This window comes from Pan paniscus, chromosome Y (assembly GCF_029289425.2).
Source record: "Pan paniscus chromosome Y, NHGRI_mPanPan1-v2.0_pri, whole genome shotgun sequence".
Taxonomy (NCBI): Eukaryota; Metazoa; Chordata; class Mammalia; order Primates; family Hominidae; genus Pan; species Pan paniscus.
This window is the reverse complement of record NC_073273.2, coordinates 6,713,321-6,785,409: the sequence shown is the minus strand read 5'-3', so window position 1 is coordinate 6,785,409 and position 72,089 is coordinate 6,713,321.

The following is a 72,089-nucleotide window of genomic DNA, read 5'->3' as shown; positions in this document are numbered from 1 at the left end:
ATGGAAAGGAATGGAATGGAATGGAGTCAACCCGAAAGGAATGGAATGGAATGGAATGGAATGGAATGGAATGGAATGGAATCAAAACGAATGGAATGGAATGGAATGGAAACAAAACGAATGGAATGGAATGGAATGGAATGGAAAGAATTGAATCAAAACGAATGGAATGGAGTGGAATGGAATGGAATGGAATGGAATCAAGCTGAATGGAATGGAATGGAATGGAATCATCCCGAATGGAATGGATTGGAATGAAATGGAATGGAATGGAATGGAAGGGAATGGAATAAAATCGAATGGAATGGAATGGAATGGGATGGAATCAACCCGAATGGAATGGAATGGAATGCAATTGAATGCAATGAAATCAACCCGAATGGAAAGGAATGGAATGGAATTGAATGGTATGGAATGGAATCAAGTCATATGTAATGGAATGGAATGGAATGGAATGGAATCAACCCGAATGCAATAGAATGGCATGGAATGCCATGGAATGAAATGGAATGGAATGGAATGGAATGGAATCAACCCCAATGGAATGGAATGGAATGGAATGGAATGGAATTGAATGGAATGGAAGCAACACGAATGGAATGGAATGGAATGGAATGGAATGGAATGGAATGGAATGGAATCAATCCGAATGGAATGGAATAGAATAGAATGAAATGGAATAGAATGGAATAGAATCACTCCGAAAGGAATGGAATGGTATGGAATGGAATGAAATGGAATGAACCCGAATGGAATGGAACGGCATGGAATGGAATGGAATGGATTGGAATGGAATCAACCCAAATGGAATGGAAGGTAATGGAATGGAATGGAATGGAATGGAATGGAATCAACACGAATGGCATGGAATGGAATGGAATGGAATGCAATGGAATGGAATCAACCCGATTGGAATGGAATGGAATGGAATGGAATGGAATAGAATCACCCCGAAAGGAATGGAGTGGAATGGAATGGAACGGAATGGAACGGAATAGAATGATTTGGAATCAACCCGAATGGAATGGAATGGAATGGAATGGAATGGAATGGAATGGAGTGGAATGGAATCAACACGTATGGAATGGAAAGGAATGGAATGGAATCAACCCGAATCTAATGGAATGGAAAGGAATGGAATGGAATGGAATGGAATGGAATGGAATGGAATGGAATGGAATGGAATGCAATCAACCCGAATGGAAAGGAATGGAATGGAATGGAATCAACCCGAATGGAATGGAATGGAATGGAATGGAATGGATGTAACACGAATGGAATGGAATGCAATGGAATGGAATGGATTGGAATCAACCCGAATGGAATGGAATGGAATGGAACGGAATGCAATGGAATGGAGTCAAACCGAAAGGAATGGAACGGAATGGAATGGAATGGAATGGAATCAATCCGAATGGAATGGAATGGCATGGAATGGAATGGAATGGAATGGAATGGAATCAACCCGAATGGAAAGGAATGGAATGGAATGGTATCAACCCGAATGGAATATAATGGAATGAACCCTAGTTGAATTGAGTGGAATGGAATGGAAATAACACGAATGGACTGGAATGGAATGGAGAGGAATCAACGAGAATGGAATCGAATGGAATGGAATAAAGTGGAATGGAATTGAAAGGAATGGAATCAACCGAATGGAGTGGAATGCAATGGAATGGAATGGAATGGAATGGAAAAGAATGGAATGAAATCACCAAGAATAGAATGGAATGCAATGGATAGGAATGGAGTGGAATAGAATCGACCCGAAAGGAATGGAATGGAATGGAATGGAATGGAATGGAATGGAATGGAATGGAATCAACCCGAATAGAATGGAATGGAATGGAATGGAATCAACACGAATGGAATCGAATGGAATGAAATGGAATGGAATGGAATGGAAGGGAATGGAATAAAACCGAATGGAATAGAATGGAATCGAATGGAATCAACCCGAATTGAATGGAATGGAATGCAATTGAATGCAATGAAATCAACCCGAATGGAAAGGAATGGAATGGAGTGGAATGGAATGGAATGGAATCAAGTCATATGAAATGGAATGGAATGGAATGGAATCAACCGAATGCAATAGAATGGCATGGAATGTCATGGAATGAAATGGAATGGAATGGAATGGAATGGAATGGAATGGAATGGAATGGAATCAACACAAATGGAATGGAATGGAATAGAATGGAATGGATTTGAATGCAATGGAAGCAAAAGGAACGGAATGGAATGGAATGGAATGGAATGGAATCAAATGGAATGGAATGGAATCAACCCGAATGGAATGGAATGGAATGGAAGGGACTGGAATGGAATCAACCCGAATGGAATGGAATGGAGTGGAATGGAATGGAATGGAACGTAATCAACCCGAATGGAATGGAATGGAATGGAGTAGAATGGAATCAACCCGAATGGAATGGAATGGCATGGAAGGAATGGAATGGAATGGAATGGAATGGAATGGAATGGAATCAACCCGAATGAAATGCAATGGAATGGAATGGAATGGAATGGAACGGAATGGAATGGAATGGAATGGAATGGAATCAACCCAAATGGAATGGAATCGAATGGAATGGAATGAAATTGAATGCAATGGAAGCAAAAGGAATGGAATGGAATGGAATGGAATGGAATCAAATGGAATGGAATGGAATCAACCCGAATGGAATGGAATGGAATGGAAGCGACTGGAATGGAATCAACCCGAATGGAATGGAATGGAGTGGAATGGAATGGAATGGAGTCAACCTGAAAGGAATGGAATGGAATGGAATGGAATGGAATGGAATCAAAACGAATGGAATGGAATGGAATGGAAACAAAACGAATGGAATGGAATGGAAAGAATTGAATCAAAACGAATGGAATGGAGTGGAATGGAATGGAATGGAATGGAATCAAGCTGAATGGAATGGAATGGAATGGAATCATCCCGAATGGAATGGATTGGAATGAAATGGAATGGAATGGAATGGAAGGGAATGGAATAAAATCGAATGGAATGGAATGGAATGGGATGGAATCAACCCGAATGGAATGGAATGGAATGCAATTGAATGCAATGAAATCAACCCGAATGGAAAGGAATGGAATGGAATTGAATGGTATGCAATGGAATCAAGTCATATGTAATGGAATGGAATGGAATGGAATGGAATCAACCCGAATGCAATAGAATGGCATGGAATGCCATGGAATGAAATGGAATGGAATGGAATGGAATGGAATCAACCCCAATGGAATGGAATGGAATGGAATGGAATCAACCCGAATGGAATGGAATGGAATGGAATGGAATGGAATGCATGTAACACGAATGGAATGGAATGCAATGGAATGGAATGGATTGGAATCAACCCGAATGGAACAGAATGGAATGGAACGGAATGCAATGGAATGGAGTCAAACCGAAAGGAATGGAACGGAATGGAATGGAATGGAATGGAATCAATCCGAATGGAATGGAATGGCATGGAATGGAATGGAATCAACCCGAATGGAAAGGAATGGAATGGAATGGTATCAACCCGAATGGAATATAATGGAATGAACCCTAGTTGAATTGAGTGGAATGGAATGGAAATAACCCGAATGGAACGGAATGGAATGGAGTGGAATCAATGAGAATGGAATCGAATGGAATGGAATAAAGTGGAATGGAATTGAAAGGAATGGAATCAACCGAATGGAGTGGAATGTAATAGAATGGAATGGAATGGAATGGAAAAGAATGGAATGAAATCACCAAGAAAAGAATGGAATGCAATGGAAAGGAATGGAGTGGAATAGAATCGACCCGAAAGGAATGGAATGGAATGGAATGGAATGGAATGGAATGGAATGGAATCAACCCGAATAGAATGGAATGGAATGGAATGGAATCAACACGAATGGAATCGAATGGAATGAAATGGAATGGAATGGAATGGAAGGGAATGGAATAAAACCGAATGGAATAGAATGGAATCGAATGGAATCAACCCGAATTGAATGGAATGGAATGCAATTGAATGCAATGAAATCAACCCGAATGGAAAGGAATGCAATGGAGTGGAATGGAATGGAATGGAATCAAGTCAAATGAAATGGAATGGAATGGAATGGAATGGAATGGAATCAACCGAATGCAATAGAATGGCATGGAATGTCATGGAATGAAATGGAATGGAATGGAATGGAATGGAATGGAATGGAATGGAATGGAATCAACACAAATGGAATGGAATGGAATAGAATGGAATGGAATTGAATGCAATGGAAGCAAAAGGAATGGAATGGAATGGAATGGAATGGAATGGAATGGAATCAAATGGAATGGAAGGGAATCAACCCGAATGGAATGGAATGGAATGGAAGGGACTGGAATGGAATCAACCCAAATGGAATGGAATGGAGTGGAATGGAATGGAATGGAACGTAATCAACCTGAATGGAATGGAATGGAATGGAGTAGAATGGAATCAACCCGAATGGAATGGAATGGCATGGAAGGAATGGAATGGAATGGAATGGAATGGAATGGAATGGAATGGAATGGAATGGAATCAACCCGAATGAAATGCAATGGAATGGAATGGAATGGAATGGAACGGAATGGAATGGAATGGAATCAACCCAAATGGAATGGAATGGAATGGAATGGAATGAAATTGAATGCAATGGAAGCAAAAGGAATGGAATGGAATGGAATGGAATGGAATTAAATGGAATGGAATGGAATCAACCCGAATGGAATGGAATGGAATGGAAGCGACTGGAATGGAATCAACCCGAATGGAATGGAATGGAGTGGAATGGAATGGAATGGAATCAACCCGAATGGAATGGAATGGAAAGGAATGGAATGGAATGGAGTCAACCCGAAAGGAATGGAATGGAATGGAATGGAATGGAATGGAATGGAATGGAATCAAAACGAATGGAATGGAATGGAATGGAAACAAAACGAATGGAATGGAATGGAATGGAATGGAAAGAATTGAATCAAAACGAATGGAATGGAGTGGAATGGAATGGAATGGAATGGAATCAAGCTGAATGGAATGGAATGGAATGGAATCATCCCGAATGGAATGGATTGGAATGAAATGGAATGGAATGGAATGGAAGGGAATGGAATAAAATCGAATGGAATGGAATGGAATGGGATGGAATCAACCCGAATGGAATGGAATGGAATGCAATTGAATGCAATGAAATCAACCCGAATGGAAAGGAATGGAATGGAATTGAATGGTATGGAATGGAATCAAGTCATATGTAATGGAATGGAATGGAATGGAATGGAATCAACCCGAATGCAATAGAATGGCATGGAATGCCATGGAATGAAATGGAATGGAATGGAATGGAATGGAATCAACCCCAATGGAATGGAATGGAATGGAATGGAATGGAATTGAATGGAATGGAAGCAACACGAATGGAATGGAATGGAATGGAATGGAATGGAATGGAATGGAATGGAATCAATCCGAATGGAATGGAATAGAATAGAATGAAATGGAATAGAATGGAATAGAATCACTCCGAAAGGAATGGAATGGTATGGAATGGAATGAAATGGAATGAACCCGAATGGAATGGAACGGCATGGAATGGAATGGAATGGATTGGAATGGAATCAACCCAAATGGAATGGAAGGTAATGGAATGGAATGGAATGGAATGGAATGGAATCAACACGAATGGCATGGAATGGAATGGAATGGAATGCAATGGAATGGAATCAACCCGATTGGAATGGAATGGAATGGAATGGAATGGAATAGAATCACCCCGAAAGGAATGGAGTGGAATGGAATGGAACGGAATGGAACGGAATAGAATGATTTGGAATCAACCCGAATGGAATGGAATGGAATGGAATGGAATGGAATGGAATGGAGTGGAATGGAATCAACACGTATGGAATGGAAAGGAATGGAATGGAATCAACCCGAATCTAATGGAATGGAAAGGAATGGAATGGAATGGAATGGAATGGAATGGAATGGAATGGAATGGAATGGAATGCAATCAACCCGAATGGAAAGGAATGGAATGGAATGGAATCAACCCGAATGGAATGGAATGGAATGGAATGGAATGGATGTAACACGAATGGAATGGAATGCAATGGAATGGAATGGATTGGAATCAACCCGAATGGAATGGAATGGAATGGAACGGAATGCAATGGAATGGAGTCAAACCGAAAGGAATGGAACGGAATGGAATGGAATGGAATGGAATCAATCCGAATGGAATGGAATGGCATGGAATGGAATGGAATGGAATGGAATGGAATCAACCCGAATGGAAAGGAATGGAATGGAATGGTATCAACCCGAATGGAATATAATGGAATGAACCCTAGTTGAATTGAGTGGAATGGAATGGAAATAACACGAATGGACTGGAATGGAATGGAGAGGAATCAACGAGAATGGAATCGAATGGAATGGAATAAAGTGGAATGGAATTGAAAGGAATGGAATCAACCGAATGGAGTGGAATGCAATGGAATGGAATGGAATGGAATGGAAAAGAATGGAATGAAATCACCAAGAATAGAATGGAATGCAATGGATAGGAATGGAGTGGAATAGAATCGACCCGAAAGGAATGGAATGGAATGGAATGGAATGGAATGGAATGGAATGGAATGGAATCAACCCGAATAGAATGGAATGGAATGGAATGGAATCAACACGAATGGAATCGAATGGAATGAAATGGAATGGAATGGAATGGAAGGGAATGGAATAAAACCGAATGGAATAGAATGGAATCGAATGGAATCAACCCGAATTGAATGGAATGGAATGCAATTGAATGCAATGAAATCAACCCGAATGGAAAGGAATGGAATGGAGTGGAATGGAATGGAATGGAATCAAGTCATATGAAATGGAATGGAATGGAATGGAATCAACCGAATGCAATAGAATGGCATGGAATGTCATGGAATGAAATGGAATGGAATGGAATGGAATGGAATGGAATGGAATGGAATGGAATCAACACAAATGGAATGGAATGGAATAGAATGGAATGGATTTGAATGCAATGGAAGCAAAAGGAACGGAATGGAATGGAATGGAATGGAATGGAATCAAATGGAATGGAATGGAATCAACCCGAATGGAATGGAATGGAATGGAAGGGACTGGAATGGAATCAACCCGAATGGAATGGAATGGAGTGGAATGGAATGGAATGGAACGTAATCAACCCGAATGGAATGGAATGGAATGGAGTAGAATGGAATCAACCCGAATGGAATGGAATGGCATGGAAGGAATGGAATGGAATGGAATGGAATGGAATGGAATGGAATCAACCCGAATGAAATGCAATGGAATGGAATGGAATGGAATGGAACGGAATGGAATGGAATGGAATGGAATGGAATCAACCCAAATGGAATGGAATCGAATGGAATGGAATGAAATTGAATGCAATGGAAGCAAAAGGAATGGAATGGAATGGAATGGAATGGAATCAAATGGAATGGAATGGAATCAACCCGAATGGAATGGAATGGAATGGAAGCGACTGGAATGGAATCAACCCGAATGGAATGGAATGGAGTGGAATGGAATGGAATGGAGTCAACCTGAAAGGAATGGAATGGAATGGAATGGAATGGAATGGAATCAAAACGAATGGAATGGAATGGAATGGAAACAAAACGAATGGAATGGAATGGAAAGAATTGAATCAAAACGAATGGAATGGAGTGGAATGGAATGGAATGGAATGGAATCAAGCTGAATGGAATGGAATGGAATGGAATCATCCCGAATGGAATGGATTGGAATGAAATGGAATGGAATGGAATGGAAGGGAATGGAATAAAATCGAATGGAATGGAATGGAATGGGATGGAATCAACCCGAATGGAATGGAATGGAATGCAATTGAATGCAATGAAATCAACCCGAATGGAAAGGAATGGAATGGAATTGAATGGTATGCAATGGAATCAAGTCATATGTAATGGAATGGAATGGAATGGAATGGAATCAACCCGAATGCAATAGAATGGCATGGAATGCCATGGAATGAAATGGAATGGAATGGAATGGAATGGAATCAACCCCAATGGAATGGAATGGAATGGAATGGAATCAACCCGAATGGAATGGAATGGAATGGAATGGAATGGAATGCATGTAACACGAATGGAATGGAATGCAATGGAATGGAATGGATTGGAATCAACCCGAATGGAACAGAATGGAATGGAACGGAATGCAATGGAATGGAGTCAAACCGAAAGGAATGGAACGGAATGGAATGGAATGGAATGGAATCAATCCGAATGGAATGGAATGGCATGGAATGGAATGGAATCAACCCGAATGGAAAGGAATGGAATGGAATGGTATCAACCCGAATGGAATATAATGGAATGAACCCTAGTTGAATTGAGTGGAATGGAATGGAAATAACCCGAATGGAACGGAATGGAATGGAGTGGAATCAATGAGAATGGAATCGAATGGAATGGAATAAAGTGGAATGGAATTGAAAGGAATGGAATCAACCGAATGGAGTGGAATGTAATAGAATGGAATGGAATGGAATGGAAAAGAATGGAATGAAATCACCAAGAAAAGAATGGAATGCAATGGAAAGGAATGGAGTGGAATAGAATCGACCCGAAAGGAATGGAATGGAATGGAATGGAATGGAATGGAATGGAATGGAATCAACCCGAATAGAATGGAATGGAATGGAATGGAATCAACACGAATGGAATCGAATGGAATGAAATGGAATGGAATGGAATGGAAGGGAATGGAATAAAACCGAATGGAATAGAATGGAATCGAATGGAATCAACCCGAATTGAATGGAATGGAATGCAATTGAATGCAATGAAATCAACCCGAATGGAAAGGAATGCAATGGAGTGGAATGGAATGGAATGGAATCAAGTCAAATGAAATGGAATGGAATGGAATGGAATGGAATGGAATCAACCGAATGCAATAGAATGGCATGGAATGTCATGGAATGAAATGGAATGGAATGGAATGGAATGGAATGGAATGGAATGGAATGGAATCAACACAAATGGAATGGAATGGAATAGAATGGAATGGAATTGAATGCAATGGAAGCAAAAGGAATGGAATGGAATGGAATGGAATGGAATGGAATGGAATGGAATCAAATGGAATGGAAGGGAATCAACCCGAATGGAATGGAATGGAATGGAAGGGACTGGAATGGAATCAACCCAAATGGAATGGAATGGAGTGGAATGGAATGGAATGGAACGTAATCAACCTGAATGGAATGGAATGGAATGGAGTAGAATGGAATCAACCCGAATGGAATGGAATGGCATGGAAGGAATGGAATGGAATGGAATGGAATGGAATGGAATGGAATGGAATGGAATCAACCCGAATGAAATGCAATGGAATGGAATGGAATGGAATGGAACGGAATGGAATGGAATGGAATCAACCCAAATGGAATGGAATGGAATGGAATGGAATGAAATTGAATGCAATGGAAGCAAAAGGAATGGAATGGAATGGAATGGAATGGAATTAAATGGAATGGAATGGAATCAACCCGAATGGAATGGAATGGAATGGAAGCGACTGGAATGGAATCAACCCGAATGGAATGGAATGGAGTGGAATGGAATGGAATGGAATCAACCCGAATGGAATGGAATGGAAAGGAATGGAATGGAATGGAGTCAACCCGAAAGGAATGGAATGGAATGGAATGGAATGGAATGGAATGGAATCAAAACGAATGGAATGGAATGGAATGGAAACAAAACGAATGGAATGGAATGGAATGGAACGGAAAGAATTGAATCAAAACGAATGGAATGGAGTGGAATGGAATGCAATGGAATGGAATCAAGCTGAATGGAATGGAATGGAATGGAATCATCCCGAATGGAATGGATTGGAATGAAACGGAATGGAATGGAATGGAAGGGAATGGAATAAAATCGAATGGAATGGAATGGAATGGGATGGAATCAACCCGAATGGAATGGAATGGAATGCAATTGAATGCAATGAAATCAACCCGAATGGAAAGGAATGGAATGGAATTGAATGGTATGGAATCGAATCAAGTCATATGTAATGGAATGGAATGGAATGGAATGGAATCAACCCGAATGCAATAGAATGGCATGGAATGCCATGGAATGAAATGGAATGGAATGGAATGGAATGGAATCAACCCCAATGGAATGGAATGGAATGGAATGGAATGGAATGGAATGGAATGGAAGCAACACGAATGGAATGGAATGGAATGGAATGGAATGGAATGGAATGGAATCAATCCGAATGGAATGGAATAGAATAGAATGAAATGGAATAGAATGGAATAGAATCACTCCGAAAGGAATGGAATGGTATGGAATGGAATGGAATGGAATGAACCCGAATGGAATGGAACGGCATGGAATGGAATGGAATGGATTGGAATGGAATCAACCCAAATGGAATGGAAGGTAATGGAATGGAATGGAATGGAATGGAATCAACACGAATGGCATGGAATGGAATGGAATGGAATGCAATGGAATGGAATCAACCCGATTGGAATGGAATGGAATGGAATGGAATGGAATAGAATCACCCCGAAAGGAATGGAGTGGAATGGAATGGAACGGAATGGAACGGAATAGAATGATTTGGAATCAACCCGAATGGAATGGAATGGAATGGAATGGAATGGAATGGAATGGAGTGGAATGGAATCAACACGTATGGAATGGAAAGGAATGGAATGGAATCAACCCGAATCTAATGGAATGGAAAGGAATGGAATGGAATGGAATGGAATGGAATGGAATGGAATGGAATGGAATGGAACGGAATGGAATGCAATCAACCCGAATGGAAAGGAATGGAATGGAATGGAATCAACCCGAATGGAATGGAATGGAATGGAATGGAATGGATGTAACACGAATGGAATGGAATGCAATGGAATGGAATGGATTGGAATCAACCCGAATGGAATGGAATGGAATGGAACGGAATGCAATGGAATGGAGTCAAACCGAAAGGAATGGAACGGAATGGAATGGAATGGAATGGAATCAATCCGAATGGAATGGAATGGCATGGAATGGAATGGAATGGAATGGAATGGAATCAACCCGAATGGAAAGGAATGGAATGGAATGGTATCAACCCGAATGGAATATAATGGAATGAACCCTAGTTGAATTGAGTGGAATGGAATGGAAATAACACGAATGGACTGGAATGGAATGGAGAGGAATCAACGAGAATGGAATCGAATGGAATGGAATAAAGTGGAATGGAATTGAAAGGAATGGAATCAACCGAATGGAGTGGAATGCAATGGAATGGAATGGAATGGAATGGAAAAGAATGGAATGAAATCACCAAGAATAGAATGGAATGCAATGGATAGGAATGGAGTGGAATAGAATCGACCCGAAAGGAATGGAATGGAATGGAATGGAATGGAATGGAATGGAATGGAATGGAATGGAATCAACCCGAATAGAATGGAATGGAATGGAATGGAATCAACACGAATGGAATCGAATGGAATGAAATGGAATGGAATGGAATGGAAGGGAATGGAATAAAACCGAATGGAATAGAATGGAATCGAATGGAATCAACCCGAATTGAATGGAATGGAATGCAATTGAATGCAATGAAATCAACCCGAATGGAAAGGAATGGAATGGAGTGGAATGGAATGGAATGGAATCAAGTCATATGAAATGGAATGGAATGGAATGGAATCAACCGAATGCAATAGAATGGCATGGAATGTCATGGAATGAAATGGAATGGAATGGAATGGAATGGAATGGAATGGAATGGAATGGAATGGAATCAACACAAATGGAATGGAATGGAATAGAATGGAATGGATTTGAATGCAATGGAAGCAAAAGGAATGGAATGGAATGGAATGGAATGGAATGGAATGGAATCAAATGGAATGGAATGGAATCAACCCGAATGGAATGGAATGGAATGGAAGGGACTGGAATGGAATCAACCCGAATGGAATGGAATGGAGTGGAATGGAATGGAATGGAACGTAATCAACCCGAATGGAATGGAATGGAATGGAGTAGAATGGAATCAACCCGAATGGAATGGAATGGCATGGAAGGAATGGAATGGAATGGAATGGAATGGAATGGAATGGAATCAACCCGAATGAAATGCAATGGAATGGAATGGAATGGAATGGAACGGAATGGAATGGAATGGAATGGAATGGAATCAACCCAAATGGAATGGAATGGAATGGAATGGAATGAAATTGAATGCAATGGAAGCAAAAGGAATGGAATGGAATGGAATGGAATGGAATCAAATGGAATGGAATGGAATCAACCCGAATGGAATGGAATGGAATGGAAGCGACTGGAATGGAATCAACCCGAATGGAATGGAATGGAGTGGAATGGAATGGAATGGAGTCAACCTGAAAGGAATTGAATGGAATGGAATGGAATGGAATGGAATCAAAACGAATGGAATGGAATGGAATGGAAACAAAACGAATGGAATGGAATGGAAAGAATTGAATCAAAACGAATGGAATGGAGTGGAATGGAATGGAATGGAATGGAATCAAGCTGAATGGAATGGAATGGAATGGAATCATCCCGAATGGAATGGATTGGAATGAAATGGAATGGAATGGAATGGAAGGGAATGGAATAAAATCGAATGGAATGGAATGGAATGGGATGGAATCAACCCGAATGGAATGGAATGGAATGCAATTGAATGCAATGAAATCAACCCGAATGGAAAGGAATGGAATGGAATTGAATGGTATGCAATGGAATCAAGTCATATGTAATGGAATGGAATGGAATGGAATGGAATCAACCCGAATGCAATAGAATGGCATGGAATGCCATGGAATGAAATGGAATGGAATGGAATGGAATGGAATCAACCCCAATGGAATGGAATGGAATGGAATGGAATGGAATTGAATGGAATGGAAGCAACACGAATGGAATGGAACGGAATGGAATGGAATGGAATCAATCCGAATGGAATGGAATAGAATAGAATGAAATGGAATAGAATGGAATAGAATCACTCCGAAAGGAATGGAATGGTATGGAATGGAATGGAATGGAATGAACCCGAATGGAATGGAACGGCATGGAATGGAATGGAATGGATTGGAATGGAATGAACCCAAATGGAATGGAAGGTAATGGAATGGAATGGAATGGAATGGAATCAACACGAATGGCATGGAATGGAATGGAATGGAATGCAATAGAATGGAATCAACCCGATTGGAATGGAATGGAATGGAATGGAATGGAATAGAATCACCCCGAAAGGAATGGAGTGGAATGGAATGGAACGGAATGGAATGGAATAGAATGATTTGGAATCAACCCGAATGGAATGGAATGGAATGGAATGGAATGGAGTGGAATGGAATCAACACGAATGGAATGGAAAGGAATGGAATGGAATCAACCCGAATCTAATGGAATGGAAAGGAATGGAATGGAATGGAATGGAATGGAATGAATCCGAATGGAATGGAATGGAATGGAAAGGAATGGAATGGAATGGAATGGAATGGAATGGAATGGAATGGAATGGAATGGAATGGAATGGAATGCAATCAACCCGAATGGAAAGGAATGGAATGGAATGGAATCAACCCGAATGGAATGGAATGGAATGGAATGGAATGGATGTAACACGAATGGAATGGAATGCAATGGAATGGAATGGATTGGAATCAACCCGAATGGAATGGAATGGAATGGAACGGAATGCAATGGAATGGAGTCAAACCGAAAGGAATGGAACGGAATGGAATGGAATGGAATGGAATCAATCCGAATGGAATGGAATGGCATGGAATGGAATGGAATGGAATGGAATGGAATGGAATCAACCCGAATGGAAAGGAATGGAATGGAATGGTATCAACCCGAATGGAATATAATGGAATGAACCCTAGTTGAATTGAGTGGAATGGAATGGAAATAACACGAATGGACCGGAATGGAATGGAGTGGAATCAACGTGAATGGAATCGAATGGAATGGAATAAAGTGGAATGGAATTGAAAGGAATGGAATCAACCGAATGGAGTGGAATGCAATGGAATGGAATGGAATGGAATGGAAAAGAATGGAATGAAATCACCAAGAAACGAATGGAATGCAATGGATAGGAATGGAGTGGAATAGAATCGACCCGAAAGGAATGGAATGGAATGGAATGGAATGGAATGGAATGGAATGGAATGGAATGGAATCCACCCGAATAGAATGGAATGGAATGGAATGGAATCAACACGAATGGAATCGAATGGAATGAAATGGAATGGAATGGAATGGAAGGGAATGGAATAAAACCGAATGGAATAGAATGGAATCGAATGGAATCAACCCGATTTGAATGGAATGGAATGCAATTGAATGCAATGAAATCAACCCGAATGGAAAGGAATGGAATGGAGTGGAATGGAATGGAATGGAATCAAGTCATATGAAATGGAATGGAATGGAATGGAATGGAATCAACCGAATGCAATAGAATGGCATGGAATGTCATGGAATGGAATGGAATGGAATGAAATGGAATGGAATGGAATGGAATGGAATGGAATGGAATCAACCCGAATGGAATGGAATGGAATAGAATGGAATGGAATTGAATGCAATGGAAGCAAAAGGAATGGAATGGAATGGAATGGAATGGAATGGAATGGAATCAAATGGAATGGAATGGAATCAACCCGAATGGAATGGAATGGAATGGAAGGGACTGGAATGGAATCAACCCGAATGGAATGGAATGGAGTTGAACGGAATGGAATGGAACGTAATCAACCCGAATGGAATGGAATGGAATGGAGTAGAATGGAATCAACCCGAATGGAATGGAATGGCATGGAAGGAATGGAATGGAATGGAATGGAATGGAATCATCCCGAATGGAATGGATTGGAATGAAATGGAATGGAATGGAATGGAAGGGAATGGACTAAAATCGAATGGAATGGAATGGAATGGGATGGAATCAACCCGAATGGAATGGAATGGAATGCAATTGAATGCAATGAAATCAACCCGAATGGAAAGGAATGGAATGGAATTGAATGGTATGGAATGGAATCAAGTCATATGTAATGGAATGGAATGGAATGGAATGGAATCAACCCGAATGCAATAGAATGGCATGGAATGCCATGGAATGAAATGGAATGGAATGGAATGGAATGGAATCAACCCCAATGGAATGGAATGGAATGGAATGGAATGGATGTAACACGAATGGAATGGAATGCAATGGAATGGAATGGATTGGAATCAACCCGAATGGAATGGAATGGAATGGAACGGAATGCAATGGAATGGAGTCAAACCGAAAGGAATGGAACGGAATGGAATGGAATGGAATGGAATCAATCCGAATGGAATGGAATGGCATGGAATGGAATGGAATGGAATGGAATGGAATGGAATCAACCCGAATGGAAAGGAATGGAATGGAATGGTATCAACGCGAATGGAATATAATGGAATGAACCCTAGTTGAATTGAGTGGAATGGAATGGAAATAACACGAATGGACCGGAATGGAATGGAGTGGAATCAACGTGAATGGAATCGAATGGAATGGAATAAAGTGGAATGGAATTGAAAGGAATGGAATCAACCGAATGGAGTGGAATGCAATGGAATGGAATGGAATGGAATGGAAAAGAATGGAATGAAATCACCAAGAAACGAATGGAATGCAATGGATAGGAATGGAGTGGAATAGAATCGACCCGAAAGGAATGGAATGGAATGGAATCATCCCGAATGGAATGGATTGGAATGAAATGGAATGGAATGGAATGGAAGGGAATGGACTAAAATCGAATGGAATGGAATGGAATGGGATGGAATCAACCCGAATGGAATGGAATGGAATGCAATTGAATGCAATGAAATCAACCCGAATGGAAAGGAATGGAATGGAATTGAATGGTATGGAATGGAATCAAGTCATATGTAATGGAATGGAATGGAATGGAATGGAATCAACCCGAATGCAATAGAATGGCATGGAATGCCATGGAATGAAATGGAATGGAATGGAATGGAATGGAATCAACCCCAATGGAATGGAATGGAATGGAATGGAATGGATGTAACACGAATGGAATGGAATGCAATGGAATGGAATGGATTGGAATCAACCCGAATGGAATGGAATGGAATGGAACGGAATGCAATGGAATGGAGTCAAACCGAAAGGAATGGAACGGAATGGAATGGAATGGAATGGAATCAATCCGAATGGAATGGAATGGCATGGAATGGAATGGAATGGAATGGAATGGAATGGAATCAACCCGAATGGAAAGGAATGGAATGGAATGGTATCAACCCGAATGGAATATAATGGAATGAACCCTAGTTGAATTGAGTGGAATGGAATGGAAATAACACGAATGGACCGGAATGGAATGGAGTGGAATCAACGTGAATGGAATCGAATGGAATGGAATAAAGTGGAATGGAATTGAAAGGAATGGAATCAACCGAATGGAGTGGAATGCAATGGAATGGAATGGAATGGAATGGAAAAGAATGGAATGAAATCACCAAGAAACGAATGGAATGCAATGGATAGGAATGGAGTGGAATAGAATCGACCCGAAAGGAATGGAATGGAATGGAATGGAATGGAATGGAATGGAATGGAATGGAATGGAATCCACCCGAATAGAATGGAATGGAATGGAATGGAATCAACACGAATGGAATCGAATGGAATGAAATGGAATGGAATGGAATGGAAGGGAATGGAATAAAACCGAATGGAATAGAATGGAATCGAATGGAATCAACCCGATTTGAATGGAATGGAATGCAATTGAATGCAATGAAATCAACCCGAATGGAAAGGAATGGAATGGAGTGGAATGGAATGGAATGGAATCAAGTCATATGAAATGGAATGGAATGGAATGGAATGGAATGGAATCAACCGAATGCAATAGAATGGCATGGAATGTCATGGAATGAAATGGAATGGAATGGAATGGAATGGAATGGAATGGAATGGAATGGAATGGAATGGAATGGAATGGAATCAACCCAAATGGAATGGAATGGAATAGAATGGAACGGAATTGAATGCAATGGAAGCAAACGGAATGGAATGGAATGGAATGGAATGGAAGCAAATTGAATGGAATGGAATCAACCCGAATGGAATGGAATGGAATGGAAGGGACTGGAATGGAATCAACCCGAATGGAATGGAATGGAGTGGAATGGAATGGAATGGAATGCAATCAACCCGAATGGAATGGAATGGAATGGAGTGGAATGGAATCAACCCGAATGGAATGGAATGGCATGGAAGGAATGGAATGGAATGGAATGGAATGGAATGGAATGGAATGGAATGGAATCAACCTGAATGGAATGGAATGGAATGGAATGGAATGGAATGGAATGGAATGGAATGGAATGGAGTCAACCCGAAAGGAATGGAACGCCATGGAATGGAATGGAATGGAATGGAATGGAATGGAATGGAATGGAATCAATCCGAATGGAATGGAATGGAATAGAATGAAATGGAATAGAATGGAATAGAATCACCCAGAATGGAATGGAATGGAATGGAATGGAACGGAATGGAATGGAATGGAGTGGAATGGATTCAACCCGAATGGAATGGAATGGCATGGAATGGAATGGAATGGAATGGAATGGAATCAACCCGAATAGAAAGGAATGGAATGGAATGGTATCAACCCGAATGGAATATAATGGAATGAACCCTAGTTGATTTGAGTGGAATGGAATGGAAATAACCCGAATGGAACGGAATGGAATGGAGTGGAATCAACGAGAATGGAATCGAATGGAATGGAATAAAGTGGAATGGAATTGAAAGGAATGGAACCAACCGAATGGAGTGGAATGCAATGGAATGGAATGGAATGGAATGGAAAAGAATGGAATGAAATCACCAAGAAAAGAATGGAATGCAATGGAAAGGAATGGAGTGGAATAGAATCGACCCGAAAGGAAAGGAATGGAATGGAATGGAATGGAATCAACCCGAATAGAATGGAATGGAATGGAATGGAATCAACACGAATGGAATCGAATGGTATGAAATGGAATGGAATGGAATGGAAGGGAATGGAATAAAACCGAATGGAATAGAATGGAATCGAATGGAATCAACCAGAATTGAATGGAATGGAATGCAATTGAATGCAATGAAATCAACCCGAATGGAAAGGAATGGAATGGAGTGGAATGGAATGGAATGGAATCAAGTCATATGAAATGGAATGGAATGGAATGGAATGGAATCAACCGAATGCAATAGAATGGCATGGAATGTCATGGAATGGAATGGAATGGAATGAAATGGAATGGAATGGAATGGAATGGAATGGAATGGAATGGAATCAACCCGAATGGAATGGAATGGAATAGAATGGAATGGAATTGAATGCAATGGAAGCAAAAGGAATGGAATGGAATGGAATGGAATGGAATGGAATGGAATCAAATGGAATGGAATGGAATCAACCCGAATGGAATGGAATGGAATGGAAGGGACTGGAATGGAATCAACCCGAATGGAATGGAATGGAGTTGAATGGAATGGAATGGAACGTAATCAACCCGAATGGAATGGAATGGAATGGAGTAGAATGGAATCAACCCGAATGGAATGGAATGGCATGGAAGGAATGGAATGGAATGGAATGGAATGGAATCATCCCGAATGGAATGGATTGGAATGAAATGGAATGGAATGGAATGGAAGGGAATGGACTAAAATCGAATGGAATGGAATGGAATGGGATGGAATCAACCCGAATGGAATGGAATGGAATGCAATTGAATGCAATGAAATCAACCCGAATGGAAAGGAATGGAATGGAATTGAATGGTATGGAATGGAATCAAGTCATATGTAATGGAATGGAATGGAATGGAATGGAATCAACCCGAATGCAATAGAATGGCATGGAATGCCATGGAATGAAATGGAATGGAATGGAATGGAATGGAATCAACCCCAATGGAATGGAATGGAATGGAATGGAATGGAATGGAATGGAATTGAATGGAATGGAAGCAACACGAATGGAATGGAATGGAATGGAATGGAATGGAATGGAATGGAATGGAATCAATCCGAATGGAATGGAATAGAATAGAATGAAATGGAATAGAATGGAATAGAATCACTCCGAAAGGAATGGAATGGTATGGAATGGAATGGAATGGAATGAACCCGAATGGAATTGAACGGCATGGAATGGAATGGAATGGATTGGAATGGAATGAACCCAAATGGAATGGAAGGTAATGGAATGGAATGGAATGGAATGGAATCAACACGAATGGCATGGAATGGAATGGAATAGAATGCAATGGAATGGAATCAACCCGATTGGAATGGAATGGAATGGAATGGAATGGAATAGAATCACCCCGAAAGGAATGGAGTGGAATGGAATGGAACGGAATGGAATGGAATAGAATGATTTGGAATCAACCCGAATGGAATGGAATGGAATGGAATGGAATGGAGTGGAATGGAATCAACACGAATGGAATGGAAAGGAATGGAATGGAATCAACCCGAATCTAATGGAATGGAAAGGAATGGAATGGAATGGAATGGAATGGAATGAATCCGAATGGAATGGAATGGAATGGAAAGGAATGGAATGGAATGGAATGGAATGGAATGGAATGGAATGGAATGGAATGGAATGGAATGCAATCAACCCGAATGGAAAGGAATGGAATGGAATGGAATCAACCCGAATGGAATGGAATGGAATGGAATGGAATGGATGTAACACGAATGGAATGGAATGCAATGGAATGGAATGGATTGGAATCAACCCGAATGGAATGGAATGGAATGGAACGGAATGCAATGGAATGGAGTCAAACCGAAAGGAATGGAACGGAATGGAATGGAATGGAATGGAATCAATCCGAATGGAATGGAATGGCATGGAATGGAATGGAATGGAATGGAATGGAATCAACCCGAATGGAAAGGAATGGAATGGAATGGTATCAACCCGAATGGAATATAATGGAATGAACCCTAGTTGAATTGAGTGGAATGGAATGGAAATAACACGAATGGACCGGAATGGAATGGAGTGGAATCAACGTGAATGGAATCGAATGGAATGGAATAAAGTGGAATGGAATTGAAAGGAATGGAATCAACCGAATGGAGTGGAATGCAATGGAATGGAATGGAATGGAATGGAAAAGAATGGAATGAAATCACCAAGAAACGAATGGAATGCAATGGATAGGAATGGAGTGGAATAGAATCGACCCGAAAGGAATGGAATGGAATGGAATGGAATGGAATGGAATGGAATGGAATCCACCCGAATAGAATGGAATGGAATGGAATGGAATCAACACGAATGGAATCGAATGGAATGAAATGGAATGGAATGGAATGGAAGGGAATGGAATAAAACCGAATGGAATAGAATGGAATCGAATGGAATCAACCCGATTTGAATGGAATGGAATGCAATTGAATGCAATGAAATCAACCCGAATGGAAAGGAATGGAATGGAGTGGAATGGAATGGAATGGAATCAAGTCATATGAAATGGAATGGAATGGAATGGAATGGAATGGAATCAACCGAATGCAATAGAATGGCATGGAATGTCATGGAATGAAATGGAATGGAATGGAATGGAATGGAATGGAATGGAATGGAATGGAATGGAATGGAATCAACCCAAATGGAATGGAATGGAATAGAATGGAATGGAATTGAATGCAATGGAAGCAAACGGAATGGAATGGAATGGAATGGAATGGAAGCAAATGGAATGGAATGGAATCAACCCGAATGGAATGGAATGGAATGGAAGGGACTGGAATGGAATGGAATGGAATGGAATGGAATGGAATGCAATCAACCCGAATGGAATGGAATGGAATGGAGTGGAATGGAATCAACCCGAATGGAATGGAATGGCATGGAAGGAATGGAATGGAATGGAATGGAATGGAATGGAATTGAATGGAATGGAATGGAATCAACCTGAATGGAATGGAATGGAATGGAATGGAATGGAATGGAATGGAATGGAGTCAACCCGAAAGGAATGGAACGCCATGGAATGGAATGGAATGGAATGGAATGGAATGGAATGGAATGGAATGGAATCAATCCGAATGGAATGGAATGGAATAGAATGAAATGGAATAGAATGGAATAGAATCACCCAGAATGGAATGGAATGGAATGGAATGGAACGGAATGGAATGGAATGGAGTGGAATGGATTCAACCCGAATGGAATGGAATGGCATGGAATGGAATGGAATGGAATGGAATGGAATCAACCCGAATAGAAAGGAATGGAATGGAATGGTATCAACCCGAATGGAATATAATGGAATGAACCCTAGTTGATTTGAGTGGAATGGAATGGAAATAACCCGAATGGAACGGAATGGAATGGAGTGGAATCAACGAGAATGGAATTGAATGGAATGGAATAAAGTGGAATGGAATTGAAAGGAATGGAACCAACCGAATGGAGTGGAATGCAATGGAATGGAATGGAATGGAATGGAAAAGAATGGAATGAAATCACCAAGAAAAGAATGGAATGCAATGGAAAGGAATGGAGTGGAATAGAATCGACCCGAAAGGAAAGGAATGGAATGGAATGGAATGGAATCAACCCGAATAGAATGGAATGGAATGGAATGGAATCAACACGAATGGAATCGAATGGTATGAAATGGAATGGAATGGAATGGAAGGGAATGGAATAAAACCGAATGGAATAGAATGGAATCGAATGGAATCAACCAGAATTGAATGGAATGGAATGCAATTGAATGCAATGAAATCAACCCGAATGGAAAGGAATGGAATGGAGTGGAATGGAATGGAATGGAATCAAGTCATATGAAATGGAATGGAATGGAATGGAATGGAATCAACCGAATGCAATAGAATGGCATGGAATGTCATGGAATGGAATGGAATGGAATGGAATGGAATGGAATGGAATGGAATGGAATCAACCCGAATGGAATGGAATGGAATAGAATGGAATGGAATTGAATGCAATGGAAGCAAAAGGAATGGAATGGAATGGAATGGAATGGAATGGAATGGAATGGAATCAAATGGAATGGAATGGAATCAACCCGAATGGAATGGAATGGAATGGAAGGGACTGGAATGGAATCAACCCGAATGGAATGGAATGGAGTGGAATGGAATGGAATGGAACGTAATCAACCCGAATGGAATGGAATGGAATGGAGTAGAATGGAATCAACCCGAATGGAATGGAATGGCATGGAAGGAATGGAATGGAATGGAATGGAATGGAATGGAATGGAATGGAATCAACCCGAATGAAATGCAATGGAATGGAATGGAATGGAATGGAACGGAATGGAATGGAATGGAATGGAATGGAATCAACCCAAATGGAATGGAATGGAATGGAATGGAATGAAATTGAATGCAATGGAAGCAAAAGGAATGGAATGGAATGGAATGGAATGGAATCAAATGGAATGGAATGGAATCAACCCGAATGGAATGGAATGGAATGGAAGCGACTGGAATGGAATCAACCCGAATGGAATGGAATGGAGTGGAGTGGAATGGAATGGAATCAACCCGAATGGAATGGAATGGAAAGGAATGGAATGGAATGCAGTCAACCCGAAAGGAATGGAATGGAATGGAATGGAATGGAATGGAATGGAATCAAAACGAATGGAATGGAATGGAATGGAAACAAAACGAATGGAATGGAATGGAATGGAATGGAAAGAATTGAATCAAAACGAATGGAATGGAGTGGAATGGAATGGAATGGAATGGAATCAAGCAGAATGGAATGGAATGGAATGGAATCATCCCGAATGGAATGGATTGGAATGAAATGGAATGGAATGGAATAAAATCGAATGGAATGGAATGGAATGGGATGGAATCAACCCGAAAGGAATGGAATGGAATGGAATGGAATGGAATCAAAACGAATGGAATGGAATGGAATGGAAACAAAACGAATGGAATGGAATGGAATGGAATGGAAAGAATTGAATCAAAACGAATGGAATGGAGTGGAATGGAATGGAATGGAATGGAATCAAGCTGAATGGAATGGAATGGAATGGAATCATCCCGAATGGAATGGATTGGAATGAAATGGAATGGAATGGAATGGAAGGGAATGGAATAAAATCGAATGGAATGGAATGGAATGGGATGGAATCAACCCGAATGGAATGGAATGGAATGCAATTGAATGCAATGAAATGAACCCGAATGGAAAGGAATGGAATGGAATTGAATGGTATGGAATGGAATCAATCCGAATGGAATGGAAAGGAATGGAATGGAATGGAATGGAGTCAACCCGAATGGAAAGGAATGGAATGGAATGGAATCACCCGAATGGAATGGAATGGAATGGAATGGAACGGAGTGGAATGGAATCAACACGAATGGAATGGAAAGGAATGGAATGGATTCAACCCGAATCTAATGGAATGGAAAGGAATGGAATGGAATGGAATGGAATGGAATGAATCCGAATGGAATGGAATGGAATGGAAAGGAATGGAATGAAATGGAATGGAATGGAATGGAATGGAATGGAATGCAATCAACCCGAATGGAAAGGAATGGAATGGAATGGAATCAACCCGAATGGAATGGAATGGAATGGAATGGAATGGAATGGATGTAACACGAATGGAATGGAATGCAATGGAATGGAATGGATTGGAATCAAACCGAATGGAATGGAATGGAATGGAACGGAATGCAATGGAATGGAATCAAACCGAAAGGAATGGAACGGAATGGAATGGAATCGAATGGAATCAATCCGAATGGAATGGAATGGCATGGAATGGAATGGAATGGAATGGAATGGAATGGAATCAACCCGAATGGAAAGGAATGGAATGGAATGGTATCAACCCGAATGGAATATAATGGAATGAACCCTAGTTGAATTGAGTGGAATGGAATGGAAATAACACGAATGGACCGGAATGGAATGGAGTGGAATCAACGAGAATGGAATCGAATGGAATGGAATAAAGTGGAATGGAATTGAAAGGAATGGAATCAACCAAATGGAGTGGAATGCAATGGAATGGAATGGAATGGAATGGAAAAGAATGGAATGATATCACCAAGAAAAGAATGGAATGCAATGGATAGGAATGGAGTGGAATAGAATCGACCCGAAAGGAATGGAATGGAATGGAATGGAATGGAATGGAATGGAATGGAATGGAATCAACCCGAATAGAATGGAATGGAATGGAATGGAATCAACACGAATGGAATCGAATGGAATGAAATGGAATGGAATGGAATGGAAGGGAATGGAATAAAACCGAATGGAATAGAATGGAATCGAATGGAATCAACCCGACTTGAATGGAATGGAATGCAATTGAATGCAATGAAATCAACCCTAATGGAAAGGAATGGAATGGAGTGGAATGGAATGGAATGGAATCAAGTCATATGAAATGGAATGGAATGGAATGGAATGGAATGGAATGGAATCAACCGAATGCAATAGAATGGCATGGAATGTCATGGAATGAAATGGAATGGAATGGAATGGAATGGAATGGAATGGAATGGAATCAACCCAAATGGAATGGAATGGAATAGAATGGAATGGAATTGAATGCAATGGAAGCAAACGGAATGGAATGGAATGGAATGGAATGGAAGCAAATGGAATGGAATGGAATCAACCCGAATGGAATGGAATGGAATGGAAGGGACTGGAATGGAATCAACCCGAATGGAATGGAATGCAGTGGAATGGAATGGAATGGAATGTAATCAACCCGAATGGAATGGAATGGAATGGAGTGGAATGGAATCAACCCGAATGGAATGGAATGGCATGGAAGGAATGGAATGGAATGGAATGGAATGGAATGGAATGGAATGGAATGGAATCAACCCGAATGGAATGGAATGGAAAGGAATGGCATGGAATGGAATGGAATGGAATGGAATGGAATCAATCCGTAAGGAATGGAAAGGAATGGAATGGAAAGGAATGGAGTCAACCCGAAAGGAAAGGAATGGAAAGGAATGGAATCACCCGAATGGAATGGAATGAAATGGAATGGAATGGAACGGAATGGAATGGAATGGATGTAACACGAATGGAATGAATGCAATGGAATGGAATGGAATGGAATCAACCCGAATGGAATGGAATGGAATGGAATGGAATGGAATGGAATGGAATGGAATGGAATCAACCCGAATGGAATGGAATGGAATGGAATGGAATGGAATGGAATGGAATGGAATGGAGTCAACCCGAAAGGAATGGAACGCCGTGGAATGGAATGGAATGGAATGGAATGGAATGGAATGGAATCAATCCGAATGGAATGGAATGGAATAGAATGAAATGGAATAGAATGGAATAGAATCACCCCGAATGGAATGGAATGGAATGGAATGGAATGGAATGGAATGGAGTGGAATGGAATCAACCCGAATGGAATGGAATGGCATGGAATGGAATGGAATGGAATGGAATGGAATGGAATGGAATGGAATGGAATCAATCCGAATGGAATGGAAAGGAATGGAATGGAATGGAATGGAGTCAACCCGAATGGAAAGGAATGGAATGGAATGGAATCACCCGAATGGAATGGAATAGAATGGAATGGAATGGAATGGAATGGAATGGATGTAACACGAAAGGAATGGAATGGAACGGAATCAACCCGAATGGAATGGAATGGAATGGAATGGAATGGAATGGAATGGAATGGAATCAATCCGAATGGAATGGAAAGGAATGGAATGAAATGGAATAGAATGGAATAGAATCACCCCGAAAGTAATGGAATGGAATGGAATGGAATGGAATGGAATGGAATGGAATGAACCCAAATGGAATGGAACGGCATGGAATGGAATGGAATGGATTGGAATGGAATCAACCCAAATGGAATGGAAGGTAATGGAATGGAATGGAATGGAATGGAATCAACACGAATGCCATGGAATGGAATGGAATGGAATGGAATGGAATCAACCCGAATGGAATGGAATGGAATGGAATGGAATGGAATGGAATTGGATGGAATGGAATATAATCACCCCGAAAGGAATGGAGTGGAATGGAATGGAACGGAATGGAATGGAAAAGAATGATTTGGAATAAACCCGAATGGAATGGAATGGAATAGAGTGGGATGGAATCAACACGAATGGAATGGAATGGAATGGAATCAACCCGAATCTAATGGAATAGAAAGGAATGGAATGGAATGGAATGGAATGGAATCAATCCGAATGGAATGGAATGGAATGGAAAGGAATGGAATGGATATAACACGAATGGAATGGAATGGAATGGAATGGAATGGAATGGAATGGAATGGATTGGAATCAACCCGAATGGAATGGAATGTAATGGAATGGAATGCAATGGAATGGAGTCAAACCGAAAGGAATGGAACGGAATGGAATGGAATGGAATGGAATCAATCCGAACGGAATGGAATGGCATGGAATGGAATGGAATGGAATGGAATGCTATGGAATGGAATCAACCCGAATGGAATGGAATGGAATGGAATGGAATCAACCCGTATGGAATATAATGGAATCAACCCTAGTTGAATGGAATGGAATGGAATGGAAATAACCTGAATGGAACGGAATGGAATGTAGTGGAATCAACGAGAATGGAATCGAATGGAATGGAATAAAGTGGAATGGAATTGAATGGAATGGAATCAACCCGAATGAAGTGGAATGCAATGGAATGGAATGGAATGGAATGGAAAGGAATGGAATGAAATCAACAAGAAAAGAATGGAATGCAATCTAATGGAATGGAATGGAATAGAATCAACCCAAAAGGAAGGGAATGGAATGGAATGGCATGGAATGGAATGGAATGGAATGAAATCAACCCGAATGGAATGGAATGGAATGGAATGGAATCAACACGAATGGAATCGAATGGAATGAAATGGAATGGAATGGAATGGAACGGAATGGAATAAAACCGAATGGAATGGAATGTAATGGAATGGAATTAACCCGAATTGAATGGAATGGAATGAAATTGAATGCAATGAAATCAACCGGAATGGAAAGGAATGGAATGGAATGGAATGGAATCAAGTCATATGAATTGGAATGGAATGGAATGAAATCAACCAGAATGCAATAGAATGGCATGGAATGTCATGGAATGAAATGGAATGGAATGGAATGGAATTGAATCAACACAAATGGAATGGAATGGAATGGAATGGAAAGGAATGGAATGGAATCAACACGAATGGAATGGAATGGAATGGAATGGAATGGAATTGAATGGAATGGAGTGGAATGGAATCAACCCAAATGGAATGGAATGGAATGGAATGGAATTGAATGCAATGGAATCAACCCGAATGGAATGGAATGGCATGGAATGGAATGGAATGGAATGGAATGGATTGGAATGGAATCCACCCAAAAGAAATGGAAGGTAATGGAATGGAATGGAATCAACACGAATGGCATGGAAAGGAATGGAATGGAATCAACCCGATTGGAATGGAATGGAATGGAATGGAGTGGAATGGAATAGAATGATTTGGAATCATCCCGAACGGAATGGAACGGAATGGAATGGAATGGAATGGAGTGGAATGGAATCAACCCGAATCTAATGGAATGGAAAGGAATGGAATGGAATGGAATGGAATCAATCCGAATGGAATGGAATGGAATGGAATGGAATGGAATGCAATCAACCCGAATGGAAAGGAATGGAATGGAATGGAATCAACCCGAATGGAATGGAATGGAATGGAATGGAAAGGATGTAACACGAATGGAATGGAATGGAACGGAATGCAATGGAATGGAGTCAAACGAAAAGGAATGGAACGGAATGGAATGGAATGGAATGGAATCAACCGGAATGTAATGGAATGTAATGGAATGGAATGTAATGGAATGGAATGGAATGAACTCGAATGGCATGGAATGGAATGGAATGGAATCACATGCATGGAATGGAATGGAATCAATACGATAGGAATGGAATGGAATACAATGGAATGGAATGGAATCAACCCGACTGGAGTGGAAAGCAATGGAATGGAATGGAATGGAATGGAACGGAAAGGAATCAACTCGAATGGCATGGAATGGAATGGAACGGAATCACATTAATGGAATGGAATGGAATCAACCCAAACGGAATGGAATGGAATGCAATGGAATGGAATGGAATCAACCCGAATGGAGTGGACTGCAATGGAATGGAATGGAATGGAATGGAATGAAACGGAATGGAATCAACACGAAAGGAATGGAATGCAATGGAATGGAATGGAATGGAGCAGAATCGACCCGAAAAGAATGGAATGGTTTGGAATGGAATGGAATGGAATGGAATGGAATGGAATGGAATGCTATGGAATCAACCCGAATGGAATGGAATGGAATGGAATGGAATGGAATGGAATGGAATCAACACGAATGGAATGGAATGGAATGGAATGGAATGGAATGGAATGGAATCAATCCGAATGGAATGGAATGGAATGGAATGAAATGGAATAGAATGGAATAGAATCACCCCGAAAGTAATGGAATGGAATGGAATTGAATGGAATGGAATGGAATGAACCCAAATGGAATGGAACGGCATGGAATGGAATGGAATGGATTGGAATGGAATCAACCCAAATGGAATGGAAGGTAATGGAATGGAATGGAATGGAATGGAATCAACACGAATGCCATGGAATGGAATGGAATGGAATGGAATGGAATCAACCCGAATGGAATGGAATGGAATGGAATGGAATGGAATGGAATGGAATGGAATGGAATGGAATAGAATCACCCCGAAAGGAATGGAGTGGAATGGAATGGAACGGAATGGAATGGAAAAGAATGATTTGGAATCAACCCGAATGGAATGGAATGGAATGGAATGGAATAGAGTGGAATGGAATCAACACGAATGGAATGGAATGGAATGGAATCAACCCGAATCTAATGGAATAGAAAGGAATGGAATGGAATGGAATGGAATGGAATGGAATGGAATGGAATCAATCCGAATGGAATGGAATGGAATGGAAAGGAATGGAATGGATATAACACGAATGGAATGGAATGGAATGGAATGGAATGGAATGGAATGGAATGGAATGGATTGGAATCAACCCGAATGGAATGGAATGTAATGGAATGGAATGCAATGGAATGGAGTCAAACCGAAAGGAATGGAACGGAATGGAATGGAATGGAATGGAATCAATCCGAACGGAATGGAATGGCATGGAATGGAATGGAATGGAATGGAATGCTATGGAATGGAATCAACCCGAATGGAATGGAATGGAATGGAATGGAATCAACCCGTATGGAATATTATGGAATCAACCCTAGTTGAATGGAAATGAATGGAATGGACATAACCGGAATGGAACGGAATGGAATGTAGTGGAATCAACGAGAATGGAATCGAATGGAATGGAATAAAGTGGAATGGAATTGAATGGAATGGAATCAACCCGAATGAAGTGGAATGCAATGGAATGGAATGGAATGGAATGGAAAGGAATGGAATGAAATCAACAAAAAAAGAATGGAATGCAATCTAATGGAATGGAATGGAATAGAATCAACCCAAAAGGAAGGGAATGGAATGGAATGGCATGGAATGGAATGGAATGGTATGAAATCAACCCGAATGGTATGGAATGGAATGGAATGGAATCAACACGAATGGAATCGAATGGAATGAAATGGAATGGAATGGAATGGAGCGGAATGGAATAAAACCGAATGGAATGGAATGTAATGGAATGGAATTAACCCGAATTGAATGGAATGGAATGCAATTGAATGCAATGAAATCAACCGGAATGGAAAGGAATGGAATGGAATGGAATGGAATCAAGTCATATGAATTGGAATGGAATGGAATGGAATCAACCAGAATGCAATAGAATGGCATGGAATGTCATGGAATGAAATGGAATGGAATGGAATGGAATTGAATCAACACAAATGGAATGGAATGGAATGGAATGGAATGGAATGGAAAGGAATGGAATGGAATCAACACGAATGGAATGGAATGGAATGGAATGGAATGGAATGGAATGGAATGGAATGGAATGGAATGGAATGGAGTGGAATGGAATCAACCCAAATGGAATGGAATGGAATGGAATGGAATGGAAGTGAATGCAATGGAATCAACCCGAATGGAATGGAAAGGCATGGAATGGAATGGAATGGAATGGAATGGAATGGAATGGATTGGAATGGAATCCACCCAAAAGAAATGGAAGGTAATGGAATGGAATGGAATCAACACGAATGGCATGGAATGGAATGGAATGGAATCAACCCGATTGGAATGGAATGGAATGGAATGGAATGGAATGGAATGGAATAGAATGATTTGGAATCAACCCGAACGGAATGGAATGGAATGGAATGGAATGGAATGGAGTGGAATGGAATCAACCCGAATCTAATGGAATGGAAAGGAATGGAATGGAATGGAATGGAATCAATCCGAATGGAATGGAATGGAATGGAATGGAATGGAATGGAATGCAATCAACCCGAATGGAAAGGAATGGAATGGAATGGAATCAACCCGAATGGAATGGAATGGAATGGAATGGAATGGATGTAACACGAATGGAATGGAATGGAACGGAATTCAATGGAATGGAGTCAAACCGAAAGGAATGGAATGGAATGGAATGGAATGGAATGGAATCAACCGGAATGTAATGGAATGGAATGGAATGGAATGGAATGGAATGGAATGGAATCAACTCGAATGGCATGGAATGGAATGGAATGGAATCACATGCATGGAATGGAATGGAATCAATACGAAAGGAATGGAATGGAATACAATGGAATGGAATGGAATCAACCCGACTGGAGTGGAATGCAATGGAATGGAATGGAATGGAATGGAACGGAAAGGAATCAACTCGAATGGCATGGAATGGAATGGAACGGAATCACATTAATGGAATGGAATGGAATCAACCCAAACGGAATGGAATGGAATGCAATAGAATGGAATGGAATCAACCCGAATGTAGTGGACTGCAATGGAATGGAATGGAATGGAATGGAATGAAACGGAATGGAATCAACACGAAAGGAATGGAATGCAATGGAATGGAATGGAATGGAACAGAATCGACCCGAAAAGAATGGAATGGATTGGAATGGAATGGAATGGAATGGAATGGAATGGAATGGAATGGAATGGAATGCTATGGAATCAACCCGAATGGAATGGAAAGGAATGGAATGGAATGGAATGGAATGGAATGGAATGGAATGGAATGGAATCAAAACGAATGGAATGGAATGGAATGGAATGGGATGGAATGGAATTGAATGGAATGGAATCCAGCCGAATGGAATGGCATGAAATGGAATGGAATGGAATAAAGCCGAATGGAATGCAATGGAATGGAACGGAATGGAATCAAGTCTTTTGGTATGGAATGCAATGGAATCAACCATAATGGAATAGAATGGAATGGAATCAACACGAATGGAATTTAATGGAAAGGAATGGAACGGAATGGAATGGAATCAACCCGAATGGAATGGAATGGAATGGAATGGAATGGAATCAAAATGAATGGAATGGAATGGAATGGAATGGAATGGAATGGAATGGAATCAAGCCGAATGGAATGGAATGGAATGGAATCATCCCGAATTGAATGGAATGGAATGAAATGGAACGGAATGGAACGGAATGGAATGGAATGGAATGGAATGGAATGGAATGGAATAAAACCGAATGGAAGGGAATGGAATGGAATGGAATGGAATGGAATCAACCCGAATGGAATGGAATGGAATGCAATTGAATGGAATGGAATCAACCCGAATGGTATGGAATGGAATGTAATGGACTGGAATGGAATCAACCCGAATGGAAAGGAATGGAATGGAATGGAATCAACCGGAATGGATTGCAATGAAATGGAATTGAATGGAATGGTGTGGAATGTAATCAACACGAATGGAATGGAACGGAATTGAATCAACCGGAATTAAATGGAATGGAAAGGAATGGAATGGAATGGAATGGAATGGAATTGAATGGAATTGAATGGAATGGAATCAACCCGAATGGAAAGGAATAGAATGGAATGGAATCAACCCAACTGGAATGGAATGGAATGGATGTAACACGAATGGAATGGAATGGAATGGAATCAACCCGAATGGAATGGAATGTAATGGAACGGAATTGAATGGAATGGAGTCAACACGAGAGGAATGGAACGGAATGGAATTGAATGGAATCATTCCGAATGGAATGGAATGGAATGGAATGGAATGGAATGGAACGGAATGGAATGGATACGATTCAACCCGAATGGAATGCAATGGAATGGAATGGGATCAACCCGAAAGGAATATAATGTAATCAACCCGAGTGGAATTGAATGGAATGGAATTGAAATAACACGAATGGAATGGAATGGAATGGAGTGGAATAGAATGGAATCAACACGAATGCAATGGAATGGAATGGAATGGAATGGAATGGAATCAACACGAATGGAATGGAATGGAATGGAATGGAATGGAATCAAAACGAATGGAATGGAATGGAAGGGAATGGAATCAAAACGAATGGAATGGAATGGAATGGAACGGAATCAAAACGAATGGAATGGAATGGAATGGAATCAAGCCGAATGGAATGGAATGGAATGGAATCATACCGAATGGAATGGAATGGAATGAAATGGAATGGAATGGAATGGAATGGAATGGAATGGAATGGAATGGAATGGAATGGAATGGAATAAAACCGACTGAAATGGAATGGAATGGAATGGAATGGAATGGAATGGAATCAACTCGAATGGCATGGAATGGAATGGAATGGAATCACATGCATGGAATGGAATGGAATCAATACGAAAGGAATGGAATGGAATACAATGGAATGGAATGGAATCAACCCGACTGGAGTGGAATGCAATGGAATGGAATGGAATGGAATGGAACGGAAAGGAATCAACTCGAATGGCATGGAATGGAATGGAACGGAATCACATTAATGGAATGGAATGGAATCAACCCAAACGGAATGGAATGGAATGCAATAGAATGGAATGGAATCAACCCGAATGTAGTGGACTGCAATGGAATGGAATGGAATGGAATGGAATGAAACGGAATGGAATCAACACGAAAGGAATGGAATGCAATGGAATGGAATGGAATGGAACAGAATCGACCCGAAAAGAATGGAATGGATTGGAATGGAATGGAATGGAATGGAATGGAATGGAATGGAATGGAATGGAATGCTATGGAATCAACCCGAATGGAATGGAAAGGAATGGAATGGAATGGAATGGAATGGAATGGAATGGAATGGAATGGAATCAAAACGAATGGAATGGAATGGAATGGAATGGGATGGAATGGAATTGAATGGAATGGAATCCAGCCGAATGGAATGGCATGAAATGGAATGGAATGGAATAAAGCCGAATGGAATGCAATGGAATGGAACGGAATGGAATCAAGTCTTTTGGTATGGAATGCAATGGAATCAACCATAATGGAATAGAATGGAATGGAATCAACACGAATGGAATTTAATGGAAAGGAATGGAACGGAATGGAATGGAATCAACCCGAATGGAATGGAATGGAATGGAATGGAATGGAATCAAAATGAATGGAATGGAATGGAATGGAATGGAATGGAATGGAATGGAATCAAGCCGAATGGAATGGAATGGAATGGAATCATCCCGAATTGAATGGAATGGAATGAAATGGAACGGAATGGAACGGAATGGAATGGAATGGAATGGAATGGAATGGAATGGAATAAAACCGAATGGAAGGGAATGGAATGGAATGGAATGGAATGGAATCAACCCGAATGGAATGGAATGGAATGCAATTGAATGGAATGGAATCAACCCGAATGGTATGGAATGGAATGTAATGGACTGGAATGGAATCAACCCGAATGGAAAGGAATGGAATGGAATGGAATCAACCGGAATGGATTGCAATGAAATGGAATTGAATGGAATGGTGTGGAATGTAATCAACACGAATGGAATGGAACGGAATTGAATCAACCGGAATTAAATGGAATGGAAAGGAATGGAATGGAATGGAATGGAATGGAATTGAATGGAATTGAATGGAATGGAATCAACCCGAATGGAAAGGAATAGAATGGAATGGAATCAACCCAACTGGAATGGAATGGAATGGATGTAACACGAATGGAATGGAATGGAATGGAATCAACCCGAATGGAATGGAATGTAATGGAACGGAATTGAATGGAATGGAGTCAACACGAGAGGAATGGAACGGAATGGAATTGAATGGAATCATTCCGAATGGAATGGAATGGAATGGAATGGAATGGAATGGAACGGAATGGAATGGATACGATTCAACCCGAATGGAATGCAATGGAATGGAATGGGATCAACCCGAAAGGAATATAATGTAATCAACCCGAGTGGAATTGAATGGAATGGAATTGAAATAACACGAATGGAATGGAATGGAATGGAGTGGAATAGAATGGAATCAACACGAATGCAATGGAATGGAATGGAATGGAATGGAATGGAATCAACACGAATGGAATGGAATGGAATGGAATGGAATGGAATCAAAACGAATGGAATGGAATGGAAGGGAATGGAATCAAAACGAATGGAATGGAATGGAATGGAACGGAATCAAAACGAATGGAATGGAATGGAATGGAATCAAGCCGAATGGAATGGAATGGAATGGAATCATACCGAATGGAATGGAATGGAATGAAATGGAATGGAATGGAATGGAATGGAATGGAATGGAATGGAATGGAATGGAATGGAATGGAATAAAACCGACTGAAATGGAATGGAATGGAATGGAATGGAATGGAATGGAATGGAATGGAATCAACACGAATGGAAAGGAATGGAATGGAATGGAATCAACCCAAATGGAATGGAATGGAATGGAATGGAATGGAATGGATGTAACACGAATGGGATGGAATGGAATGGAATCATCCCGAATGGAATGGAATGTAATGGAACGGAATGGAATGGAATGGAGTCAACCCGAGAGGAATTGAACGGTATGGAATGGAATGGAAAGGAATGTAATCATTCCGAATGGAATGGAATGGAATGGAATGGAATGGAATGGAATCAACCCGAATGGAATGGAATCAACCCGAATGGAATATAATGTAGTCAACCCGAGTGGAATTGAATGGAATGGAATCGAAATAACCCGAATGGAATGGAATGGATTGGAATGGAATCAACGAGAATGGAATCGAATGGAATGGAATGGAGAGGAATGGAATTGAATGGAATGGAATCAACCCGAATGGAATGGAATGGAATGGAATCGAAACGAATGGAATGGAATGGAATGGAACGGAATCAAAACGAATGCAATGGAATGGAATGGAATGGAATGGAATGGAATCAAGCCTAATGGAATGGAATGGAATGGAATCATACCGAATGGAATGGAATGGAATGAAATGGAATGGAATGGAATGGAATGGAATGGAATGGAATGGAATGGAATGGAATGGAATAAAACCGAATGAAATGGAATGAAATGGAATGGAATGGAATGGAATGGAATGGAATGGAATGGAATGGAATGGAATCAACCCGAATGGAATGGAATGGAATGCAATTGATTGGAATGGAATCAACCCGAATGGAATAGAATGGAATGGAATGGAATCAACCGGAATGGATTGGAATGAAATGGAATTGAATGGAATGGAGTGGAAAGTAATCAACACGAATGGAATGGAATGGAATTGAATCAACCTGAATGAAATGGAATGGAAAGGAGTGGAATGGAATGGAATGGAATGGAATCAATCCGAATGGAATGGAATGGAATGGAAACGAATGGAATGGAATGGAATGGAATGGAATGGAATCAACCCAAATGGAATGGAATAGAATGGAATGGAATGCATGTAACACGAATGGGATGGAATGGAATGGAATCAACCCGAATGGAATGGAATGTAATGGAACGGAATGGAATGGAATGGAGTCAACCCGAGAGGAATTGAACGGAATGGAATGGAATGGAATGGAATGGAATCATTCCGAATGGAATGGAATGGAATGGAATGGTATGGAATGGAATGGAATGGAATCAAAACGAATGGAATGGAATGGAATGGAATGGAATCAACCCGAATGGAATATAATGTAAGCAACCCGAGTGGAATTGAATGGAATGGAATTGAAATAACCCGAATGGAATGGAATGGATTGGAATGGAATCAACGAGAATGGAATCGAATTTAATGGAATGGAGTGGAATGGAATTGAATGGAATGGAATCAACTCGAATGGAATGGAATGGAATGGAATGGAATCAAAACGAATGGAATGGAATGGCATGGAATGGAATGGAATGGAATGGAATGGAATGGAATGGAATGGAATCAACCCGAATGGAATGGAATGGAATGGAATGGAATGGAATGGGATGGAATGGAATAGAATCACCCCGAAAGGAATGGAGTGGAATGGAATGGAACGGAATGGAATGGAAAAGAATGATTTGGAATCAACCCGAATGGAATGGAATGGAACGGAATGGAATAGAGTGGAATGGAATCAACACGAATGGAATGGAATGGAATGGAATCAACCCGAATCTAATTGAATAGAAAGGAATGGAATGGAATGGAATGGAATGGAATGGAATGGAATCAATCCGAATGGAATGGAATGGAATGGAAAGGAATGGAATGGATATAACACGAATGGAATGGAATGGAATGGAATGGAATGGAATGGAATGGAATGGATTGGAATCAACCCGAATGGAATGGAATGTAATGGAATGGAATGCAATGGAATGGAGTCAAACCGAAAGGAATGGAACGGAATGGAATGGAATGGAATGGAATCAATCCGAACGGAATGGAATGGCATGGAATGGAATGGAATGGAATGGAATCAACCCGAATGGAATGGAATGGAATGGAATGGAATCAACCCGTATGGAATATTATGGAATCAACCCTAGTTGAATGGAATGGAATGGAATGGAAATAACCGGAATGGAACGGAATGGAATGTAGTGGAATCAACGAGAATGGAATCGAATGGAATGGAATAAAGTGGAATGGAATTGAATGGAATGGAATCAACTCGAATGAAGTGGAATGCAATGGAATGGAATGGAATGGAATGGAAAGGAATGGAATGAAATCAACAAGAAAAGAATGGAATGCAATCTAATGGAATGGAATGGAATAGAATCAACCCAAAAGGAAGGGAATGGAATGGAATGTCATGGAATGGAATGGAATGGTATGAAATCAACCCGAATGGAATGGAATGGAATGGAATGGAATCAACACGAATGGAATCGAATGGAATGAAATGGAATGGAATGGAATGGAACGGAATGGAATAAAACCGAATGGAATGGAATGTAATGGAATGGAATTAACCCGAATTGAATGGAATGGAATGCAATTGAATGCAATGAAATCAACCGGAATGGAAAGGAATGGAATGGAATGGAATGGAATCAAGTAATATGAATTGGAATGGAATGGAATGGAATCAACCAGAATGCAATAGAATGGCATGGAATGTCATGGAATGAAATGGAATGGAATGGAATGGAATTGAATCAACACAAATGGAATGGAATGGAATGGAATGGAATGGAATGGAAAGGAATGGAATGGAATCAACACGAATGGAATGGAATGGAATGGAATGGAATGGAATGGAATGGAATGGAGTGGAATGGAATCAACCCAAATGGAATGGAATGGAATGGAATGGAATTGAATGCAATGGAATCAACCCGAATGGAATGGAAAGGCATGGAATGGAATGGAATGGAATGGAATGGAATGGAATGGAATGGAATGGATTGGAATGGAATCCACCCAAAAGAAATGGAAGGTAATGGAATGGAATGGAATCAACACGAATGGCATGGAATGGAATGGAATGGAATCAACCCGATTGGAATGGAATGGAATGGAATGGAATGGAATGGAATGGAATGGAATAGAATGATTTGGAATCAACCCGAACGGAATGGAATGGAATGGAATGGAATGGAATGGAGTGGAATGGAATCAACCCGAATCTAATGGAATGGAAAGGAATGGAATGGAATGGAATGGAATCAATCCGAATGGAATGGAATGGAATGGAATGGAATGGAATGCAATCAACCCGAATGGAAAGGAATGGAATGGAATGGAATCAACCCGAATGGAATGGAATGGAATGGAATGGAATGGATGTAACACGAATGGAATGGAATGGAACGGAATGCAATGGAATGGAGTCAAACCGAAAGGAATGGAACGGAATGGAATGGAATGGAATGGAATCAACCGGAATGTAATGGAATGGAATGGAATGGAATGGAATGGAATGGAATGGAATGGAATCAACTCGAATGGCATGGAATGGAATGGAATGGAATCACATGCATGGAATGGAATGGAATCAATACGAAAGGAATGGAATGGAATACAATGGAAAGGAATGGAATCAACCCGACTGGAGTGGAATGCAATGGAATGGAATGGAATGGAATGGAACGGAAAGGAATCAACTCGAATGGCATGGAATGGAATGGAACGGAATCACATTAATGGAATGGAATGGAATCAACCAAAACGGAATGGAATGGAATGCAATGGAATGGAATGGAATCAACCCGAATGGAGTGGACTGCAATGGAATGGAATGGAATGGAATGGAATGAAACGGAATGGAATCAACACGAAAGGAATGGAATGCAATGGAATGAAATGGAATGGAAAAGAATCGACCCGAAAAGAATGGAATGGATTGGAATGGAATGGAATGGAATGGAATGGAATGGAATGGAATGGAATGCTATGGAATCAACCCGAATGGAATGGAATGGAATGGAATGGAATGGAATGGAATGGAATGGAATGGAATCAACACGAATGGAATGGAATGGAATGGAATGGGATGGAATGGAATTGAATGGAATGGAATCCAGCCGAATGGAATGGCATGAAATGGAATGGAATGGAATAAAGCCGAATGGAATGCAATGGAATGGAACGGAATGGAATCAAGTCTTATGGTATGGAATGCAATGGAATCAACCATAATGGAATAGAATGGAATGGCATCAACACGAATGGAATTTAATGGAAAGGAATGGAATGGAATGGAATGGAATCAACCCGAATGGAATGGAATGGAATGGAATGGAGAGGAATGGAATCAACACCAATGGAATGGAATGGAATGGAATGGAATCAACCCGAATGAAATGGAATGGAAAGGAATGAAATGGAATGTAATGTAAAGGAATCAATCCGAATGGAATGTAATGGAATGGAAAGGAATGGAATGCAATGGTATGGAATGGAATGGAATGGAATCAACACGAATGGAAAGGAATGGAATGGAATGGAATCAACCCGAATGGAATGGAATGGAATGGAATGGAATGGAATGGAATGGATGTAACACGAACGGAATGGAATGGAATGGAATCAACCAGAATGGAATGGAATGGAACAGAATGGAATGGAATGGAGTCAACCCGAGAGGAATGTAACGGAATGGAATGGGTTGGAATGGCATGGTATCATTCAGAGTGGAATGGAATGGAATGGAATGGAATGGAATGGAGTGGACTGGAATGGAGTCAACCCGAATGGAATGGAATGGAATGGAATCAACCCGAATGGAATATAATGTAATTAACCCGAGTGGAATTGAATGGAATGGAATTGAAATAACCCGAATGGAATGGAATGGATTGGAATGGAATCAACGAGAATGGAATCGAATGGAATGGAATGGAGTGGAATGGAACTGAATGGAATGGAATCAACTCGAATGGAATGGAATGGAATGGAATGGAATCAAAATGCATGGAATGGAATGGAATGGAATGGAATGGAATCAAGCCGAATGGAATGGAATGGAATGGAATCATCCCGAATGGAATGGAATGGAATGAAATGGAACGGAATGGAACGGAATGGAATGGAATGGAATGGAATGGAATGGAATGGAATAAAACCGAATGGAAGGGAATGGAATGGAATGGAATGGAATGGAATGGAATGGAATCAACCCGAATGGAATCGAATGGAATGCAATTGAATGGAATGGAATCAACCCGAATGGTATGGAATGGAATGGAATGGACTGGAATGGAATCAACCCGAATGGAAAGGAATGGAATGGAATGGAATCAACCGGAATGGATTGCAATGAAATGGAATTGAATGGAATGGTGTGGAATGTAATCAACACGAATGGAATGGAACGGAATTGAATCAACCGGAATTAAATGGAATGGAAAGGAATGGAATGGAATGGAATGGAATTGAATGGAATGGAATGGAATGGAATCAACCCGAATGGAAAGGAATAGAATGGAATGGAATCAACCCAACTGGAATGGAATGGAATGGATGTAACACGAATGGAATGGAATGGAATGGAATCAACCCGAATGGAATGGAATGTAATGGAACGGAATTGAATGGAATGGAGTCAACACGAGAGGAATGGAACGGAATGGAATTGAATGGAATCATTCCGAATGGAATGGAATGGAATGGAATGGAATGGAATGGAATGGAATGGAATGGAATGGATACGATTCAACCCGAATGGAATGCAATGGAATGGAATGGGATCAACCCGAATGGAATATAATGTAATCAACCCGAGTGGAATTGAATGGAATGGAATTGAAATAACACGAATGGAATGGAATGGAATGGAGTGGAATGGAATGGAATCAACACGAATGCAATGGAATGGAATGGAATGGAATGGAATGGAATCAACACGAATGGAATGGAATGGAATGGAATGGAATGGAATGGAATCAAAACGAATGGAATGGAATGGAAGGGAATGGAATCAAAACGAATGGAATGGAATGGAATGGAACGGAATCAAAACGAATGGAATGGAATGGGATGGAATCAAGCCGAATGGAATGGAATGGAATGGAATCATACCGAATGGAATGGAATGGAATGAAATGGAATGGAATGGAATGGAATGGAATGGAATGGAATGGAATGGAATAAAACCGACTGAAATGGAATGGAATGGAATGGAATGGAATGGAATGGAATGGAATGGAATGGAATCAACACGAATGGAAAGGAATGGAATGGAATGGAATCATCCCAAATGGAATGGAATGGAATGGAATGGAATGGATGTAACACGAATGGGATGGAATGGAATGGAATCAACCCGAATGGAATGGAATGAAATGGAACGGAATGGAATGGAATGGAGTTAACCCGAGAGGAATTGAACGGTATGGAATGGAATGGAAAGGAATGTAATCATTCCGAATGGAATGGAATGGAATGGAATGGAATGGAATGGAATCAACCCGAATGGAATGGAATCAACCCGAATGGAATATAATGTAGTCAACCCGAGTGGAACTGAATGGAATGGAATTGAAATAACCCGAATGGAATGGAATGGATTGGAATGGAATCAACGAGAATGGAATCGAATGGAATGGAATAGAGTGGAATGGAATTGAATGTAATGGAATCAACCCGAATGGAATGGAATGGAATGGAATGGAATCGAAACGAATGGAATGGAATGGAATGGAACGGAATCAAAACGAATGCAATGGAATGGAATGGAATGGAATGGAATGGAATCAAGCCTAATGGAATGGAATGGAATGGAATCATACCGAATGGAATGGAATGGAATGAAATGGAATGGAATGGAATGGAATGGAATGGAATGGAATGGAATGGAATGGAATAAAACCGAATGAAATGGAATGGAATGGAATGGAATGGAATGGAATGGAATGGAATGGAATGGAATGGAATGAAATCAACCCGAATGGAATGGAATGGAATACAATTGATTGGAATGGAATCAACCCGAATGGAATAGAATGGAATGGAATGGAATCAACCGGAATGGATTGGAATGAAATGGAATTGAATAGAATGGAGTGGAAAGTAATCAACACGAATGGAATGGAATGGAATTGAATCAACCTGAATGAAATGGAATGGAAAGGAGTGGAATGGAATAGAATGGAATGGAATCAATCCGAATGGAATGGAATGGAATGGAAACGAATGGAATGGAATGGAATGGAATGGAATGGAATGGAAAGGAATGGAATGGAATGGAATCAACCCAAATGGAATGGAATAGAATGGAATGGAATGGATGTAACACGAATGGGATGGAATGGAATGGAATCAACCCGAATGGAATGGAATGTAATGGAACGGAATGGAATGGAATGGAGTCAACCCGAGAGGAATTGAACGGAATGGAATGGAATGGAATGGAATGGAATCATTCCGAATGGAATGGAATGGAATGGAATGGAATGGTATGGAATGGAATGGAATGGAATCAAAACGAATGGAATGGAATGGAATGGAATGGAATCAACCCGAATGGAATATAATGTAAGCAACCCGAGTGGAATTGAATGGAATGGAATTGAAATAACCCGAATGGAATGGAATGGATTGGAATGGAATCAACGAGAATGGAATCGAATGGAATGGAATGGAGTGGAATGGAATTGAATGGAATGGAATCAACTCGAATGGAATGGAATGGAATGGAATGGAATCAAAACGAATGGAATGGAATGGAATGGAATGGAATCAAAACGAATGGAATGGAATGGAATGGAACGGAATCAAAACGAATGGAATGGAATGGAATGGAATGGAATGGAATGGAATGGAATCAACCCGAATGGAATTGAATGGAATGCAACTGATTGGAATGGAGTCAACCCGAATGGAATAGAATGCAATGGAATCAACACGAATGGAATTTAATGGAAAGGATTGGAATGGAATGGAATGGAATCAACCCGAATGGAATGGAATGGAATGGAATGGAATGGAATGGAATCAACCCGAATGAAATGGAATGGAAAGGAATGAAATGGAATGTAATGGAATGGAGTCAATCCGAATTGAATGGAATGGAATGGCAAGAAATGGAATGCAATGGTATGGAATGGAATGCAATGGAATCAACAGGCATGGAAAGGAATGGAATGGAATGGAATCAACCCGAATAGAATGGAATGGAATGGAATGGAATGGATGTAACACGAATGGAATGGAATGGAATCAACCCGAATGGAATGGAATGGAACGGAATGCAATGGAATGGAGTCAACCCGAGAGGAATGGACCGGAATGGAATGGAATGGAATGGAATGGTATCATTCAGAGTGGAATGGAATGGAATGGAATGGAATGGAATGGAATGGAATGGAATGGAATGGAATGGACTGGAATGGAGTCAACCCGAATGGAATGGATTGGAATGGAATCAACCCGAATGGAATATAATGTAATGAACCCGAGTGGAATTCAATGGAATGGAATTGAAATAACCCGAATGGAATGGAAAGGAATGGAATATAATTGAATCAACCCGAATGGAATGGAATGGAATGGAATTGAATGGAATCAACCCGAATGGAATATAATGTGTTCAACCCGAGTGGAATTGAATGGAATGGAATTGAAATAACCCGAATGGAATGGAATGGATTGGAATGGAATCAACGAGAATGGAATCGAACGAAATGGAATGGAGTGTAATGGAATTGAATGGAATGGAATCAACCCGAATGGAATGAAATGGAATCAAAACGAATGGAATGGAATGGAATGGAATCAAAACGAATGGAATGGAATGGAATGGAATGGAATTGAATGGAATGGAATGGAATGGAATGAAATCAAGCCGAATGGAATGGTATGGAATGGAATCATCCCGAATGGAATGGAATGGAATGAAATGGAATGGAATGGAATGGAATGGAATAAAACCGAATGGAATGGAATGGAATGGAATGGAATGGAATGGAATGGAATGGAATGGAATCAACCCGAATGGAATGGAATGGAATGCAATTGAATGGAAGGGAATCAACCCGAATGGAATGGAATGGAATATAAAGGACAGGAATGGAATCAACACGAATGGAATGGAATGGAATGGAATGGAATCAACAGGAATGGATTGGAATGAAATGGAATTGAATGTAATGGAGTGGAATGTAATCAACACGAATGGAATGGAATGGAATTGAATCAACCTGAATGAAATGGAAGGGAAAGGAATGGAATGGAATGGAATGGAATGGAATCAATCCGAATGGAATGGAATGGAATGGAAAGGAATGGAATGGAATGGAATGGAATGGAATGGAATGGAATGGAATGGAATGGAATCAACCAGAATGGAAAGGAATGGAATGGAATGGAATCAACCTAAATGGAATGGAATGGAATGGAATGGAATCAACCAGAAAGGAATGGAATGGAATGGAATGGAATGGAATGGAATGGAATGCAATGGAATGGAATGGAATGGAATGGAATGTAAACAACCCGAATGGAATGGAATGGTGTGGATTGGGATGGAATGGAGTCAACGCGAATGGAATGGAATGGAATTGAATGGAATGGAATGGAATGGAATGGAATGGAATGGAGTCAACGCGAATGGAATGGAATGGAATTGAATGGAATGGAATCAACCCGAATGGAATGGAATGGAATGCAATGGAATGGAATGGAATGGAATAGGATCAACCCGAAATGAATGGAATGGAGTGGAATGGAATGGAATCAACCCGAATGGAATGGAATGGAATGGAATGGAATGGAATGGAATGGAATGGAGTCAACCCGAATGGAATGGAATCGAATGGAATGGAATCAACTCGAATGGCATGGAATGGAGTGGAATGGAATGACAAAGCATGGAAAGGAATGGAATCAACCCGAACGGAATGGAATGGAATACAATGGAATGGAATGGAATCAACCCGAAAGGAATGGAATGCAATGGAATGGAATGGAATGGAATGGAATGGAATGAAATGGAATGGAATGCAATGGAATCAACACGAAAGGAATGAAATGCAATCGAATGGAATGGAATGGAATGGTATGGAATCAACTCGAATGGCATGGAATGGAATGGCATGGAAACACAAGGTATGGAAAGGAATGGAATCAACCTGACCGGAATGGAATGGAATACAATGGAATGGAATGGAATCAACCAGAATGGAGTGGAATGCAATGCAATCGAATGGAATGTAATGCAACGGAATGGAATGGAATCAACACGAAAGGAATGGAATGAAATGGAATGGAATGGAATGGAATGCAATGGAATGGAATGGAATGGAATAGAATCGACCCAAAAGGAATGGAATGGAATGGAATGGAATGGAATGGAAACTACACGAATGAAATATAATGGAAAGGAATGGAATGGAATGGAATGGAATCAACCCGAATGGAAAGGAATGCAATGGAATCAACCGAATGGAATGGAATGGAATGGATTGCAATGGAATGGAATGGAATGGACTGGCATTAACCCGAATGTAAAGGAATGAAATGGAATGGAATGGCATCAACACAAATGGAATGGAATTGAATGGAATGGAAACGAATGGAAACAACTCGAATTGAATGGAATGGAAGGGAATGGAATGGAATGAAATCAACCCGAATGGAAGGGAATGGAATAGAATGGAATCAACCCGAATGTAATGCAATGGAATGGAACCGAATGGAATGGAATTGCATGGAATGGAATGGAATGGAATGGAATGGAATGGAATGGAATGGAATGGAATCAACCGGAATGGAATGGAATGGAATGGAATGGAATCAAAAAGAATGTAATGGAATGGAATGCAATGGAATGGAATGGAATGGAACAGAATCAACCAGAAAGGAATTGAATGGAATGGAATGGAATGGAATTGAATGGAATGGAATGGAAACAACCCGAATGGAATGGAATGGTGTGGATTGGAATGGAATGGAGTCAACACGAATGGAATGGAATGGAATTGAATGGAATGGAATGGAATGGAATCAGGTCATATGGAATGGAATGGAATGGAATGGAATGGATTGGAATGGAATGGAATCAACCCAAATGCAATAGAATGGAATGGAATGGCATGGAATGAAATGGAATGGAATGGAATGGAATGGAATGGAATGGAATGGAATCAACCCAAATGGAATGGAATGGAATGGAATGGAATGGAATCAACACGAATGGAATGGAAAGGAAGGGAATCAACCCGAATGGAATGAAAAGGAGGGAAAAGGAAGGGAATGGAATCAACCTGAATGGAAGGTAATGGAATGGAATGGAATGGAGAGGAATGCAATGGAATCACTCGAATGGAATGGAATGGAATGGATTGGATTGGAATGGAATGGAATGGAATGGAATAAACCCGAATGGAAAGGAATGGAATGGAATGAAATGGCATCAACACAAATGGAATGGAATGGAATGGAATGGAATGGAATGGAATGGAATGGAAAACAATGGAATCCACCCGAATAGAATGGAATGGAAGGGAATGGAATGGAATGAAATCAACCCGAATGGAAGGGAATGGAATAGAATGGAATGGAATAGAATCAACCCGAATGGAATGGAATGGAATGGAATAGAATGGAATGGAATGGAATGGAATGGAATCAAACCGAATGGAATGGAATGGAAAGGAATGGAATGGAATGGAACGGAAAGGAATGGAATGGAATGGAGCAAATCCGAATGGAATGCAATGGAATGGAATGGAATGGAATGGAATAGAGTGGAATAAAACTGAATGGAATGGAATGAAATCGAATGGAATGGAATGGAGTGGAATAGAATGGAATGGCATGGAATGGAATGGAATCAAAAAGAATGTAATGGAATGGAATGCAATGGAATGGAATGGAATGGAAGAGAATCAACCAGAAAGGAATAGAATGGAATAGAATGGAATGGAATGGAATGGAGTCAACGCGAATGGAATGGAATGGAATTGAATGGAATGGAATGGAATGGAATCAAGTCATATGTAATGGAATGGAATGGAATGGAATCAACCCAAATGCAATAGAATGGAATGGAATGGCATGGAATGAAAGGGAATGGAATGGAATGGAATAGAATGGAATGGAATCAACCCAAATGGAATGGAATGGAATGGAATGGAATGGAATCAACACGAATGGAATGGAAAGGAAGGGAATCAACCCGAATGGAATGGAAAGGAGGGAAAAGGAAGGGAATGGAATCAACCTGAATGGAAGGTAATGGAATGGAATGGAATGGAAAGGAATGCAATGGAATCAATCGAATGGAATGGAATGAAATGGATTGGATTGGAATGGAAGGGAATGGAATGGAATAAACCCGAATGGAAAGGAATGGAATGGAATGAAATGGCATCAACACAAATGGAATAGAATGGAATGGAATGGAATGGAATGGAATGGAAACGAATGGAATCAACCCGAATATAATGGAATGGAAGGGAATGGAAAGGAATGAAATCAACCCGAATGGAAGGGAATGGAATAGAATGGAATGGAATAGAGTCAACCCGAATGGAATGGAATGGAATGGAATAGAATGGAATGGAATGGAAGGGAATGGAATCAACCCGAATGGAATGGAATGGAATGGAAAGGAATGGAATGGAATGGAACGGAAAGGAATGGAATGGAATGGAGCAAATCCGCATGGAATGCAATGGAATGGAATGGAATGGAATGGAATAGAATGGAATCAACCTGAATGGAGTGGAATGAAATCGAATGGAATGGAATGGAGTGGCATAGAATGGAATGGAATGGAATGGAATGGAATGGGATGGAACGGAAGGCAATGGAATCGAATCAACCCGAATGGAATGGAAAGGAAGGGAATCAACCCGAATGGAATGGAAAGGAGGGAAAAGGAAGGGAATGTAATCAACCTGAATGGAAGGGAATGGAATGGAATGGAATGGAAAGGAAAGGAATCAACACGAATGGAATGGAACGGAATGGAATGGATTGGAATGGAGAGGAATCAACCCAAATGGAATGGAACGGAATGGATTGGACTGGAATGGAGTGGAATCAACCCGAATGGAATGGAATGGAAAGCAGTGGAATGGAATGGAATGGAATGGAATGGAATGGAATGGAATGGAATGGAATGGGATAGAATGGAATGGAATCAACTGGAATGGAATGGAGTGGAATGGAATGGAATCAAGCCGAATGGAATGGAATGGAAGGGAATCATCCCGAATGGAATGGAATGGAATGAAATGGAAGGGAATGGAATGGAATGGAATGGAATCAACACGAATGGAATGGAGTGGAATGCAATTGAATGGAATGGAATCAACCCGAATGGAATGGAATGGAATGGAACGGAATGGAATGAACACGTATGGAATGGGATAGAAATGAATGGAATTGAATGGAAGGGAATGGAATGGAATGGAATGGAGCAAACCCGAACGGAATGGAATGGAAGGAAATGGAATGGAATGGAAAGGAATGGAATCAACCCGAATGGAATGGAATGGAATGGAATGGAATGGAATTTAATGGAATGGAATGGAATAGAATGGAATGGAATGGAATGGAATCAAATGGAATGGAATGGAATCAACCCGAATGGAAAGGAATGGAATGGAAGGGACTGGAATGGAATCAACACGAATGGAATGGAATGGAGTGGAATGGAATGGAATGGAATGGAATCAACCCGAATGGAATGGAATGGAATGGAGTGGAATGGAATCAACCCGAATGGAATGGAATGGCATGGAAGGAATGCAATGGAATGGAATGGAATGGAATGGAATGGAATGGAATGGAATGGAATGGAATCAACCCGAATGGAATGGAATGGAAAGGAATGGCATGGAATGGACTGGAATGGAATGGAATGGAATCAATCCGTAAGGAATGGAAAGGAATGGAATGGAATGGAATGGAGTCAACCCGATAGGAAAGGAATGGAAAGGAATGCAATCACCCGAATGGAATGGAATGAAATGGAATGGAATGGAATGGAATGGAATGGAATGGATGTAACACGAATGGAATGAATGCAATGGAATGGAATGGAATGGAATCAACCCGAATGGAATGGAATGGAATGGAATGGAATGGAATCAACCCGAATGGAATGGAATGGAATGGAATGGAATGGAATGGAATGGAATGGAATGGAATGGAGTCAACCCGAAAGGAATGGAACGCCATGGAATGGAATGGAATGGAATGGAATGGAATGGAATGGAATGGAATGGAATCAATCCGAATGGAATGGAATGGAATAGAATGAAATGGAATAGAATGGAATAGAATCACCCCGAATGGAATGGAATGGAATGGAATGGAATGGAATGGAATGGAGTGGAATGGAATCAACCCGAATGGAATGGAATGGCATGGAATGGAATGGAATGGAATGGAAAGGAATGGAATGGAATGGAATGGAATCAACCCGAATGCAATGGAATGGAAAGGAATGGAATGGAATGGAATGGAATGGAATGGAATGGAATGGAATGGAATCAATCCGAATGGAATGGAAAGCAATGGAATGGAATGGAATGGTGTCAATCCGAATGGAAAGGAATGGAATGGAATGGAATCACCCGAATGGAATGGAATAGAATGGAATGGAATGGAATGGAATGGAATGGATGTAACACGAATGGAATGGAATGGAACGGAATCAACCCGAATGGAATGGAATGGAATGGAATGGAATGGAATCAATCCGAATGGAATGGAATGGAATAGAATGAAATGGAATAGAATGGAATAGAATCACCCCGAAAGGAATGGAATGGAATGGAATGGAATGGAATGGAATGGAATGGAATGGAATGGAATGGAATGGATTGGAATGGAATCAACCCAAATGGAATGGAAGGTAATGGAATGGAATGGAATGGAATGGAATCAACACGAATGGCATGGAATGGAATGGAATGGAATGGAATGGAATGGAATGGAATGGAATGGAATCAACCCGATTGGAATGGAATGGAATGGAATGGAATGGAATGGAATACAATCACCCCGAAAGGAGTGGAGTGGAATGGAATGGAACGGAATGGAATGGAAAAGAATGATTTGGAATCAACCCGAATGGAATGGAATGGAATGGATTGGAATGGAATAGAGTGGAATGGAATCAACACGAATGGAATGGAATGGAATGGAATCAACCCGAATCTAATGGAATAGAAAGGAATGGAATGGAATGGAATGGAATGGAATGGAATCAATCCGAATGGAATGGAATGGAATGGAAAGGAATGGAATGGATATAACACGAATGGAATGGAATGGAATGGAATGGAATGGAATGGAATGGAATGGATTGGAATCAACCCGAATGGAATGGAATGTAATGGAACGGAATGCAATGGAATGGAGTCAAACCGAAAGGAATGGAACGGAATGGAATGGAATGGAATGGAATCAATCCGAACGGAATGGAATGGCATGGAATGGAATGGAATGGAATGGAATGCTATGGAATGGAATCAACCCGAATGGAATGGAATGGAATGGAATGGAATCAACCCGTATGGAATATAATGGAATCAACCCTAGTTGAATGGAATGGAATGGAATGGAAATAACCTGAATGGAACGGAATGGAATGTAGTGGAATCAACGAGAATGGAATCGAATGGAATGGAATAAAGTGGAATGGAATTGAATGGAATGGAATCAACCCGAATGAAGTGGAATGCAATGGAATGGAATGGAATGGAATGGAAAGGAATGGAATGAAATCAACAAGAAAAGAATGGAATGAAATCAACAAGAAAAGAATAGAATGCAATCTAATGGAATAGAATGGAATAGAATCGACCCAAAAGGAATGGAATGGAATGGAATGGCATGGAATGGAATGGAATGGAATGAAATCAACCCGAATGGAATGGAATGGAATGGAATGGAATCAACACGAATGGAATCGAATGGAATGAAATGGAATGGAATGGAATGGAACGGAATGGAATAAAACCGAATGGAATGGAATGTAATGGAATGGAATTAACCCGAATTGAATGGAATGGAATGCAATTGAATGCAATGAAATCAACCCGAATGGAAAGGAATGGAATGGAATGGAATGGAATGGAATGGAATGGAATCAAGTCATATGAATTGGAATGGAATGGAATGGAATCAACAAGAATGCAATAGAATGGCATGGAATGTCATGGAATGAAATGGAATGGAATGGAATGGAATTGAATCAACCCAAATGGAATGGAATGGAATGGAATGGAATGGAAAGGAATGGAATGGAATCAACACGAATGGAATGGAATGGAATGGAATGGAATGCAATGGAATGGAGTGGAATGGAATCAACCCAAATGGAATGGAATGGAATGGAATGGAATTGAATGCAATGGAATCAACCCGAATGGAATGGAATGGCATGGAATGGAATGGAATGGAATGGAATGGTTTGTAATGGAATCCACCCAAAAGAAATGGAAGGTAATGGAATGGAATGGAATCAACACGAATGGCATGGAATGGAATGCAATGGAATCAACCCGATTGGAATGGAATGGAATAGAATGGAATGGAAAGGAATGGAATGGAATAGAATCACCCCGAAAGGAATGGAGTGGAATGGAAAGGAACCGAATGGAATGGAATAGAATGATTTGGAATCAACCCGAACGGAATGGAATGGAATGGAATGGAATGGAATGGAATGCAATCAACCCGAATGGAAAGGAATGGAATGGAATGGAATCAACCCGAATGGAATGGAATGGAATGGAATGGAATGGATGTACCACGAATGGAATGGAATGGAACGGAATGCAATGGAGTGGAGTCAAACCGAAAGGAATGGAAAGGAAGGGAATGGAATAGAATGGATTCAACCGGAATGTAATGGAATGGAATGGAATGGAATGGAATGGAATGGAATGGAATCAACTCGAATGGCATGGAATGGAATGGAATGGAATCACATGCATGGAATGGAATGGAATCAATACGAAAGGAATGGAATGGAATACAATGGAATGCAATGGAATCAACCCGAATGGAGTGGAATGCAATGGAATGGAATGGAATGGAATGGAATGGAATGGAATGGAATGGAATGGAACGGAAAGGAATCAACTCGAATGGCATGGAATGGGATGGAATGGAATCACATGCATGGAATGGAATGGAATCAACCCAAACGGAATGGAATGGAATGCAATGGAATGGAATAGAATCAACCCGAATGGAGTGGACTGCAATGGAATGGAATGGAATGGAATGGAATGAAACGGAATGGAATCAACAAGAAAGGAATGGAATGCAATGGAATGGAATGGAATGGAACAGAATCGACCCGAAAAGAATGGAATGGATTGGAATGGAATGGAATGGAATGGAATTCAATGGAATCAACCCGAATGGAATGGAATGGAATGGAATGGAATAGAAGGGAATGGAATGGAATGGAATGGAATCAACCCGAATGGAATGGAATGGAATGGAATGGGATGGAATGGAATTGAATGGAATGGAATCCAGCCGAATGGAATGGCATGAAATGGAATGGAATGGAATGAAGCCGAATGGAATGCAATGGAATGGAACGGAATGGAATCAAGTCTTATGTTATGGAATGCAATGGAATCAACCATAATGGAATAGAATGGAATGGAATCAACACGAATGGAATTTAATGGAAAGGAATGGAATGGAATGGAATGGAATCAACCCGAATGGAATGGAATGGAATGGAATGGAAAGGAATGGAATCAACCCCAATGGAATGGAATGGAATGGAGAGGAATGGAATCAACACCAATGGAATGGAATGGAATGGAATGGAATCAACCCGAATGAAATGGAATGGAAAGGAATGAAATGGAATGTAATGTAAAGGAATCAATCCGAATGGAATGGAATGGAATGGAAAGGAATGGAATGCAATGGTATGGAATGGAATGGAATGGAATGGAATCAACACGAATGGAAAGGAAGGGAATGGAATGGAATCAACCCGAGTGGAATGGAATGGAATGGAATGGATGTAACACGAACGGAATGGAATGGAATGGAATCAACCAGAATGGAATGGAATGGAACAGAATGGAATGGAATGGAGTCAACCCGAGAGGAATGTAACGGAATGGAATGGGTTGGAATGGCATGGTATCATTCAGAATGGAATGGAATGGAATGGAATGGAATGGAATGGAATGGAGTGGACTGGAATGGAGTCAACCCGAATGGAATGGAATGGAATGGAATCAACCCGAATGGAATATAATGTAATTAACCCGAGTGGAATTGCATGGAATGGAATAGAAATAACCCGAATGGAATGTAATGGATTGGAATGGAATCAACGAGAATGGAATCGAATGGAATGGAATGGAGTGGAATGGAACTGAATGGAATGGAATCAACCCGAATGGAATGGAATGGAATGGAATGGAATCAAAATGAATGGAATGGAATGGAATGGAATGAAAACGAATGGAATGGAATGGAATGGAATGGAATGGAATGGAATGACAAAGCATGGAAAGGAATGAAATCAACCCGAACGGAATGGAATGGAATACAATGGAATGGAATGGAATCAACCCGAATGGAATGGAATGCAATGGAATGGAATGGAATGGAATGGAATGGCATGGAATGGAATGGAATGCAATGGAATCAACACGAAAGGAATGAAATGCAATCGAATGGAATGGAATGGAATGGTATGGAATCAACTCGAATGGCATGGAATGGAATGGCATGGAAACACAAGGTATGGAAAGGAATGGAATCAACCTGACCGGAATGGAATGGAATGCAATGGAATGGAATGGAATCAACCCGAATGGAGTGCAATGCAATGCAATCGAATGGAATGTAATGCAACGGAATGGAATGGAATCAACACAAAAGGAATGGAATGAAATGGAATGGAATGGAATGGAATGCAATGGAATGGAATGGAATGGAATAGAATCGACCCAAAAGGAATGGAATGGAATGGAATGGAATGGAATGGAATGGAATGGAATGGAATGGAATGGAATGGAAACAACACGAATGAAATATAATGGAAAGGAATGGAATGGAATGGAATGGAATCAACCCGAATGGAAAGGAATGCAATGGAATCAACCGAATGGAATGGAATGGAATGGATTGCAATGGAATGGAATGGAATGGACTGGCATTAACCCGAATGTAAAGGAATGAAATGCAATGGAATGGCATCAACACAAATGGAATGGAATGGAATGGAATGGAAACGAATGGAAACAACTCGAATTGAATGGAATGGAAGGGAATGGAATGGAATGAAATCAACCCGAATGGAAGGGAATGGAATAGAATGGAATCAACCCGAATGTAATGCAATGGAATGGAACCGAATGGAATGGAATTGCATGGAATGGAATGGAATGGAATGGAATGGAATGGAATGGAATGGAATCAACCGGAATGGAATGGAATGGAATGGAATGGAATCAAAAAGAATGTAATGGAATGGAATGCAATGGAATGGAATGGAATTGAACAGAATCAACCAGAAAGGAATGGAATGGAATGGAATGGAATAGAATTGAATGGAATGGAATGGAAACAACCCGAATGGAATGGAATGGTGTGGATTGGAATGGAATGGAGTCAACAGGAATGGAATGGAATGGAATTGAATGGAATGGAATGGAATGGAATCAAGTCATATGGAATGGAATGGAATGGAATGGAATGGATTGGAATGGAATGGAATCAACCCAAATGCAATAGAATGGAATGGAATGGCATGGAATGGAATGGAATGGAATGGAATGGAATGGAATGGAATGGAATGGAATGGAATGGAATGGAATCAACCCAAATGGAATGGAATGGAATGGAATGGAATGGAATCAACGCGAATGGAATGGAAAGGAAGGGAATCAACCCGAATGGAATGAAAAGGAGGGAAAAGGAAGGGAATGGAATCAACCTGAATGGAAGGTAATGGAATGGAATGGAATGGAGAGGAATGCAATGGAATCACTCGAATGGAATGGAATGGAATGGATTGGATTGGAATGGAATGGAATGGAATGGAATAAACCCGAATGGAAAGGAATGGAATGGAATGAAATGGCATCAACACAAATGGAATGGAATGGAATGGAATGGAATGGAATGGAATGGAATGGAATGGAATGGAAAACAATGGAATCAACCCGAATAGAATGGAATGGAAGGGAATGGAATGGAATGAAATCAACCCGAATGGAAGGGAATGGAATAGAATGGAATGGAATAGTATCAACCCGAATGGAATGGAATGGAATGGAATAGAATGGAATGGAATGGAATGGAATGGAATCAACCCGAATGGAAAGGAATGGAAAGGAATGGAATGGAATGGAACGGAAAGGAATGGAATGGAATGGAGCAAATCCGAATGGAATGCAATGGAATGGAATGGAATGGAATGGAATAGAGTGGAATAAAACTGAATGGAATGGAATGAAATCGAATGGAATGGAATGGAGTGGAATAGAATGGAATGGCATGGAATTTAATGGAATCAAAAAGAATGTAATGGAATGGAATGCAATGGAATGGAATGGAATGGAAGAGAATCAACCAGAAAGGAAAGGAATGGAATGGAATGGAATGGAATGGAATGGAGTCAACGGGAATGGAATGGAATGGAATGGAATGGAATGGAATGGAATGGAATGGAATGGAATGGAAACAAGTCATATGTAATGGAATGCAATGGAATGGAATCAACCCAAATGCAATAGAATGGAATGGAATGGCATGGAATGAAATGGAATGGAATGGAATGGAATAGAATGGAATGGAATCAACCCAAATGGAATGGAATGGAATGGAATGGAATGGAATCAACACGAATGGAATGGAAAGGAAGGGAATCAACCCGAATGGAATGGAAAGGAGGGAAAAGGAAGGGAATGGAATAACCTGAATGGAAGGTAATGGAATGGAATGGAATGGAAAGGAATGCAATGGAATCAAACGAATAGAATGGAATGGAATGGATTGGATTGGAATGGAATGGAATGGAATGGAATAAACCCGAATGGAAAGGAATGGAATGGAATGAAATGGCATCAACACAAATGGAATGGAATGGAATGGAATGGAATGGAATGGAAACGAATGGAATCAACCCGAATAGAATGGAATGGAAGGGAATGGAAAGGAATGAAATCAACCCGAATGGAAGGGAATGGAATAGAATGGAATGGAATAGAGTCAACCCGAATGGAATGGAATGGAATGGAATAGAATGGAATGGAATGGAAGGGAATGGAATCAACCCGAATGGAATGGATTGGAAAGGAATGGAATTGAATGGAACGGAAAGGAATGGAATGGAATGGAGCAAATCCGAATGGAATGCAATGGAATGGAATGGAATGGAATAGAATGGAATCAACCTGAATGGAATGGAATGAAATCGAATGGAATGGAATGGAGTGGCATAGAATGGAATGGAATGGAATGGAATGGAATGGGATGGAACGGAAGGCAATGGAATGGAATCAACCCGAATGGAATGGAAAGGAAGGGAATCAACCCGAATGGAATGGAAAGGAGGGAAAAGGAAGGGAATGTAATCAACCTGAATGGAAGGGAATGGAATGGAATGGAATGGAAAGGAATGGAATCAACACGAATGGAATGGAACGGAATGGAATGGATTGGAATGGAGAGGAATCAACCCAAATGGAATGGAACGGAATGGATTGGACTGGAATGGAGTGGAATCAACCCGAATGGAATGGAATGGAAAGCAGTGGAATGGAATGGAATGGAATGGAATGGAATGGAATGGAATGGAATGGAATGGAATGGAATGGAATGGAATGGGATAGAATGGAATGGAATCAACTGGAATGGAATGGAGTGGAATGGAATGGAATGGAATGGAATCAAGCCGAATGGAATGGAATGGAAGGGAATCATACCGAATGGAATGGAATGGAATGAAATGGAAGGGAATGGAATGGAATGGAATGGAATCAACACGAATGGAATGGAATGGAATGCAATTGAATGGAATGGAATCAACCCGAATGGAATGGAATGGAATGGAATGGAATGGAATGGAATGAACACGTATGGAATGGGATAGAAATGAATGGAATTGAATGGAAGGGAATGGAATGGAATGGAATGGAGCAAACCCGAATGGAATGGAATGGAAGGAAATGGAATGGAATGGAAAGGAATGGAATCAACCCGAATGGAATGGAATGGAATGGAATGGAATGGAATTTAATGGAATGGAATGGAATAGAATGGAATGGAATGGAATGGAATCAAATGGAATGGAATGGAATCAACCCGAATGTAATGGAATGGGATGGAAGGGACTGGAATGGAATCAACCCGAATGGAATGGAATGGAGTGGAATGGAATGGAATGGAATGGAATCAACCCGAATGGAATGGAATGGAATGGAGTGGAATGGAATCAACCCGAATGGAATGGAATGGCATGGAAGGAATGGAATGGAATGGAATGGAATGGAATGGAATGGAATGGAATGGAATCAACCCGAATGGAATGGAATGGAAAGGAATGGCATGGAATGGACTGGAATGGAATGGAATGGAATCAATCCGTAAGGAATGGAAAGGAATGGAATGGAATGGAATGGAGTCAACCCGATAGGAAAGGAATGGAAAGGAATGGAATCACCCGAATGGAATGGAATGAAATGGAATGGAATGGAATGGAATGGAATGGAATGGAATGGATGTAACACGAATGGAATGAATGCAATGGAATGGAATGGAATGGAATGGAATGGAATGGAATGGAATGGAGTCAACCCGAAAGGAATGGAACGCCATGGAATGGAATGGAATGGAATGGAATGGAATGGAATGGAATGGAATGGAATGGAATGGAATCAATCCGAATGGAATGGAATGGAATAGAATGTAATGGAATAGAATGGAATAGAATCACCCCGAATGGAATGGAATGGAATGGAATGGAATGGAATGGAATGGAGTGGAATGGAATCAACCCGAATGGAATGGAATGGCATGGAATGGAATGGAATGGGATGGAATGGAATGGAATGGAATGGAATCAAACCGAATGAAATGGAATGGAAAGGAATGGAATGGAATGGAATGGAATGGAATGGAATGGAATGGAATGGAATGGAACGGAAAGGGATCAACTCGAATGGCATGGAATGGGATGGAATGGAGTCACATGCATGGAATGGAATGGAATCAACCCAAACGGAATGGAATGGAATGCAATGGAATGGAATGGAATCAACCCGAATGGAGTGGACTGCAATGGAATGGAATGGAATGGAATGGAATGAAACGGAATGGAATCAACACGAAAGGAATGGAATGCAATGGAATGGAATGGAATGGAACAAAATCGACCCGAAAAGAATGGAATGGATTGGAATGGAATGGAATGGAATGGAATGGAATGGAATGGAATGGAATGCAATGGAATGGAATGGAATGGAATGGAATGCAATGGAATCAACCCGAATGGAATGGAATGGAATGGAATGGAATGGAATCAACACGAATGGAATGGAATGGAATGGAATGTGATGGAATGGAATTGAATGGAATGGAATCCAGCCGAATGGAATGGCATGAAATGGAATGGAATGGAATAAAGCCGAATGGAATGCAATGGAATGGAACGGAATGGAATCAAGTCTTATGTTATGGAATGCAATGGAATCAACCATAATGGAATAGAATGGAATGGAATCAACACGAATGGAATTTAATGGAAAGGAATGGAATGGAATGGAATGGAATCAACCCGAATGGAACGGAATGGAATGGAATGGTAAGGAATGGAATCAACCCGAATGGAATGGAATGGAATGGAGAGGAATGGAATCAACACCAATGGAATGGAATGGAATGGAATGGAATCAACCCGAATGAAATGGAATGGAAAGGAATGAAATGGAATGTAATGTAAAGGAATCAATCCGAATGGAATGGAATGGAATGGAAAGGAATGGAATGCAATGGTATGGAATGGAATGGAATGGAATGGAATCAACACGAATGGAAAGGAAGGGAATGGAATGGAATCAACCCGAATGGAATGGAATGGAATGGAATGGAATGGATGTAACACGAACGGAATGGAATGGAATGGAATCAACCAGAATGGAATGGAATGGAACAGAATGGAATGGAATGGAGTCAACCCGAGAGGAATGTAGCGGAATGGAATGGGTTGGAATGGCATGGTATCATTCAGAATGGAATGGAATGGAATGGAATGGAATGGAATGGAGTGGACTGGAATGGAGTCAACCCGAATGGAATGGAATGGAATGGAATCAACCCGAATGGAATATAATGTAATTAACCCGAGTGGAATTGAATGGAATGGAATAGAAATTACCCGAATGGAATGGAATGGATTGGAATGGAATCAACGAGAATGGAATCGAGTGGAATGGAATGGAGTGGAATGGAAAGGAATGCAATGGAATCAATCGAATGGAATGGAATGAAATGGATTGGATTGGAATGGAAGGGAATGGAATGGAATAAACCCGAATGGAAAGGAATGGAATGGAATGAAATGGCATCAACACAAATGGAATAGAATGGAATGGAATGGAATGGAATGGAATGGAAACGAATGGAATCAACCCGAATATAATGGAATGGAAGGGAATGGAAAGGAATGAAATCAACCCGAATGGAAGGGAATGGAATAGAATGGAATGGAATAGAGTCAACCCGAATGGAATGGAATGGAATGGAATAGAATGGAATGGAATGGAAGGGAATGGAATCAACCCGAATGGAATGGAATGGAATGGAAAGGAATGGAATGGAATGGAACGGAAAGGAATGGAATGGAATGGAGCAAATCCGCATGGAATGCAATGGAATGGAATGGAATGGAATGGAATAGAATGGAATCAACCTGAATGGAGTGGAATGAAATCGAATGGAATGGAATGGAGTGGCATAGAATGGAATGGAATGGAATGGAATGGAATGGGATGGAACGGAAGGCAATGGAATCGAATCAACCCGAATGGAATGGAAAGGAAGGGAATCAACCCGAATGGAATGGAAAGGAGGGAAAAGGAAGGGAATGTAATCAACCTGAATGGAAGGGAATGGAATGGAATGGAATGGAAAGGAAAGGAATCAACACGAATGGAATGGAACGGAATGGAATGGATTGGAATGGAGAGGAATCAACCCAAATGGAATGGAACGGAATGGATTGGACTGGAATGGAGTGGAATCAACCCGAATGGAATGGAATGGAAAGCAGTGGAATGGAATGGAATGGAATGGAATGGAATGGAATGGAATGGAATGGGATAGAATGGAATGGAATCAACTGGAATGGAATGGAGTGGAATGGAATGGAATCAAGCCGAATGGAATGGAATGGAAGGGAATCATCCCGAATGGAATGGAATGGAATGAAATGGAAGGGAATGGAATGGAATGGAATGGAATCAACACGAATGGAATGGAGTGGAATGCAATTGAATGGAATGGAATCAACCCGAATGGAATGGAATGGAATGGAACGGAATGGAATGAACACGTATGGAATGGGATAGAAATGAATGGAATTGAATGGAAGGGAATGGAATGGCATGGAATGGAGCAAACCCGAACGGAATGGAATGGAAGGAAATGGAATGGAATGGAAAGGAATGGAATCAACCCGAATGGAATGGAATGGAATGGAATGGAATGGAATTTAATGGAATGGAATGGAATAGAATGGAATGGAATGGAATGGAATCAAATGGAATGGAATGGAATCAACCCGAATGGAAAGGAATGGAATGGAAGGGACTGGAATGGAATCAACACGAATGGAATGGAATGGAGTGGAATGGAATGGAATGGAATGGAATCAACCCGAATGGAATGGAATGGAATGGAGTGGAATGGAATCAACCCGAATGGAATGGAATGGCATGGAAGGAATGCAATGGAATGGAATGGAATGGAATGGAATGGAATGGAATGGAATGGAATGGAATGGAATCAACCCGAATGGAATGGAATGGAAAGGAATGGCATGGAATGGACTGGAATGGAATGGAATGGAATCAATCCGTAAGGAATGGAAAGGAATGGAATGGAATGGAATGGAGTCAACCCGATAGGAAAGGAATGGAAAGGAATGCAATCACCCGAATGGAATGGAATGAAATGGAATGGAATGGAATGGAATGGAATGGAATGGAATGGATGTAACACGAATGGAATGAATGCAATGGAATGGAATGGAATGGAATCAACCCGAATGGAATGGAATGGAATGGAATGGAATGGAATCAACCCGAATGGAATGGAATGGAATGGAATGGAATGGAATGGAATGGAATGGAATGGAATGGAGTCAACCCGAAAGGAATGGAACGCCATGGAATGGAATGGAATGGAATGGAATGGAATGGAATGGAATGGAATGGAATCAATCCGAATGGAATGGAATGGAATAGAATGAAATGGAATAGAATGGAATAGAATCACCCCGAATGGAATGGAATGGAATGGAATGGAATGGAATGGAATGGAGTGGAATGGAATCAACCCGAATGGAATGGAATGGCATGGAATGGAATGGAATGGAATGGAAAGGAATGGAATGGAATGGAATGGAATCAACCCGAATGCAATGGAATGGAAAGGAATGGAATGGAATGGAATGGAATGGAATGGAATGGAATGGAATGGAATCAATCCGAATGGAATGGAAAGCAATGGAATGGAATGGAATGGTGTCAATCCGAATGGAAAGGAATGGAATGGAATGGAATCACCCGAATGGAATGGAATAGAATGGAATGGAATGGAATGGAATGGAATGGATGTAACACGAATGGAATGGAATGGAACGGAATCAACCCGAATGGAATGGAATGGAATGGAATGGAATGGAATCAATCCGAATGGAATGGAATGGAATAGAATGAAATGGAATAGAATGGAATAGAATCACCCCGAAAGGAATGGAATGGAATGGAATGGAATGGAATGGAATGGAATGGAATGGAATGGAATGGAATGGAATGGAATGGATTGGAATGGAATCAACCCAAATGGAATGGAAGGTAATGGAATGGAATGGAATGGAATGGAATCAACACGAATGGCATGGAATGGAATGGAATGGAATGGAATGGAATGGAATGGAATGGAATCAACCCGATTGGAATGGAATGGAATGGAATGGAATGGAATGGAATAGAATCACCCCGAAAGGAGTGGAGTGGAATGGAATGGAACGGAATGGAATGGAAAAGAATGATTTGGAATCAACCCGAATGGAATGGAATGGAATGGATTGGAATGGAATAGAGTGGAATGGAATCAACACGAATGGAATGGAATGGAATGGAATCAACCCGAATCTAATGGAATAGAAAGGAATGGAATGGAATGGAATGGAATGGAATGGAATCAATCCGAATGGAATGGAATGGAATGGAAAGGAATGGAATGGATATAACACGAATGGAATGGAATGGAATGGAATGGAATGGAATGGAATGGAATGGATTGGAATCAACCCGAATGGAATGGAATGTAATGGAACGGAATGCAATGGAATGGAGTCAAACCGAAAGGAATGGAACGGAATGGAATGGAATGGAATGGAATCAATCCGAACGGAATGGAATGGCATGGAATGGAATGGAATGGAATGGAATGCTATGGAATGGAATCAACCCGAATGGAATGGAATGGAATGGAATGGAATCAACCCGTATGGAATATAATGGAATCAACCCTAGTTGAATGGAATGGAATGGAATGGAAATAACCTGAATGGAACGGAATGGAATGTAGTGGAATCAACGAGAATGGAATCGAATGGAATGGAATAAAGTGGAATGGAATTGAATGGAATGGAATCAACCCGAATGAAGTGGAATGCAATGGAATGGAATGGAATGGAATGGAAAGGAATGGAATGAAATCAACAAGAAAAGAATGGAATGAAATCAACAAGAAAAGAATAGAATGCAATCTAATGGAATAGAATGGAATAGAATCGACCCAAAAGGAATGGAATGGAATGGAATGGCATGGAATGGAATGGAATGGAATGAAATCAACCCGAATGGAATGGAATGGAATGGAATGGAATCAACACGAATGGAATCGAATGGAATGAAATGGAATGGAATGGAATGGAACGGAATGGAATAAAACCGAATGGAATGGAATGTAATGGAATGGAATTAACCCGAATTGAATGGAATGGAATGCAATTGAATGCAATGAAATCAACCCGAATGGAAAGGAATGGAATGGAATGGAATGGAATGGAATGGAATGGAATCAAGTCATATGAATTGGAATGGAATGGAATGGAATCAACAAGAATGCAATAGAATGGCATGGAATGTCATGGAATGAAATGGAATGGAATGGAATGGAATTGAATCAACCCAAATGGAATGGAATGGAATGGAATGGAATGGAAAGGAATGGAATGGAATCAACACGAATGGAATGGAATGGAATGGAATGGAATGCAATGGAATGGAGTGGAATGGAATCAACCCAAATGGAATGGAATGGAATGGAATGGAATTGAATGCAATGGAATCAACCCGAATGGAATGGAATGGCATGGAATGGAATGGAATGGAATGGAATGGTTTGTAATGGAATCCACCCAAAAGAAATGGAAGGTAATGGAATGGAATGGAATCAACACGAATGGCATGGAATGGAATGCAATGGAATCAACCCGATTGGAATGGAATGGAATAGAATGGAATGGAAAGGAATGGAATGGAATAGAATCACCCCGAAAGGAATGGAGTGGAATGGAAAGGAACCGAATGGAATGGAATAGAATGATTTGGAATCAACCCGAACGGAATGGAATGGAATGGAATGGAATGGAATGGAATGCAATCAACCCGAATGGAAAGGAATGGAATGGAATGGAATCAACCCGAATGGAATGGAATGGAATGGAATGGAATGGATGTACCACGAATGGAATGGAATGGAACGGAATGCAATGGAGTGGAGTCAAACCGAAAGGAATGGAAAGGAAGGGAATGGAATAGAATGGATTCAACCGGAATGTAATGGAATGGAATGGAATGGAATGGAATGGAATGGAATGGAATCAACTCGAATGGCATGGAATGGAATGGAATGGAATCACATGCATGGAATGGAATGGAATCAATACGAAAGGAATGGAATGGAATACAATGGAATGCAATGGAATCAACCCGAATGGAGTGGAATGCAATGGAATGGAATGGAATGGAATGGAATGGAATGGAATGGAATGGAATGGAACGGAAAGGAATCAACTCGAATGGCATGGAATGGGATGGAATGGAATCACATGCATGGAATGGAATGGAATCAACCCAAACGGAATGGAATGGAATGCAATGGAATGGAATAGAATCAACCCGAATGGAGTGGACTGCAATGGAATGGAATGGAATGGAATGGAATGAAACGGAATGGAATCAACAAGAAAGGAATGGAATGCAATGGAATGGAATGGAATGGAACAGAATCGACCCGAAAAGAATGGAATGGATTGGAATGGAATGGAATGGAATGGAATTCAATGGAATCAACCCGAATGGAATGGAATGGAATGGAATGGAATAGAAGGGAATGGAATGGAATGGAATGGAATCAACCCGAATGGAATGGAATGGAATGGAATGGGATGGAATGGAATTGAATGGAATGGAATCCAGCCGAATGGAATGGCATGAAATGGAATGGAATGGAATGAAGCCGAATGGAATGCAATGGAATGGAACGGAATGGAATCAAGTCTTATGTTATGGAATGCAATGGAATCAACCATAATGGAATAGAATGGAATGGAATCAACACGAATGGAATTTAATGGAAAGGAATGGAATGGAATGGAATGGAATCAACCCGAATGGAATGGAATGGAATGGAATGGAAAGGAATGGAATCAACCCCAATGGAATGGAATGGAATGGAGAGGAATGGAATCAACACCAATGGAATGGAATGGAATGGAATGGAATCAACCCGAATGAAATGGAATGGAAAGGAATGAAATGGAATGTAATGTAAAGGAATCAATCCGAATGGAATGGAATGGAATGGAAAGGAATGGAATGCAATGGTATGGAATGGAATGGAATGGAATGGAATCAACACGAATGGAAAGGAAGGGAATGGAATGGAATCAACCCGAGTGGAATGGAATGGAATGGAATGGATGTAACACGAACGGAATGGAATGGAATGGAATCAACCAGAATGGAATGGAATGGAACAGAATGGAATGGAATGGAGTCAACCCGAGAGGAATGTAACGGAATGGAATGGGTTGGAATGGCATGGTATCATTCAGAATGGAATGGAATGGAATGGAATGGAATGGAATGGAATGGAGTGGACTGGAATGGAGTCAACCCGAATGGAATGGAATGGAATGGAATCAACCCGAATGGAATATAATGTAATTAACCCGAGTGGAATTGCATGGAATGGAATAGAAATAACCCGAATGGAATGTAATGGATTGGAATGGAATCAACGAGAATGGAATCGAATGGAATGGAATGGAGTGGAATGGAACTGAATGGAATGGAATCAACCCGAATGGAATGGAATGGAATGGAATGGAATCAAAATGAATGGAATGGAATGGAATGGAATGAAAACGAATGGAATGGAATGGAATGGAATGGAATGGAATGGAATGACAAAGCATGGAAAGGAATGAAATCAACCCGAACGGAATGGAATGGAATACAATGGAATGGAATGGAATCAACCCGAATGGAATGGAATGCAATGGAATGGAATGGAATGGAATGGAATGGCATGGAATGGAATGGAATGCAATGGAATCAACACGAAAGGAATGAAATGCAATCGAATGGAATGGAATGGAATGGTATGGAATCAACTCGAATGGCATGGAATGGAATGGCATGGAAACACAAGGTATGGAAAGGAATGGAATCAACCTGACCGGAATGGAATGGAATGCAATGGAATGGAATGGAATCAACCCGAATGGAGTGCAATGCAATGCAATCGAATGGAATGTAATGCAACGGAATGGAATGGAATCAACACAAAAGGAATGGAATGAAATGGAATGGAATGGAATGGAATGCAATGGAATGGAATGGAATGGAATAGAATCGACCCAAAAGGAATGGAATGGAATGGAATGGAATGGAATGGAATGGAATGGAATGGAATGGAATGGAATGGAAACAACACGAATGAAATATAATGGAAAGGAATGGAATGGAATGGAATGGAATCAACCCGAATGGAAAGGAATGCAATGGAATCAACCGAATGGAATGGAATGGAATGGATTGCAATGGAATGGAATGGAATGGACTGGCATTAACCCGAATGTAAAGGAATGAAATGCAATGGAATGGCATCAACACAAATGGAATGGAATGGAATGGAATGGAAACGAATGGAAACAACTCGAATTGAATGGAATGGAAGGGAATGGAATGGAATGAAATCAACCCGAATGGAAGGGAATGGAATAGAATGGAATCAACCCGAATGTAATGCAATGGAATGGAACCGAATGGAATGGAATTGCATGGAATGGAATGGAATGGAATGGAATGGAATGGAATGGAATGGAATCAACCGGAATGGAATGGAATGGAATGGAATGGAATCAAAAAGAATGTAATGGAATGGAATGCAATGGAATGGAATGGAATTGAACAGAATCAACCAGAAAGGAATGGAATGGAATGGAATGGAATAGAATTGAATGGAATGGAATGGAAACAACCCGAATGGAATGGAATGGTGTGGATTGGAATGGAATGGAGTCAACAGGAATGGAATGGAATGGAATTGAATGGAATGGAATGGAATGGAATCAAGTCATATGGAATGGAATGGAATGGAATGGAATGGATTGGAATGGAATGGAATCAACCCAAATGCAATAGAATGGAATGGAATGGCATGGAATGGAATGGAATGGAATGGAATGGAATGGAATGGAATGGAATGGAATGGAATGGAATGGAATCAACCCAAATGGAATGGAATGGAATGGAATGGAATGGAATCAACGCGAATGGAATGGAAAGGAAGGGAATCAACCCGAATGGAATGAAAAGGAGGGAAAAGGAAGGGAATGGAATCAACCTGAATGGAAGGTAATGGAATGGAATGGAATGGAGAGGAATGCAATGGAATCACTCGAATGGAATGGAATGGAATGGATTGGATTGGAATGGAATGGAATGGAATGGAATAAACCCGAATGGAAAGGAATGGAATGGAATGAAATGGCATCAACACAAATGGAATGGAATGGAATGGAATGGAATGGAATGGAATGGAATGGAATGGAAAACAATGGAATCAACCCGAATAGAATGGAATGGAAGGGAATGGAATGGAATGAAATCAACCCGAATGGAAGGGAATGGAATAGAATGGAATGGAATAGTATCAACCCGAATGGAATGGAATGGAATGGAATAGAATGGAATGGAATGGAATGGAATGGAATCAACCCGAATGGAAAGGAATGGAAAGGAATGGAATGGAATGGAACGGAAAGGAATGGAATGGAATGGAGCAAATCCGAATGGAATGCAATGGAATGGAATGGAATGGAATGGAATAGAGTGGAATAAAACTGAATGGAATGGAATGAAATCGAATGGAATGGAATGGAGTGGAATAGAATGGAATGGCATGGAATTTAATGGAATCAAAAAGAATGTAATGGAATGGAATGCAATGGAATGGAATGGAATGGAAGAGAATCAACCAGAAAGGAAAGGAATGGAATGGAATGGAATGGAATGGAATGGAGTCAACGGGAATGGAATGGAATGGAATGGAATGGAATGGAATGGAATGGAATGGAATGGAAACAAGTCATATGTAATGGAATGCAATGGAATGGAATCAACCCAAATGCAATAGAATGGAATGGAATGGCATGGAATGAAATGGAATGGAATGGAATGGAATAGAATGGAATGGAATCAACCCAAATGGAATGGAATGGAATGGAATGGAATGGAATCAACACGAATGGAATGGAAAGGAAGGGAATCAACCCGAATGGAATGGAAAGGAGGGAAAAGGAAGGGAATGGAATAACCTGAATGGAGGGTAATGGAATGGAATGGAATGGAAAGGAATGCAATGGAATCAAACGAATAGAATGGAATGGAATGGATTGGATTGGAATGGAATGGAATGGAATGGAATAAACCCGAATGGAAAGGAATGGAATGGAATGAAATGGCATCAACACAAATGGAATGGAATGGAATGGAATGGAATGGAATGGAAACGAATGGAATCAACCCGAATAGAATGGAATGGAAGGGAATGGAAAGGAATGAAATCAACCCGAATGGAAGGGAATGGAATAGAATGGAATGGAATAGAGTCAACCCGAATGGAATGGAATGGAATGGAATAGAATGGAATGGAATGGAAGGGAATGGAATCAACCCGAATGGAATGGATTGGAAAGGAATGGAATTGAATGGAACGGAAAGGAATGGAATGGAATGGAGCAAATCCGAATGGAATGCAATGGAATGGAATGGAATGGAATAGAATGGAATCAACCTGAATGGAATGGAATGAAATCGAATGGAATGGAATGGAGTGGCATAGAATGGAATGTAATGGAATGGAATGGAATGGGATGGAACGGAAGGCAATGGAATGGAATCAACCCGAATGGAATGGAAAGGAAGGGAATCAACCCGAATGGAATGGAAAGGAGGGAAAAGGAAGGGAATGTAATCAACCTGAATGGAAGGGAATGGAATGGAATGGAATGGAAAGGAATGGAATCAACACGAATGGAATGGAACGGAATGGAATGGATTGGAATGGAGAGGAATCAACCCAAATGGAATGGAACGGAATGGATTGGACTGGAATGGAGTGGAATCAACCCGAATGGAATGGAATGGAAAGCAGTGGAATGGAATGGAATGGAATGGAATGGAATGGAATGGAATGGAATGGAATGGAATGGAATGGAATGGAATGGGATAGAATGGAATGGAATCAACTGGAATGGAATGGAGTGGAATGGAATGGAATGGAATGGAATCAAGCCGAATGGAATGGAATGGAAGGGAATCATACCGAATGGAATGGAATGGAATGAAATGGAAGGGAATGGAATGGAATGGAATGGAATCAACACGAATGGAATGGAATGGAATGCAATTGAATGGAATGGAATCAACCCGAATGGAATGGAATGGAATGGAATGGAATGGAATGGAATGAACACGTATGGAATGGGATAGAAATGAATGGAATTGAATGGAAGGGAATGGAATGGAATGGAATGGAGCAAACCCGAATGGAATGGAATGGAAGGAAATGGAATGGAATGGAAAGGAATGGAATCAACCCGAATGGAATGGAATGGAATGGAATGGAATGGAATTTAATGGAATGGAATGGAATAGAATGGAATGGAATGGAATGGAATCAAATGGAATGGAATGGAATCAACCCGAATGTAATGGAATGGGATGGAAGGGACTGGAATGGAATCAACCCGAATGGAATGGAATGGAGTGGAATGGAATGGAATGGAATGGAATCAACCCGAATGGAATGGAATGGAATGGAGTGGAATGGAATCAACCCGAATGGAATGGAATGGCATGGAAGGAATGGAATGGAATGGAATGGAATGGAATGGAATGGAATGGAATGGAATCAACCCGAATGGAATGGAATGGAAAGGAATGGCATGGAATGGACTGGAATGGAATGGAATGGAATCAATCCGTAAGGAATGGAAAGGAATGGAATGGAATGGAATGGAGTCAACCCGATAGGAAAGGAATGGAAAGGAATGGAATCACCCGAATGGAATGGAATGAAATGGAATGGAATGGAATGGAATGGAATGGAATGGAATGGATGTAACACGAATGGAATGAATGCAATGGAATGGAATGGAATGGAATGGAATGGAATGGAATGGAATGGAGTCAACCCGAAAGGAATGGAACGCCATGGAATGGAATGGAATGGAATGGAATGGAATGGAATGGAATGGAATGGAATGGAATGGAATCAATCCGAATGGAATGGAATGGAATAGAATGTAATGGAATAGAATGGAATAGAATCACCCCGAATGGAATGGAATGGAATGGAATGGAATGGAATGGAATGGAGTGGAATGGAATCAACCCGAATGGAATGGAATGGCATGGAATGGAATGGAATGGGATGGAATGGAATGGAATGGAATGGAATCAAACCGAATGCAATGGAATGGAAAGGAATGGAATGGAATGGAATGGAATGGAATGGAATGGAATGGAATGGAATGGAACGGAAAGGGATCAACTCGAATGGCATGGAATGGGATGGAATGGAGTCACATGCATGGAATGGAATGGAATCAACCCAAACGGAATGGAATGGAATGCAATGGAATGGAATGGAATCAACCCGAATGGAGTGGACTGCAATGGAATGGAATGGAATGGAATGGAATGAAACGGAATGGAATCAACACGAAAGGAATGGAATGCAATGGAATGGAATGGAATGGAACAAAATCGACCCGAAAAGAATGGAATGGATTGGAATGGAATGGAATGGAATGGAATGGAATGGAATGGAATGGAATGCAATGGAATGGAATGGAATGGAATGGAATGCAATGGAATCAACCCGAATGGAATGGAATGGAATGGAATGGAATGGAATCAACACGAATGGAATGGAATGGAATGGAATGTGATGGAATGGAATTGAATGGAATGGAATCCAGCCGAATGGAATGGCATGAAATGGAATGGAATGGAATAAAGCCGAATGGAATGCAATGGAATGGAACGGAATGGAATCAAGTCTTATGTTATGGAATGCAATGGAATCAACCATAATGGAATAGAATGGAATGGAATCAACACGAATGGAATTTAATGGAAAGGAATGGAATGGAATGGAATGGAATCAACCCGAATGGAACGGAATGGAATGGAATGGTAAGGAATGGAATCAACCCGAATGGAATGGAATGGAATGGAGAGGAATGGAATCAACACCAATGGAATGGAATGGAATGGAATGGAATCAACCCGAATGAAATGGAATGGAAAGGAATGAAATGGAATGTAATGTAAAGGAATCAATCCGAATGGAATGGAATGGAATGGAAAGGAATGGAATGCAATGGTATGGAATGGAATGGAATGGAATGGAATCAACACGAATGGAAAGGAAGGGAATGGAATGGAATCAACCCGAATGGAATGGAATGGAATGGAATGGAATGGATGTAACACGAACGGAATGGAATGGAATGGAATCAACCAGAATGGAATGGAATGGAACAGAATGGAATGGAATGGAGTCAACCCGAGAGGAATGTAGCGGAATGGAATGGGTTGGAATGGCATGGTATCATTCAGAATGGAATGGAATGGAATGGAATGGAATGGAATGGAGTGGACTGGAATGGAGTCAACCCGAATGGAATGGAATGGAATGGAATCAACCCGAATGGAATATAATGTAATTAACCCGAGTGGAATTGAATGGAATGGAATAGAAATTACCCGAATGGAATGGAATGGATTGGAATGGAATCAACGAGAATGGAATCGAGTGGAATGGAATGGAGTGGAATGGAACTGAATGGAATGGAATCAACCCGAATGGAATGGAATTGAAGGGAATTGAATCAAAATGAATGGAATGGAATGGAATGGAATCAAAACGAATGGAATGGAATGGAATGGAATGGAATGGAATGGAATCAAGCCGAATGGAATGGAATGGAATGGATTCATCCCGAATGGAATGGAATGGAATGAAATGGAACGGAATGGAATGGAATGGAATGGAATGGAATGGAATGGAATAAAACCGAATGGAATGGAATGGAATGCAATTGAATGGAATGGAATCAACCCGAATGGAAAGGA